General features: G+C 46.1%; 1 protein-coding gene across 1 annotated transcript; it reads right to left on the bottom strand.

Annotated features, from left to right (window-relative positions):
• Positions 1 to 15,860: 15,860 nt before the first annotated feature.
• On the bottom strand, positions 15,861 to 47,782 carry LOC144695270 (H-2 class II histocompatibility antigen, A-U alpha chain-like). Its single transcript, XM_078566185.1, has 5 exons — positions 47,625 to 47,782; positions 40,446 to 40,694; positions 23,958 to 24,239; positions 20,408 to 20,555; positions 15,861 to 16,154 (listed from the first exon to the last, which is right to left on the bottom strand). The coding sequence occupies exons 1-4, from the start codon at positions 47,689 to 47,691 to the stop codon at positions 20,410 to 20,412; spliced, it is 744 nt and encodes a 247-aa protein (XP_078422311.1). The 5' UTR covers positions 47,692 to 47,782; the 3' UTR covers positions 15,861 to 16,154; positions 20,408 to 20,409.
• Positions 47,783 to 72,089: the final 24,307 nt, after the last annotated feature.

Raw genomic sequence — 72,089 nt, 5'->3', positions numbered from 1 at the left:
TTTTGGGGATTTGTCACTCTTTAGTGTCAGTATTTTCTTCATTATTATTACTCTATTTATGTTAATTTTGGTGAGTCCCCATCCTTGATTGAATTATAGTTTCCTTGGGGTGTTTGGCATGGTGACCTTTTCCTCTACTATAAATGCTCATACAAAGTAATTATTCAATATGTACACAATTTCCTAATTTTCATTGACAAACCATTATCAGTTTTCAAGGGACCCACATTGCTCCTGCACCCGCTTTTCCTAATATAACTTTTAAAACATGTTGATTTTGAATTATCTTTCAAGTTTCTTTTCATACTCACTTTTTGTAGCTCTGTTTCATCACCTTTTGCTGTTCTTTGTATCTTTCCCATTCACCAGGATCTATGCTTTTTGTTTTGCATTTTTGTATTTTTTTTGTTTTATGTTGTCCCTTTAGTTTTCCATTGTTGTCTTTCATGAGACCTCTTGCCCCTTAAGGGGATAAACAGGTTCTGTATCATATTGAAATATTTTCTGAACACCTCCCACTGATCTTCTAATGTTCTATTAATAGATTTGCCCAGTTCAACATGAACAGTCTCTGTCTCATCACATTGATGTCAGCCTTATTTGACTCTAGAATCCTGGTAGCTATATCATATTTCTCTCTTTCAAAGGCAATATTGAACTTGATCATACGATGATTGCTATTAGATAAATACTCACACACCGTTAAGCTTGTAATTAAATCTAACTCTTTACTCATCACTAAATCTAATATGGCATACCCCCATGTTGATTCTGGGACACATTTACCCAAAAAATGGGGCTAAGTCCTGCCCCCATTTCCAACAAATCTTATTTTCACTGGAAGGGGGAAGATGTGATTCACATATTTGGGGGTGGGGGGGGGGGGGGGCGGGATCCCGGATCCCAAAACTAGCATGGCCATTTGAACTTAGCACTGAATTTAAACAGACCCCATTTTTGCTGGAGCAATATCCATTTCACGTAATGTGTTACTTATGATTTTTAAAGTTAGACATGCATGTGCGTAAAAAGTGGATAAGGTCTGTGATATTGTCAGGCTGTCAAGTTATGTAAATCCCATGTTCTTTAAATTAAAACAGAAACAGCCTGCTATGTTTCTGAGTTAAAAAGAATCGGTGCTTGCAATTTCAATAGCTGGTTGTTGACTCAATCCTGAGGGTTTCATTATAGTATTATTAATGCTTGACTGGTTCTACAATCTATCACTATCTCATTGAGGGACCTGTAAATTCACTGTTTGGTTGACAGCTCCATGAGGTTATTAAGGGATTAGTTGTCTTTGATGTGGGATTATGAATACAAATATTTGTTTTTATAAGGGATTAAGTCCTTGAAGGGATTTAAACATATTGAATGGGCTTTTATCAATGAGAGTGTTTTTTTAGGTAGTGAAGTCTGTAATAGATACTTAGAGCTTTATTTTATTTCATCTCAGCATAGCTCCTGAGGTTTTCCCCTGGTGGATACTGGGTGAGTAAACGTGAAATGTGTAAGAGAAAAGGGTGATGGTGGGAGGGCAATGGTTTGCATAAAATGGCACTATGTTGGTATAGGGACTATAAGGGGCCGTGGAAATCATTGGGGGGGTCATGGGTTGTCATGAGTTGGCACTAAGTTGGCATAGGGGCTATAAGGGGTAATTTGGCAAGTAGAGGGGCATAGATTGGTCTGGAAGGTTGAGGTACCATGAAAGGTGGATAGAGGGGTGTAGGTTGACATGGGAAGTATTGGGGGCCATGGGGTTGCTGGGGGACATGAGTTGGCATGGATGGGGCATGGATAGTGAGTAGAATGTGAGGAGGTGTGAAGGGTGAGACTAGCGGGCTTAACTACTTTTATTATAACTGGGATAAAGTCCCAGAGCACCATTTAAACAGCCCGCCTTGGCAGTTGGCAGCCCTTGTGGTTACCTCTGCATGGTTTCTAGGACAGTGGGCCCAACTACAGCATTCGCCTGCCACAGCTGGAATGAAAATCTGACCATCTCGGTCTGTTTTTCCAGAGGCAGGTGCACTAAGCCAGGAATTTTACTGTATCCGCACAGCCGCTTCAGGAGTGAAAACCCAGGCCATTGTTGCAGAAAAATATCCCAAACACAATCAAAAATTTCACTACCTTTCTGACACATACTAGTCTGCTTATTCCAATGTATATGGAATTTAAAATCTCCCATAAAACCACAGCCTTTGCTGCATGCTTGCCTATATCTGAATTTATGCAATGTACCACTTCACAGCTGATACCAGGGGCCCTATACAATTTTCCCACTGCAGATTTAAGTACTCTTCTATTTCATATTCTACCCACAAAGTGTTCCACTGCCTGCTTACCACTAATTATATAGTCTGTCAGCCAAGTGATGTCATTATTAATGATGAAGGTTACTACCCCTGATGTACCACTTTCCTTCTCTTTCCTGCACACCTTATAAACCAGTGTATTTAGTTCCCAGTCCTGTCCTGCAAATATTGGCAGAATTTAATGCCCTCCCCACACCCCTCAGGAGTGGGCTGGGAGAAGGGATGGGGCCTGAAAATTGGATGGAAAGGCACAGGAGGGAGAGCCTGTTGCCTTCCTGACTCCCCCCAATTAAGTCAGGGCAGGGAAGGTTGAGGACGGCATTCTGCCAGTGGCAATGGGGTGGGCCCCACAGAAGACCCCACCAGCAGTAATGGCTGCCCCAGTTGAAAGATCTCTCCAACCCCCCACAACCCCGCTGGGGCCTGCCTGGCTGGTTGTGCTGCCCTGTGCTATGGATTTCCATTATTGCTGCTGAACCTGGCCTCCTTCAGTCCCAGAGGTGACCGCTGCTCCAGGTGGACTGAAGAGCTTTCAGCCATCTGATTGACCAGCAGCTCTTGGAGGCATTTAAACTGGTCTGCACTTCGCTAATTGTCACAGAGGGATTTCCCCAGGCAGTGTGGCCATTAAATTCAGCCCCATGTCTCAGTAATTGGTACCAATTTATAACCTCCAGGGGATGTGTTTTTGGAGCTCCATTTTTTAATACATTCATAAATTATCTGACGATGGGTGTCATAAACACAGTGTCTACACCCGCAGGTAATACAAAGCTATTGAAGATGATAGACTCCAAGCTGAATAGGGTGAGCTATAGGAGCATTTCAATAAAGTTGGAGATTGGTCAGACAGGTGGCAGATAAAATTCAATGTAGAAAAATTCAACACACTTTACATGGGGACAAAAGATTCAGGAAGAGACAATGACCTAAATGCATCTAAAATAATGTACATGGAAAATGAGAGAGATCTGGAAGTTCTGCTTAACAATAGCTTGAAGCTGCTGTAACAATGCTGGATGACAGTGAATAAAGCAAATTAGTTGTTGTAATGTATTAAATGATCACTTTTGTTCTTAAATAGTGAGGTAATCCTAAATAGACCTTGGCTGGGATTTTCCCATCTGCTTTCCAAGTGCGCTGATGGGCATGAATATTGGCATTTTTTCCACTGGCCACAATGGCGGGTTTTAATGGCACATTGTCCACTACCTGCCTCATTAATTACATGCACACGTGCCCTAATACAGTCCATGGCTCCACTCAGTGCCCACACGTGGCAAGTATCCTTACCATCTGCCTTAGCATGTGTCCTGTTCACACTCTCTCCGTCTGTCCTTATGCAGGACAAGCTCGCACACAATTGGAGGGAGAAGTCCCAGGCTGGAGGTGGAGTGCCCGACATCAAGGTCCTCATTGAGTATGAGAACTGAGCCATTGCGCTGGCTGGAGAGGACATGGACCGTTCCTTCTGCGACGGAGATGTCAGTGACAATTACCCAAGTGAGGATCCTGCACCAGCTCATCCTTCAGACAACTATACTTTGAGTTCATTGACCGTTTTTCAAATCGCCTGCCATGCACTAATCATCTCTACTTTCTTTCATAGGCACCTCTGCCAAGCGCCTGAGGCCCTCAGCCAGCCAAGCCCTTAGCTTGAGCCCTGACGACAGGTCAGATGAGGAACCTAAGGACAGCATTGTTGAAGACCTGTCACAGCGCTCACCCACATCCTTCACCAGCGCAGAGGCACTGTGGTAAGGTATAGCCTCTCCTGCTGTCAATCAAGGATCGTGTGATGTCTGGGAGCCTCTGATAAATGAGCCCTAAGCGTGGGCAATCCGGGAGGCAGGGTTTCCTGTCGATAGTCATGGTGCAAGCATGTAGCACCTGAAGAGATTTCTGTGTTAAAGTTAACTGTTTCTGGTTGAAACCTGTTGTCCAGCGAAGTTATTATATCTGGCAACAAAGACAAATATCTCCGATGCTGAAACTCGCCTGGTTCAAGTGAGTACATCGATTTAAAGAAAAAGAAAAGACTACTCACTAGTCATGACACTTTTTGGCAGATTTGATCCTTACAATGTGACTTCGGAGGACTGGAGCCAATATGTAGAGCGCATTGGTTTTTATTTTGTAGCGAACGAAATCACCGCAGAGGAAAAGCAGAAAGCAATCCTTTTGAGTGTATGTGGGAGCAAAACATACAATCTCATCCGCGATCTGACGGCACTGGGTGCGGCCAATTCTAAGTCCTACAATGAATTAGTGGGCCTTGTAAAAACGCAATTCCAACCGAAGCCATTTGTAATAATTTAACGTTTTAAATTTAATTCCTGAATTAGGGCCCCGGGAGAGTCATGACCTATGTAGCGAGTTTAAAGCAGTTGACAGTGCACTGCAACTCCGGGGACACATTGAATGAGATGTTGAGAGACCGATTAGTTTGTGGAGTCCAGGATGATGCCATTCAGCACAGTTCACTCACTGAAGTCAATATCAACTTTGAACGGGCTCTAGATATAGTCCTCACCATGGAAAGTGCTGCGAGGGACTTGCAGGTTCTATGGAGCATAGAAAATTCTTCATGTAGGGCAGGAACCTACTGCCGAGCGTGGCGTGAAAGCCAGGTCCACAACTTCGAAGTGAGGTGCAACCTCTACTCTCAAAAGCATAAAAAGGCCTAGTAGGAACACTTCAGCAGCAACTCAGAGTTTGAGATGTTACAGATGTGAGGTGACCACGAACTGGAGTCCTGCAGATTCAAGGAGGCTGAGTGCCATTACTGCCATAAGAAAGGTCACGTAGTGAAGCAATGCAGGGTGAAGTCGAAACAGGCCATGAAGCAGCAAACCAACATGATTGAAATAAAGAATACAGCAGAACCTGAAGCTGCTGACGCCGACACTATCACTGTCACTGAAACCTATCACTGTAACCATTCAAGTCAATGTTAAACCACTTATAATGGAGGTGGACATGGGAGCTTTGACAACAGTGGTGGAGAACACATTTTTGAATACCTTAGTGAAGGTACCCAGCCATTAACTCTGGAGCAGGCAACTGCCCAATTAAAGATGTGCACTGGAGAGTCAATTCAGATGAAAGTCATCACCTCAGTACCAGTGTCTTACCGACGGCCAACAGCCCAACTGCCTTTGATGATACTGAAAGGAAAAGGACCTACTCTTCTAGGCCCAGACCGGTTACAAAACTCAAGCTTAATTGGTCAGAAATATGTCTTCTGAAACCTGGAGGAGTTTCTGAACTCCTGAGCAAATACAACACAGTCTTTCAAGAGGAATTAGGAAAGTTAAAAGGCATGCAGGCCAAAATATATGTGGATCCTCAGTTGACACCACGTTTCTTTAAGGCCAGACCTGTGCCTTATGCGTTGAACAAGAAAGTGGATGTAGAACAGTGCCGTTTTGAAAACCTAGGCATCATCCAACCTGGTCAATTCTCAGAGTGGGCAGCACCCGTAGTTCCGGTGGTAAAGCAGGACCAGACAATATGCACCTATGGGGATTATAAATTAACCATTAAAAAGGCAGTGAAACTTGATAAATACCCAACCCCGTATGCAAAACTAGCTGGGGGAAAATCTAATGCAAAACTGGACATGAGTTCTGTGTACCAGCAACTGGAGCTGGATAGTACATTGGGGGGGTATGTCACCATTAACACGCACAGGGGCCTGTATCAATACGTCTGCCTGCCCTTTGGAGCATCATCTGCTTGTGCAATCTTCCAACAAACAATGGAAAGTTTGTGATAAGGATTTCCCTGAGTGGTAGTGTACCTAGATGATGTCCTGATTACAGGGTTGACTGAAACCGGGCATTTGTCTAACCTGGAAGAGGTACTAAGAAGATTCCTGGAGGCCAGCGTAAGATTAAAAAAGAAGTGTACATTCCAAGACCAGAAGTCACTGACCTGGGCCATAGTGTGGATGCCATGGGGCTCCATCCAGTAGGAGAGAAAGTTAGGGCAATTAAAGAAGCACCTTCTCTATCTGGTGTGACTAAACTCAAATATTTTTTTCTGCATGATAAATTATTACGGCCATTTCTTGCCAAACATATCAACAATGTCAGCACCACTACACTTGTTGTTAAAGGAGAATCATCGCTGGTCATGGAATCAGCAACAAGAAGAAGCCTTTGTGAAAGTCAAGAAACTATTACACTCGTCATGCTTGCTAGCACACCATGACCCATCGAAGGAATTGCTACTAACCTGTGATGCTTCTTTCAGAGTGGGAGCAGTGTTGTCACACAGAATGGAAGACGAATCTGAAAGGCCAATTGATTATGTACTTAGGACCCTCTCCACAGCACAGAAAGGTACTCCCAGCTAGAAAAGGAAGATTTATCAGTGGTGTTTGGAGTGAGGAAATTCAACCAGTATTTGCACAGTTGACACCTCGCTATCGTGTCGGGCCACAAGCCCCTGAAGACTTTATTCAGTGAGGATAAGAAAATTCCACAGCCTCAGTAAGAATACAATGTTGGGGTTTCATTTTATTTGCATAGGTAGACTTTCATGTACCCTCTGGGCTTACGCGCTGCGAATGCAGACATACTCAGTTGTCTCCCTTTACCAGATAGCATTGTACATGCTCCTGTGCCACAAGACGTTGTACTAGTATTGAACTTCTTGGATTCTTTGCCAGTATGCATGAAGCAGATCAGAAAAAGGAGAAACTGAGATCCAATGTTGTCAAGAGCCAGAGACCTTGTGTTGCAAAGGTAGTCAGATTCACCAGTGTCTGAAGAGATAAGACCATTCCAGGCCCGGAAAACAGAGTTAAGTTGTCAAGATGGAATCTTATTGTGGGGATCAAGAGTTGTTATCCCTTCACGAGGCACTCCACTCTTAACAGAGCTTCATAGTGCATATCAAAGCATTTCGAAGATGAAAATTCTTGCGTGAAGCTATATCTGGTAGCCAGGCATAGACAGTGACATTAAAAGCATGGTCAAGCACTGTCCCCATTGTCAGCAACAGCATCCGCAGGAGTGGCCTGATCGGCCCTGGGTTAGTCTGCACATTGTCTATGTAGGCCCATTCTTAGGTACCATGTTTTTGTTGATCGTAGATGCACATTCTCAATGGACGGATGTGTATGAAGTAAGATAACCGACATCAAGCGCAACTATCGAGCAGCTGTGTCATGGTCTTAGCATGTTTGACCTACCAGAAATCATCATTTCTGACAACAGTACTGCTTTTACCAGTACAGAGTTTCAAAACTTCATGAATCAGAATAGAATCAGACATATCAAGACAGAACCATATCATGCCTCATCAAATGGTTTAGCTGAGAGGGCTGTTCAAATGTTCAAATCAGAGATGAAGAGGTTATCAGAAGGCATCATTGAAACTCGACTGTCCTGTTTTCGTCTCAATTTAGGGGGAGGCAATGGCGTAGTGGTATTGTCACTGGACTAGTATTCCAGAGACCCAGGTTAATGCTCTGGGGACCTGGGCTCAAATCCCACCACGGCAGAATTCAATTAAAAAAAGTCTAATGATGACAATGGTTTCATTGTCAATTACACATGAATCCAAACCTAGAAATGGCCTAGTAAGCCACTCAGTTGTATCAAACTGTTGCAAAGCCTCTGAAAATGAACTGGAGCCGAGGCACTGGAAATGACAATAGCAAACTCAGCCCTGTTGATCCTGCAAAGTCCTCCTTACTTGGGGGCTAGTGCCAAAATTGGGAGAACTGTCTCACAGACTAATGAAGCAACAGCCTGACATAGTCATCTTCACAGAATCATACCTTACAGATAATGTCCCAGACTCCACCATCACCATCCCTGGCGATACAGTGGAAGACAGTCGGGAGGGAGTTGCCCTGGGAGTCCTCAACATCAACTCCGGCCCCCATGAAGTCTCATGGCATCAGGTCAAACATGGGAAAGGAAACCTCTTGCTGATGACCACGTACCACCCTCCCTCAGCTGATGAATCAGTGCTCCTCCATGTTGAACTTCACTTGAAGGGCACAGAATGTACTCTGGGTGGGGAACATCAATGTCCATCAATATAGCACCACTATTAGCTGCTAGACTGGGTCTGTGGCAGGTGGTAAGGGAACCAACAAGAGGGAAAAACATACTTGACCTCATCCTCACCAACCTGCCTGCCACAGACAGTATTGATTGGAGTGACCACCCCACAGTCATTGTGGAGACAAAGTCCCATCTTCACATTGAGGATACCACCCCCCCACCTCACCCACCAACATGTTATTTGGCACTACCACGGTGCTAAATGGGATAGATTTTGAACAGATCTAGCAACTCAAGACTGGGCATCCATGAGGTGCTGTGGACCATCAGCTGCAGCAGAATTGTACTCGAACACAATCTGTAACCTCATAGCCCAACATATCCCATTACCATTAAGCCAGGGGATCAACTCTGGTTCAATAAAGAGTGCAGGAGGGCATGACAGGAGCAGCACCAGGCATATCTAAAAATTGGTGAAGCTATAAAACAGGACCACTCGCGTGCCAAGCAGAAAGTAGTAAACAGAGCTAAGTGATCCCACAACCAACGGATCAGATCTAAGCTCTGCAGTCCTGCCACAGCCAGTCATGAATGGTGGTGGACAATTAAACAACTCACTGGAGGAGGAGGCCCCAGAAATATTCTCATCCTCAGTGATAGAGAAGCCCACCACATCAGTGCAAAAGATAAGGCTGAAGCATTTTTTACAATCTTCAGCCAGAAGTACCGAGAGGATGATCCATCTTGGCCTCCTCCGGAGGTCCCCAGCATCAAAGATGCCAGTTTTCAGCCAATTCGATTCACTCCACGTGATATCAAGAAATGGCTGAAGGCACTGGATACTGCAAAGGCTATGGGCCTTGACAATATTCTGGCAATAGTACTGAAGGCTTGTGCTCCAGAACTTGCTGCGCCCCTAGCCAAGCTGTTCCAGCACAGCTACAACACTGGCATCTACCTGGCTATGTGGGAAATTGCCCAGCTATGTCCTGTACACAAAAAGCACGACAAATCCAACCCGGCCAATTACCGCCCCATCAGTCTACTCTCGATCATCAGTAGTGTAATGGAAGGGATCATCAACAGTGTTATCAAGCGGCACTTGCTTAGCAATAACCTGCTCACTGATGCTCAGTTTGGGTTTAGCCAGGGCCACTAAGTTCCTGACCTCATTACAGCCTGCTTCAAACATGGACAAAAGAGCTGAACTCCTGAGGTGAGGTGGCAGTGACTGCCCTTGACATCAAGGCCACATTTGACTGAGTGTGGCATCAAGGAGCCCTAGCAAAACTCGAGCCAATGGGAATCAAGGGGAAAACTCTCACTGGTTGGAGTCATACCTAGCACAAAGGAAGATGGTTGTGGTTGTTGGAGGTCAGTCATCTCAGCTTCAGGACATCACCATAGGAGTTCCTCAGGCTCGTATCCTTGGCCCAACCATATTCAGCTGCTTCATCAGTGACCTTCCTTCCATCATAAGGTCAGAAGTGGGGATGTTCACTGATGATTGCACAATGTCCAGCACCATTCACAACTCCTCAGGTACTGAAGCAATCCGTGTCCAAATTCAGCAAGGCCTGGATAATATCCTGGCTTGAGCTGACAAGTGGCAAGTAACATTCGTGCCACACAAGTACCAGGCAATGGCCATCTCCAACAAGAGAGAATCCAACCATCACCCCTTGAAATTAAATGGCATTACCATCACTGAATCCCCCGCTATCAACAGCCTGGGATGGGGGTTACCATTGACCAGAAACTGAACTGGACGAGCCATATAAATACTGTGGCTACCAGAACAGGTCAGAGGCCAGGAATCCTGTGACAAGCAAGTCACCTCCTGACTCCCCAAAGCCTGTCCACCATCTACAAGGCACAAGTCAGGCATATGACGGAATACTCCCCACATGCCTGGATGAGTGCAGCTCCAACAACACTCAAGAAGGTTGACACCATCTAGGACAAAGCAGCCCACTTGATTGGCACCACATCCACAACATTCACTCCCTCATCACCGAAGCACAGTAGCAGCAGTGTGTACCATCTACAAGAAGCACTGCAGGAAATCACCAAGGCTCCTTAGGCAGCACCTTCCAAACCCACGACCACTATCATCTAGAAGGACAAGGGCAGCAGATAGATGGGAACACCACCGCCTGGAAGTTCCCCTCCAAGCCACTCACCATCCTGACTCGGAATATATTGCCGTTCCTTCACTGTAGCTGGGTCAAAATCCTGGAACTCCCTACCTAATAGCACTGTGGGTGTACCTACATCACATGGACAGCAGCGGTTCAAGAAGGCAGCTCACCACCACCTTCTCAAGGGCAATTAGGATGGGCAATAAATGCTGGGCCAATCAGCGAAGCCCACATTCTGTAAATGAATAAAAAGAAAATTACCGAACAACACCTCACTCAACTGCGGGTACTGCACTGTCTGAGTTGTTGATGAAACACCACCTTCCTACAAGGTTAAGTCTGGTCTTTCAAAGCTTAGAGGAGAAGGTAGAGAAGAATCAGAATAATCAAAAATTGGTTTGGATCACGATATTCACAACAAAACTCAGAGTTTCCTGTCGGAGACAGAGTTTTCGTGTGGAAGTTTGGAAGTGGACCTTGGGGGGTTCCTGGAACTATTGTCTCAGAAACTGATCTCTTATCATTCCAAGTGGAAGTGGAACATCGAATTGTTCAAAAACACACGGACTATATTCTGGATAGAGAGACATTCTAACAACCAATTATTTTGCCTGTGATTAACATCAAACCATCAGTCCCTGGGGTGACAGATTGACATAGAATAGATATGCCTGATGTCTCTGTCGAGTTGCAAAACACTGAACTGCCTCGTTCTGATGATGAGCCTCATGCTGCAGTTTCTGTTTCTGTCGGTCCTGTTGAAGAATCTCAAGTGGTAGAGCTACACCACTCTAACGCAATAAGGAAAGCACCTCAGAGACTTAATCTTTAATCACCTATAGTTGTAAATATGTATATGTTGTTGGATATGTAAATATTCCCTGTGAATAGAAAATGTAAAAAAACTAAAGGGGGAGGAAATGTAGTAACTGTAAGATACAGCCTCTTGTCCTGTCAATCAAGGATCATATGATGTCTGGGACACTCCGACAAATGAGCCCTAAGCGTGGACAAATTTGGGAGGCAGGGCTTCCTGTCAATAGTCATGGTTCAAGCATGTAGCACCTGAAAAGCTCACTGTAATAAAGTTAACTGTTTCTGGTTGAAATCTGTTCATCCAGCGAAGTTATTACGGACACACAGCTCGGTGGGACCTGGTTCTCGAGCAGGCTCGGGGTCACAATCTGGTGAGCACAGTACATAATCTGGTCCACAGCAGATAGAGGCAGGGACATCCGAGGTAGCCGGCACTCGGAGAACTATTGGAGGCCAGGACTCTGCTGAGTCCGAGTCAGATGATGAGCCTCTGGACTTGGTCCTTTCTCAGTTGTAGGAGCTGTAGCGACAATCCCGGGAACATTAAGAAGTGATATCTGCTGCATTCCCCAAATATCAACGCGCGATGGAGAAGTCCATCCGCCTTCAGTCTGAGATAATAGCGCTGGCATGCCAATGCACCAAGGTCAACATTGGTAGAATGGCAGCCCCATGGAGACTTTGGTCCAGGAAATTGTTCTTGCAGTGCGGCAGGAGCTGGTGTAGGCATTGGTGACATCCATCAGTGGCTACACGAGAGGGGGGGCGGTGAGGCAGCTCGATTTCACTCCAGCTTCCCCTCCTCCTCAGGGTGTCAGCCAGGGGCACTCGGGCACCTATAGAGAGGAGGGCCAGCAGCTCAACACCCCAGGGCTATCCACCCAGGTGATTCCTGGAGTGTCCAGCCTATCCCAATGCCCTCTGCCTGTGGCCCCACCACCTCCAGCTCTACAGGCCAAGGAGGGTGCACCTGCCCAACAGTGGGAGACCCAAAGCAGGCTGGGACCTCCAAGTCTTGGCCCTCCAGAGGACACTTGCCAAAGTCATCACAGACAACAGGGCATTGCAGTCAGCAAGCTGCCTCCACCTGCACTGTGGATGTTGGGGAAGCACCAAGACATAACGGCAGGTTCAGGAAGACAAAAGATTATTAGGATCACATCGGTGGCAAGGGTGTTGAACACATGTATACAGGGTTCACAAATGTAAATAAAATAGCACCCCTTTCACCTCTCCTCTTGTGTATGCCTCCTCTTTATGGTGATCTGTGTTGTTGTCAATCATGTGTGACACCGTGGTCCCTCCCTGCAAATATCACAGAATTTGTTCTTGTGCCTCTGGCCAATGTTGTATGCTTCCAACTAACTCATCCTTAAAGTGTGCTTGTGGAAGAAAGCTTGTTCTCTTGCTTTGCCGGGCCATGTAATGTTAGATCTTGGTAGTGTAAGATTGAGGCAGAGGTGTTCAGGCGTCTCCTCAGCATTATTGAAAGGTGAAGGTTTGGTGTGCAAGGAAAGATGTTGAAATGCATTGAGAAGGTTCATATATACTGGAACTCCACGTTCACTCTGTCATCCGGCAGGATTTTCCATGTGTGATGATCCCAGACTCAGAGCCCATGAGTGGTCCTGTCTGCCTTGCACATTGCCCACTCTCTAAGCGTACATCTGATAAGCTGACCAATAAGCATGAGCAATTCCCAGCTCAATGTGCCAGAGCTCTTCCCCTCGAATCCACATTATTGACCTGGTACTCGACCTTACGATCTTGAGCTTTTCCGACCTTGTACTTGTTTGCATAGCACCCACAGGGCTCTCATCACAATGTAAGGAAGCAGTGCTGGGACATACATTGTCTGGTAGCTTCCCCTCACCTAACAAGTCTCTGGGGTCAGTGATGATAACTCTAAATGATAATGTGTTGCGTTCAGTCAAACCTTTGAGCATGCTCTTGATGCGCATATGTTACCTTGATGGGAAGACAATGTTGAGGGCAGCAATGGCCTAGGAGCCAGGATGTAATGAAGCTGAAGTGTGCTCTTTAATGTGAACCACGCCTCACATTTGGGTCTCCATAGTGTCGTTGCTGTATCGAGTTTGCAAGGGCCAGGGCTGGTCATTTGGGGGGACTGTGTTCAAGATGAGGCATTTTAATGTGTGGCAAACAAGTGTGTGGGCATGGTCATGGAAAGGTCAGGCTAAACGTAGACCTGCAGAGTGCTGGATGTCAACGTTAAGGTGACACAGAGCACTGAGTCATCTCAAAATGCATGAGGACGTGCGTAATGTCCTTGGCTGCCTTGGCCAAAGTGTCACCTCTCAATATCACCATCGAAGTGAGTCATAAAACATTGTACCGCTGCTGGAGGTGTATCTCCTTGAGGTGTTTTGTCAAATTGAAGGTATACAGCTACATCCACACTGAGGACTGTAGAGAAACTCTTGCCCCTACCAGGCTGCCGTAGTGAGTGGGATCCTGTAGAGACACTTGAAGAAGCAGCACCTTCTGATGTGTGATGCTGGGATGTCCTCCTTCAGTTAGGGCCTTACCTCAGTTAGGGCACAAGCTCCTGAGGCCTCCCTTGAAAGCATCAGGACAAAGTGAGCCTGATGGTTGAGTGGTCACTCTTTGATTAAAATGGGTGGTTGAAATGAGGGAGAACCACACTGGGGTTAGTTTGTGCCCATAGTGGAGGGTAATTTTCCAAGAGGAGGCTCAGTTCTACTGGTCACCCTCCTTGTGAAATCTAGTGGCTATGAGTGACTCACATATATGCCTGACATGTCTGGCCCATGCAATGGCATCTTCCCCTGCAGCCTCGGTTTCCTCAACCCCATCGTCCTCATCCCTTTTGATGTCCTCCTCATCAGAGGAAACGTGCAGTTCCTCCATTTTGGCATCTGACAAGTCCTCCCTCATTTGTGCAGCACATAAGAAGCTACAGTGATTCTTGAGACCCTCAGGGGAGTGAACTGGAGTGAGTGCTCTACCAGATCTGTCAAGACATTGGAATCGCATCTTTAATATGCCAATGCTCTGCTCCACTCATATTCAAGTAGTGGTATGAGCATCATTGTACCTTCTCTCAGCTTCATTTTGTGGCTGCACAGGTGTTATCAGCCACTCCCTTTGAGGTACCCTTTGTCACTGAGGAGCCAACCCTGGTCCCTTGAATATGGCCAGGACCTGTGACTTACTTAAGATGTAGGATCTGTGGCAGCTCGCTGGTTATCTGGCATAAATCTGCAGGATTTGTTTCTTGTGGTCGCAGACCAGCTGGATATTGATTGAGTGGAAGCCTTTCCTGTTTACATATCCCAGTGCCTGTTGCCAGGGAGCTTTTATAGTCACAAGCAGAGTTGATGGTGCCCTGCACACCCACTCCCCTGGTGGAGGCCTTACCCTGCAGCCCCTTACAGAGCCTCTGTCAGGAAATATGCTCTGCCACTGAAGTCTGGAGTGGATAATAGGACCCTGTTTTTTCACCGATGTAAACTGGCTTTTTTGTCTTGCGATATATTCTGCTCCTGCTCACCATGACATTCGTCGTAGACAGGAGTGGGAAATCCCACCCCTTGGTCTTTTTCCGTCTAGCAATTCCTGTTCCCTGGTCCTTGTCTTTACTTTCATTCACTCCACAGCCTCATCCCACCTTCTCTGCATGGTCATCTGCAGCCTTGTATTGTAGCCTGAACTCCTTTGACTCAGCGTCACTACTGTATCTTTGCCTCCTCTGTACCATTACCAAAGGCTAAGACTTCTGGCATTATGTACCTACCCTTCGTAACTTTCCTCAAACTGCTGTTCTATCCCCTGGTCCCACAAGGAAAGCTTCGGCTTTCCCAGTCATATACTCCGCCTCCTTTCTGATCACAACTCTGTTGTAAGGTGTTGAGCGTAGTTTGGTAGGTCTTATTAAGTTATTCATAGTTTTTGGTAGTTTTAACAGTAAGTATTTATTAACTACTAGAAACTATATGCACAGGTACAGTAAAGGTCCAAGCTAGAAACTGTTTCCATGCTTGCTTCTACACAAGGCTCTGTCCAACATTACGCTGACTCCTAGGTGTGGGTCATTTATTCTCTCACATCACTTTGTGGACAGACCTGTACTCAGTTCCACATTAACTCTTTATTTGCCAGACATTTATACTACAAAGTCCCTCCCAAAACTGCCTCCTTGTGACTTACTTGAGGGCTGGATATCTCTGGTGCCAGCCAATGGCCTCGTGATAGTCTTCATTCCATTTCTCACTGGTTTTGGGGGATGTGCAAATGAGGCCTGTGAGTTAAAGGCTACTGGGCTTCATGCTGCTGAGGTTAACAGGCAGGAGTGGGGGGGATAGGTTTGTTACTCACTTCATCCCCACCAGCTGGGTTTCCACTCTGAGTTAACATTGGGACCTGAGTGACAAGGAGCTCCATTATTATCCAGCAGGACTTTGTCATCCTGCAAAGTCCGTTAAACAGGATTGTACAGAACATTGCAGTGAACTGATTATTGGGACTAGATGGTGAAAGTACGACTATAACAAAAAAAATACAAGTACAAGTATATTTTTTACAACTTTGTACAAGCTTTAATGAAATCTGCGACACCACAAACATTTTAACGTAATGACATTGTTCATGTGGAGATATTTCTAACAAATTAGTCTATCTTTGAAAATTATTTTAAAAATGATCATGAATTCTGAAGACATAATTGTATTAAGAATAACTCAATGCTCCATGAGTTCAGAAATTAGTTTCAATTTCCTGCAGCTTCACAAGAAGTGATGAGAGGACATAGTGCAGAGGTGAGAGGACACAGTGCAACAGTGACGGGTTCATGGTGTGGCTAATCCTTCCATCTAAGTTGAAAAGAAAGTCATCACAAATACATCAAAAGCTGGGTACATTGACTTCTTATCTTATTACCTGCACAATCCTCCCATCAGTAACTTGGGCTTATTCTGGAATATGTATACGATATGAATGTAAATAAATAACATTGATGAAATCTATCTGAGCAGCTTCACCACATGCAAAGGGCAAAACCACTACCTGTTATAATATCATGATGGACAGGATTAGAATCAGTGATCCAACTCTGACAAACTAGACTGAGGTTTACTAGCTTGGGAGAGGTGTGACCTGCTCGAGTACAGCCAACCACACCAATTAACAGATTATTCAAAATTGTAAATGTTCTACTTCAGCACTTCTGGTACATGCTGTGTGTATGTCAGGGAATGGCACACACCAAACTCATGATCCAGTATCCATTAAATGTCACAGATAGAAAATCTAAGTCAGAGGGTTCATAATTTTGCAATGTGTGCTCCTGGCACGTAGAAGTTCTTCCCTTAATAAATGTTTAAACATTCAGATTGTTAGGAATTAGAGGTAGTTTAAGTAAGTTATATTTGTATTTGCGGGTGTTAGGAATAAAGTTTGACTTGTATTTCTGTATTGGTATGGTAAAGGGAGAACTTGAGTTTTAGTTTTACTTTAAGAGATGTCTGCATTTTAATAAGGTTTAAGACTCTTGAAGGGGAGTTAAAACAAACACAAGGTAGAAAAAACTGCTGTTGTGGAAGGCGTCTGTGAGAAAGCGTCGTTTGAGGAAAGATTCCAAAACGAGTTCTTCAAGAGTGGAGATTGGAAACCCCCATGAGAAAGACAGAATTCAGTGAAGCCGGTTGTCTCACGGTGTGACAAGCGTCTGGGCGGGGGCAGGGGCGGGGGTGGTGCGCGGGAGTGGAGTTTATGAGAGATACATAGCATCTGAAGAAGAGTCATACGGACTCGAAACATTAACTCTGTTTCTCTCTCCACAGATGCTGACAGGCCAGCTGAGTTTTTCCAGCATTTTCTGTTTTTATTTCAGGTTTCCAGCATGCACAGTATTTTTTTTAATTATCCGTAGCATCTCTTTGGGTGGCATCTATCACTTGGTTTCAGGGTGTGGTATGTATTGGTTTACCTGGACTTTGTACTTAGTGTGGACATTAGAGTATAAGATAGCTTTTATAACTTGTGTTATCCTCACAAATCTGTATATATCTGTAAAGGTACAGTTGTGGGTGAAGGAGTGTTGTAATATAGTTCATCTTTTCTGGTTTAATAAATGTTTTTTTTGTTAAAAGTTCATCAGCTGACTCCGGTGACTCTGTTCAGTAGCCGCTCTCCACATATCTAAACAAAAAATAAAAGTTATGATCTATTAAGCCAGGCTCCACCCTGGGATAAGGCTTGTTCAGTAGTAACATCAGCTGGGATCATAACAAGATGAAGAACCAAAGGCAACAGTGCAGGCAGAACCAAGACAGTAAAGAATAAAGACAAGAAAAATCAGAATAAAATAAATTAATTCATCAATGGTACATGAGGGTGTTAAAACATGAGAATTGGGCTGTAAGAAAGAGCTTGTATTTAAATAGCATGTTACATGACAACAAAAAACAGTTAAAAGTTAGAGGTTAAAGCTGAGAAAGTGACTATTGAAATAACAGCTTCACATGGGAGCAAAAAGCAAAATACTGAGGATGCTGGAAATCTGAAACAAAAACAGAAAATGCTGGAAAAATACTCTGTAGAGTCATACGGACTTGAAACGTAAACTCTGTTCCTCTCTTCACAGATGCCGTTAGACCTGCTGAGCTTTTCCAGCATTTTCTGTTTTTGTTTCACATGGGAGCAGTTTCAAATCATGGATAAACTTGAGTTTTATGGCACAAAAGATGTTTTTTGTTTCAATGCAGCTTTACTAAAGGAGGAAATAAGGCCAAGAATGGCAACTGATGAAGAATTGATGGTGGAATCATCTATGGAGGAGGGGGAATGTGTTTGTTGGAATTGCAAGAGACAGAAAGAAAATAAGTCCTGAAGAATTGAAAATGAGATTTTTATTGCTCCATCTAAAGGTATTGGCTTTATATAAACCATTACAGGAGTCTTGTGGAAATCAGACTCATTGACAAATATTTGTTGTTTTATCTGATAGGGATATTCCTGAAATAGAATTTCAATGGTCAGAGATTGACTAAGATTAAGATGACCGAAAGCTCAATATTACAGCATTCACAAGATATAGGACACAAAGTTCATTCGTGTAGCGCTGCTCAAGGCAGGCCTACCTGTAAGCTGTAGTGCAGTGTGCCATTGACTGCTTCCCATGCTGCTCATGTAGCATAAGTCAACTGGAATGGTGCAGGTTAAGTTCCTCATAAGAGACTGTTCACTAAAGTTAAAACTCATGAATTGAAGGCAAATTATTGCTCTGTTAGGAGATGCTGAGCATCAGGAGACACAGAGTAGGGGTAATGGGAATGTTCTCTTAATTGGCAGAATATGAATAGCTATGTCCCACAAAAATCTGTTTTTGGCCCTCAACTATTCACTGTATTAATTAAAGACTTAGATGATGAGATAGAAAACCACATATCCAAATTTACTGATGACACAAAAATAGGCAGCATTGTAGACAGTGTAGGTGGAAGTGTAAAATTAAAAAGCGATACTGACAGATGAGGAAAAGCTTTTTCACGTAGCAAGTGGATCTGCAATGCACTGCCTCAGGGTGTGGTGGAGGCAGGTTTAATCGAGGCATTCAAGAGGGAATTGGATTATTATCTGAAGAGGAAGAATATGAGGCTGTGGGGAGAAGGAGGGGGAGTGGCACCAGGTATATTATTTCCTCAGAGGGCCAGGTCAAGTGGCCTCTTTCTGTGCTGTAACCATTCTATGATTCTGTAAATGGGGAAAACTGTGGCAAATGGATTTCAATGTAGGAAAATGTGAGGTCATCCATTTTGGAGCTAAAAAAGGATAGTAGGAGTGCTTTCTAAATGAGGGAAAAACTAGAAACAGTGGAGGTCCAAAATGACTTGAGGACCCAGGTACAGAGACAACTAAAATGTTATGAACTGGTAGAGAAAATAATCAAAGGTGAATGGAATGCTGGTCTTTATATTTGGAGGAAAAGAATCCAAGGGGCTTTACAAAGCCCTGTTTGACCACACCTGAATGCTGGGAGCAGTTCTGGGCCCCTCACCATAGGAAGGATATATTGGCCTTGGAGGGAGGGCAGTGTAGATTGACGAGAATGATACCTGGACAGCAAGGGTTAAACTGTGAGAAGAGATTAAACAAACTCAGGTTAAATTATTTGGACTTTACAGTGTTAAGGGGTGAAGCGATCAGATAGTCAAGATATTATTGGGAACAGGTAAGGTAGATAGAGAGAAGCTATTTCACTGGCTGGGGATTCTAGGGCTAGGTGACATAGTTTACAAGTTAAAGCCAGATCTTTCAGAAGTGAAATTAAAAAACACCTCTACAACAAAGGGTGGCAGATGTTTGAAACTCTCTTCCGCATACACCAAGCTAGATCAATTTTAAATTTTAATTCTGAGATTGATAGAGTTCTGTTATCCAAAGATATTAAGGGGTACGGAGCAAAAGCCGGTGTGTGGAGTTAGGTCGCAGATAAGCCATGATCTCATTGGATGGTGGAATAGGTGCGAGGGGCTGAATGGTTGATTCCTGTTCCTAAGCAGACTGGAATTACGTATACAGTGGTGTTACTCACTGATCAAGAACGTTCTCTTGTACATATTTTAGGAATTCCTCTTCCTGCTCACCCTTCACACTGTTTCATACATTGCAACAGTGACTACACTTAAAAAAAGTGCCTTGTCAACTTTAAGTACTGACACTTTATCCAACAATTCCTCCTTATCAATTTTGAACCCTTCTAGTAACAGAGTTTCCTTCCCTGTCACCACGACCTTGGTAGTATCTGCTTTCTTGGTAAAGACAGATGCAAAGTATTTATTTAACACCAGCGTTATTGCAGTGTTATGGTATAACTGCAAAGTAATGTCAGATGGTGAAAGTGTCCTCCTCTCCCGAAGGTGCCAGCTCTCAGGTGCATCTTATCTAAGTAAGGGTTCTTCATGTGTAAAGTGTCAACAAGGGATACAACAGCCAAGCTCAATCCTGTCCATATCTGTTTATAGTTGCAGGGGTTCAGTGATGAACAATGAGGAGTAGGGGCTTTGGTTGAAACTTACTTCCAGGAATGTTAACGATTTACACAGATTATGTTCCCTGTACTTACCCCTAGATGCCGTGTTGCTGAGCTTGCAGCCTCTGTCTCTCTTTGATCAGTAAGATGATCCCTACAACAGCACTGATGATTCCCAGAGTGAGTCCCAGAGCACAGATCACTGTCCCTGCACCAGACTTTTCCTCAGGCACTTCGGGTTCTGTATAGAGAAACAGAGACAAGAAAGGAATGAGTGCCTCACAGTGAAACACAAGGTGAACATAACAGGGTGGAGAGACTACTAAACAAATTCACAATACTGGTGGAGAGTCTCACTCAACAGTCAGCTACATCAATAATTTGTATACCCACGGTCATGTCCATTACGCTATGCACTACAGTCACAGCCACACACTCAAGGATCCAAAAGTTGGGAATTACTGCTGGTGATAAATTTGTACACAATTTTGGTATGACACAGTTAGAACACCATCTGCAGAGAAAGGACATTAACATACAGGAAGAGTAGTGGAGGCTCACCAAGATGCTACCAGGGATGGGAAACTAGTTATGAGCAGGAATATGAGATACTCAGAGCAGAGAAGGCAGCTATTTGGCCCATCATACCATTGCTGGCTCTTTGAAAGAGTTATCCAATTAGTCCCACTCCCCTCCTCTTTCTCCCTAGCCCTGCAATATTTCCCCTTCAACTATTTATCCAATTCTCCTTTTCATAACTTGTGTTCAAAATATCTAACCAGCTCCTCTCTGGTTCTTTTGCTAATTATTTTAAAATTGTGCCCTGTGGTTACCAACCTCTTATCATTAGAAACAGTTTCTACATATCTAGTCTATCAAAACTTTTCATAACTATGAGCGTCTCTTAACCTTTTGTGCTCTAAGGAAAACAACCCCAGTTTCTCCAGTCTCTTCATATAATTGAAGTCCCACATCCCTGAACTCTGGTAAATCTCTGCATCCTTTCCAAGCCACTGAAATAGGAACACAGGACTTAGGAGCAGGAGTAAGCCATTCTGCCCTTTGAGCCTACTCCGTCATTCAATAGGATCATGGCTGATCTGGTTGTGATCTCAACTTCGCTTTGCCATCTGCCCCCATAACTCTTGACTCCCTTGTCAATCAAAAATCTGTCTAACTCAGTCTTCAATGCGTTCAATGACCCAGACTCCACTGCTATTGAGGGAAGAGAATTCCACGTACTAACAACCATTTGAGAGAAAAAATTTCTCCTCATCTCTGTCTTAAACAGTACATCTCTTATTCTTAAGCTGTGTCCTGATGTCTCTAGAATCACAGAATCTTTACAGTGCAGGAGGCTGCTTGGCCCATCGAGTCTGCACTGGCTCTCTGAAAGAGCATTCCACCTAGCCCCACTCCCCTGCCTTATCCCCATAACCTTCCACATTTTCCCTTTTCAGGTAGCAATACAATTCACTTTTGAATACCTTGATCGAACCTGCAGCCGCAACACATCACCTGCCCATCCTTATTACGTGTTAATTCACAGAATCACACAGTGCAGAAGAGGCCCTTCGGCCCATCGAGTCTGCACCGACACTTGACAAACACCTGACCTACCTACCTAATCCCATTTACCAGCACTTGGCCCATAGCCTTGAATGTTATGACGTGCCAAGTGCTCATCCAGGTACTTTTTAAAGGATGTGAGGCAACCCGCTCCAACACCCTCCCAGGCAGCGCATTCCAGGCCATCATCATCCTCTGGGTAAAAAAGTTTTTCCTCACATCTCCCCTAAACCTCCTGCCCCTCACCTTGAACTTGTGTCCCCTCGTGACTGAGCCTTCAACTAAGGGGAACAGCTGCTCCTTATTTACCCTGTCCATGCCCCTCATAATCTTGTACACCTCGATCAGGTCGCCCCTCAGTCTTCTCTGCTCTAACGAAAACAACCCAAGTCTAACCAACCTCTCTGCATAACTTAAATGTTTCATCCCAGGCAACATCCTGGTGAATCTCCTCTGCACCCCCTCCAGTGCAATCACATCCTTCCTATAATGTGGCGACCAGAACTGCACACAGTACTCCAGCTGTGGCCTCACCAAGGTTCTATATAACTCCAACATGACCTCCCTAATTTTGTAATCTATGCCTCGATTGATTAAGGCAAGTGTCTCATATGCCTTTTTCACCACCCCACTAACATGCCCCTCCACCTTCAGAGATCTATGGACACACACGCCAAGGTCCCTTTGTTCCTCAGAACTTCCTAGTGTCATGCCATTCATTGAATGCTTTCTTGTCAAATTACTCCTTCCAAAGTGTATCGCCTCACACTTTTCAGGGTTAAATTCCATCTGCCATCTATCTGCCCATTTGACCATCCCGTCTATATCTTCCTGTAGCCCAAGACACTCAACCTCACTATTAACCACCCGGCTAATCTTTGTGTCATTTTTTTTTTCTCAATTAATTTATTTGATAAAGGCTTCTACTAATAAGCTTTACTACTGCAAGTAAACCTTACTGCTACTAATAAAAGCTTTCAATTATGAATAAATTACCTGAGTTTAAAAGTTAATGAAAAAAAAATTCACCAACCAATCAATTACCTGTTTCCTTGTGACATCACACTTTGATTTTCTCAGGACACGGTCAGAGAAAAGAAAGGAGTGGGGAAAAGGCTGAGTCCTTGGTGGAGGAGAAGGGACCAATGGCCATATATGCTTCGTAACCTCAAAGTTGTTGGTGGTGTACAGAGAGTGAGAGAGAGAGAGAGTGAGAGAGAGAGAGAAAGAGAAAACAAGAAAACATGAGAGTGGAGGAAGCAAGAAGAATTAAGGAGAAAGCAGGCAATAAGAAAGAGATAGGGGCAAAAGAAGGCCAGAGAAAGAACACAGAGACATCAAAGGTAAAGAAGATATTATATTCACTGTCTTACTGTGGGAAACACCGTGCAAGATAGAATATATTATACATAAGGATCACTTGTTCATCAAATTTTCAATTAACTTGTTCACAGTTAAAGCCTAAAACAGGGTTTGGTGTGATAGTCTGCTTCTCAGAAACAGGGGGCGGCATTAGATAAATCTTGTTGCTCACTTTTCTGGGCTGCTCTAGACTTTATTACTGCTGAAGATGGTGTGGAGTCCCTAATTGAGTGAAAAACTCACCAATGAGAATAATCTAAACCACAAAATTGAAAGTATAAAGAACATGCAGGACAGAGAAATGTAACAGACACATAGTGCACCTGGCATGATGTTGGTTTTCATGGTATTATTCTACATATATTTTCTGCAGAACCCATGACTGGATAAGTTCAACACTGAGCAGAGATTCATTGCTGAAGATTACACAATGAACCACTTCTACTCATTCTGTGAAAGTCAACTTTTGATTTAATTACAGATGTTGAGATATTTTTGTTGGACTCTACATTGGGTTTACAATTAATGCCCTAATCACACTCGCTCAGCAACCAGTCAAACTAATTACATTTTAGTACATGGGATTCTGTTGACTTTTTAGGTGAAAAATGTAAATTGAGGCCTTTTAACAACAAGAAGTGAAGTTTGGGCATTACACAGTTGCTTGTTATAAACCAGCAATCAATTCCTGGATAATCAAATCCATACTAACCCCAGAATACAGTTGTTGGCTCCTCCAGACTCTCATGATCCACATGACAGGAATACATATCTCCTGGACTTGGGATGAAACTCAGGTATGTGAATCTCTGGGAGGAATAATCTATTTTTATATAGTACTCTGTGATGTTGACTCCATCAGTCAGTTCTTCATTGTTTCTTCTCCATTTCATAGTGATGTGTGGAGGGTGGAACCCATCAGCCAGACAGATCAGCGTGTTGGGCTGTCCCCATTCTACAGGGTCTTCAGGGTACATGGCAATCTGAGGGGCAACTGTGGACAGATAGGACACATAATATGGATACAATTAATCAAAGTGATGTAGCAGGATAAACAGAATATAATATTATAATATATTATGTAACAGGTAGGTATGCAGTGTGGAATTAGGCAATAAGTGACAATAACCAATTCCTAATCATGAGGAGGCTATCAGTTCAGATCAGAAATTAGACTATTTCAACCTGTAGTGGAAGACAAGTTAACTAAAGAAAGAGTTTACAATTATATAGCCCCTTATCTCATCCTCAAATTCTTTACAGACAATGATTTCAATCTGCTGTGTACACAGCAAGATCCTGCAAACAGCCAATGAGATGAAAGTCAAGTTCATTTGTATTCATGGCTGGGGAATAAACTTTGACTAAGACACCCGGAGAACTATCTATTCTTCTTTCAGTAGCACCATGGGACCCTTGATGACCACCTTTGAAGACAGAAGCAACCTCAGTTTAACATTACATCTGAAAGACAGCAACTCAGAATGTCTGCCCCATTTGATGCGTTAGTTGCTCTTAGAATGTGTGTGACACTTATTGTTCATCCCTAATCACCAAGATAAAATGGTGGGGTCCTTCTCCTTGAATTGCTGCAGTCCTTATGGGCAGGGCTGAGTATTAAATATTCCTGGATACAAGATGTTTGGGAAAAATAGAGAAAGAAAGGAGGAGGGGTGACAGTATTAATTAAGGAGAACAGTGCAGTGTTGGGGAGAGAGGATGTCCCAGAGGGGCCAAGGACAGAATCTATTTGGCTAGAGGTAAGGGCAAAAAAAGGCTCAATTACATTGCTCGGTGTGGTCTATAGGTCACCAACTAGAGGGAAAGATGTAGAGGAACAAGTTTGCAAGGAAATTACAGAGAGGCGCAAGAATTATAAGCTAGTTATAATGTGGATGTTAATTATCCAAATATACATTGGTGTAAAGGGCAGAGAGGGACAAGAGTGCTTAGAGCGTGTTCAGGAAAATTTTCTACAACAGTATATTTACAGTCCGACAACGAAGAAGACACTGGGTCTTGGGAATGAGGTGGGTACAAATGGATCAAGTGTCAGTAAGAGAACATTTAGGGACAGCAATCAATGTATCATAAGGTTTAGGTTGACTATGGAAAAGGACAGGGGACAATCCAGAGTAAGAATAATTAACTGGGGCAAAGCCAACTTCAATGGGGTAAGAATGGATCTGACCAAAATAAATTGGGATCAAAGGTTGGCAGGACTAACGGTAACTGAACAATGGGCTGCCTTTAAAGAGGAGATAGATCAGACAGAGTCAAGGGATATTCCCACAAAAGTCAAAGATAGGGCAAAGAAATCCAGAGCTCCCTGGATGACAAAAGAGATAGAGATTAAGATAAAGAGGGAAAAGTGTGCTGATGACTGATGTCAGGTGGCGAATACAACCGAGAACCAGGCTGAATATCATTTGGTGGGGGGGGGGGGGGTTAGTGATAAAGGAAATAAGTTAAACAAAGAGAGAATGTGAAAAGAGACTGGCAGCTAATATAAAAGGGAATCCAACAGTTATCTATAGGCATATAAATAGTAAAAGGGTGGCAAAAGGAAGAATCAGGTCAATTAATGACCAGAAAAGGGATTTCTGCATGGAGACAGGAGGTATGTGTAAGGTATTAAATGAATACTTTGCTTCTGCCTTTACAAGAAAGAAGATGCTGCACAGGTCATGATGAAAGAGGTGGTTATTCAAACAGTGGAGGAGTTTAAAATTGATAAGGTGGTGGTATTGGATAGGCCGTCTATACTTAAAAGTTGATAAGGCATCAGGACTGAATGAGATGTAAAACAGTATCCTAGGATACAGACAGTGGAAATTGCAGAGGCACTAGCCATAATTTTCCAGTCTTCCTTAGACTCAGGGGTAGAGTCAGAGGACTGGAGAATTGCAAATGTTACACCCTTATTCAAAAAAGGGTGTAAAGACAAGCCCAGCAGCTACTTGCCAAGTAGCTTAACCGCGGTGGTGCGGAAGCTTCTAGAAATAATTCGGGACAAAATTAATAGTCATTTGGGAAAATGTGGGTTAATTAAGGAAAGCCAGCATGGATTTGTTAGGGGAAAATCACATTTAACTAAGTTGCTTAAATCTTTTGATGAGGTAACAGAGAGGATTGATGAGGGTAATGCTGTTAATGTGGTGTACATGGACTTCCATAAGGCATTTGATAATGTATCGCACAACAGACTTGTGACAAAGTCAGAGCTCATGGAATAAAATGGACAAACCAACAGGATATGAAATTGGCTCAATGACAGGAAACAGAGAGTAGTGGTTAATGGATGTTTTCAGACTCAAGAAAGGTTTGTAGTGGAGTTCTTCAGGGGTCAGTGCTGGTACCCTTGCTCTATCTGATGTATATTAATGACCTTGACCTTGGTATACAGGGCACAATGTCAAAGACTGTGGATGATATGAAACTCGGAAGCATTGTGAACTGTGAGGATAGTGTAGAATTTCATAGACAGGTTGGTGGAATGGGCGGACAAGTGGCAGATGAAGTTCAGTACAGAGGAGTATGAAGTGATTTATTTTTGGTAGGAAGAAAGCAGAGAGACAATCTAAAATAAAGAATAAAGGGGGTGCAGGCGCAGAGGGACCTGGCTGTACATGTGCAAAATCATTGAAGGTGGCAGGACAGGTTGAGAGAGCGGTTAATAAAGTATATGGTGTCCTGGGCTTTATCAATAGGGGCATAGAGTACAAAAGCAAGGAAGTTATGTTAAACCTGTATAAAACACTGGTTCAGCCTCTACTGGAGTATTGTGTACAGTTCTGGGCACTACAATGTAGGAAAAATGTGAAGGCATTAGAGAGGGTGCAGAAAAAATTCACAAGAATGGTTCCAGAGTGAGAAACTTTAGAAAGATTGGAGAATTTGGGACTGTTCTCCTTGGAGAAGAGGAGGTTGAGAGGAGATTTGATAGAGATATTTAAAACCATGAGGAGTCTGGACAGGGTAGATAGGGAAAAACTATTCCCATTGGTGGAAAGATCAAGAATCAGAGGGAACAGATTTAAGGTAATTGACAAAAGAAGAAATGGCAACATGAGGAGAAACTTCTTCATGCAGAGAGTAGTTAGGATCTGGAATGTACTGCCTGAGATTGTGGTGGCGTCAAGCTCAATCAAGGAATTCAAGAAGGAATTGGATCATTACTGAAAAGGAAAATTATGCAGTGCTACAGGGAAAGGACGGCACAGCCGGGGATGAAGTGATGGGCCAAATGGCCCCTTCCTGCGCTTTAACAATTCTGTAATGCTGCTCCCACAGTTCTGTTAGCTAAGAAATTCCAGGATATTTATCAGTGATGATGATGAAAGGCAATAGATGTCTAATCAGGATAATGTGTCACTTGGAGGATAACTTGGAGATTGTGTTGTTCTCATACATTGGGCAGAATCTTCTGTTTTGGAGTCTACGTTTGGTGGCTGGAGCAGAAGTGGGAGTGATTTCTGCTAGGGGTGGCGGAATGGCTGAACATGCGTGATCTTGCATTGCTCTTCTCATTATCTATGCATCTGTGCAGAGCTCAGCGAATCTTGTAGCAGGGTTGGGCAGGAAGTGGCAGTCCCACCATTACCTCATCAAGCTCCCCCTCCAAATTACCTCATGGGGTCGATGGTCTGGGCACCATACTTAAAAGGCACTCCAACAGCCTGCATTACCCCTTCCACCTTTGCCCAGCCACTGCTGCACCCTTCTTCATTAACTCTTCTTCCCTCCTTCCTGCACTGCCACCACCAGATCTCAAGCATAGGCTGCCATTTACAGACACTCTCCAAAGAAGACAATGTAGCACCAACTCACCATTAATCATGGAAGAAGTCAATTTTGTCAGGCGCATGCCACATGTATACAGTTGCAAAAGTGAACATTTTAATTTCTCACTGGTGGGGAACTTAACTTGAAGGGGATCTTAATTCCAGCAAGCTGGCCTTTTATTGAGCATGTATGACATGCTAATACATGCAAAAGGGCTTCCCGACATTGTTCGCTGGGAAGCTCGACCCACCTTTGAAGTCCCGAGAACAGAATTCCTAAAGTTCACCCTGACATCAGAAAACTAAATTTTGGCCTCACATCAAATTAAGGCCCCCCGGCTGCCAAGCTTCCCACTGCTGGTGGGACCAGAAGATTCTGCCCATTGTTCCTCTTGATTTCTCAATGGTGGAGGTTACCAAGGAGGGAGGTGCTGCTAAAGTAACCTTGGCGATTTGCTGCAACGTCAACTTAAATTTTATACTTAATTCTCTATGTGGGACTTGAACCATAAACTTTCTGATTCAAGGGCAAGAGTCTTACCAAGTGAATCAATCTGACATCAGTTCATTAAAAAATTGTGTTTAGCATGAATCTGTAACATCTTTCATGCAGCTATGGAACCAAAAATCTTGAATGGCTCAAATAACTATGAAGTGTTACGGTAATTAAACATAATTGATAAATGGGAGAAAGAAAGAGGAGGTTAGGCTGAGGAGGCTCATGTGGAGTGTAAACTTTGGATGGACTCATCAGTCCTAATGGTCTGTTTCTGTGCTGTAAAAACTGTTTGGAAAGCACGTGTCTGCTGCCCTTGTTCTTCTAGGTGGTAGCGGTTTGATTTGGAAAGTGCTGTCTTAGGAGCCTTGGTGAGTTGCTGCACTGCATCGTGTAGATGGTAAACATTGCTTCCATTGTGTGTCGGTGGTGGAGGGAGTGAATGTTGAAGGTGGTGTATGAGCTGCCAATCAAGCAGGCTCATTTGGGTGGGATGGTGTTGAGCTTCATGAGTGTTATTGGAGCTGCACTTATCCAGGCAAGAGTGTTCCATCACACTCCTGACTTGGGCTTGAAGATTGTGGACAGGCTTTGGGGAGGCAGGAGGTGAGTTACTCACTGCACGATTCCTAGCCTCTGACCTGCTCTTGTAGTCATAGTATTTATATGGCTAGTCCAGTTCAGTTTCTGGTCAATGGTAACTCCCAGGATGTTGACAGCGAGGGATTCAGTAATGGTAATGCCATTGAATGTCAATGGGGTGATGGTTAGATGGGAGATGGTAATTGCCTGGCACTTGTCAGCCCAAGCCTGGATATTGTCCAGGTCTTGCTGCATTGAACATGGACTCTGTTATACAGTTATTTTCTAAAATAAACCTCAACCAAGTCGTGAGACAAAAAAAATGCAATCAAGGAAAACGACAGAGATTACAGGCCAGTCAGAGACATTAGTGTTTTAATTATGAAGACTAGACCTTTAATTGAGATAAGGTTTTCTAGCAAAATATAAACTTCTTTTCCTGGAAAATTGACTATAAAGGGGCTTCACATAATGGAAAGTTGCTGGAGAAAGCAAAAGATAATTTTCTGGGCAGAGGAAAATCATGGTTTAAACAAAAACTGCATGGTTTAGAGAGAGAGAGCGAGAGCGAGGTGGTGGCTCACATCTGCCACATTTTCAGGAGGATCTGGCACAGCACAGCCAGGAAGGCCATCCCTCGCCAGTGCCTCTAACGGTGACCGCCACACAACTTTTTTGTGAGTGGCTCACTCCATGGATCCACTGGAGATCTCTGTGGAATATCGCAATCCTTCACTCAAACACATAAGGGAGGTCACTGAAGCCCTATGCAGCAAGGCACATAATTATGTCCAGTTCTTCCTGAATGAAGCCAGCCAGGCTGTCAGAGAAGTGGGATTTGAAGCGATCTCCAGATTCCCACAGATGTAGGGTGCCATCGATTGCACTCATGTGACCTTAAGAGCTCCCTGACAGGAGCCAGTAAGATTCATGAATGGAAAAGGCTTCTATTCTCTCAACATGCAGCTGCCAACAAAAGCAGATTATGCAAGTCTGTGCGAGGTACCCTGGGAGCTCCCATGGCTCTTATATCGAGTCACTCGCAGGTGCCAGAGATCTTCGAGGGTCCTCAGCACATTCATGGTTGGCTCCTCGGTGATAAAGGCTACCAGCAAAAGACATGGCTAATGACGTCCATTTGGCAGCCAGAAAATGCTTCAGAGGAGAGGTACAATACAGGTCATTCCTGGGCACACTCCATGGTTGAGCAGACCATTGGCATGCTGAAGATACATTTCCAATGTCTGGACCGGTCAGGCAGTGCTCTCCAGTACTCTCCCCAGAGGGTGTACCCTATCATCGTGGTTTTCTCACTCTACACAACCTGGCACTCCAAAGGGGGAATGAGTTGCCGGATGGAGAGATGGAGGAGCTGCACCTCTTCTCTGATGAGGAGGAAGTCAAGGAGGGCTGAGCTTGATGAGGATGTTGAGGCCCCGGAGATGATGCCATAGTATGAGCCAGATGTGTCCGTGAGATCCTTATAGCCACAAGGTTCCAGGATGATGAAAATGAATAGCTCAAATGATCTTCTTTCGCCTGTGCCCTCCCCATGCAAGCTCGACATTGAGATGCTGAGGATAGAAAAGGATGTGTCAATGAAAGTCATCACTCTCAGAAAGTGTAGTCACAATCTTGTGTCACAATGGCCTCATCCTCGGAAGGCTAGACAGCCGATGGAGCAGGTGGCCATTCTGTTAATGGGATAAGAACTCCGCCAGAGCAAAGTGTGAAGAAATTAGACATGGGGCAGTCTTTTCAAGCATCGCTTTTCACTGCCTATGGCAGCCTTCAAGAGGCAGGAGAAGCACTGCAAACCTCAGTGCACTCATGGAGCATTGCAATGCACCTCAAGGAGGACAATTATCAATCACTGGTTCTCACGTTAACATCTGAGGTCTGATTTGAATCCAGACTGCAGCATCTCTCCACAGGCCATCCCTCACACAAGAATAATGTCTGGCCTCGTCATCATAATGAGACCCCAACATGAGGTCGTTCTTTAGGATGCAGTGATCAGTCACTCTCAGTCACAGATGCGAGCCTGAAATTCAGGTCACCACTGTGTGCAAAGAGGGAAGTTCAGCAGCACCATCGTCTTGTCATTGACAAGCACTCAAGACCTAGTCTTCGGATGGGGAGCTTCCCAAGCTCCCGTGCAGCCTAGCCTTGGCATCTGTGGGCCAGAAAATACCAACATTGCATTTGGCATTAATTAGTAACTTTGTTGATGATAAAGACCTCGCATCAGATGTAGTGGAACTTTGCTCTGATCCCATTTTGAGGTCTCCGCATTTTCATTCCAGCAGTTTCAGATATACACACAGAAATCTGGGATACTGATGGCACTATCACGGTCAGATAACCATGTCGACTGCCCATCAGAGAGTTGGCTCAGGGACTCTGTCAAGCCACGCTAGCCAGACATTCAAGTCCTGAGCGGCGTCCTCCTATTTAATAGTCTGGCATTAGGAGCCTAGACAGACCTTGCATAGTCGCTGCCGTCTAGCAGACATTTTAAGAGTCACCAAGTGATAACTAGGTCCATATCTCTGCATCATGCAGGTGGAGAATGGGAACTACTACAGGGGTGATGTCTAGCTGTACACGCGGTCATGACATTATGCTTCAGGCTGCTATGAACAGCTAAGGGTTCCCAACTATTACTTGAAATGTTACCCACACCCAAGCCTGACAGGCAATACATGGAGTCCATTGAAGTGTACTGTGCACCAAGTGAGAATGACTCCAATGTGGGTCACCATTAAAACCTAAAACATCCACAGAGATCAGACTTTAGTGCAGCAGCATCAGGAGAATAAGGAAAATTGCAAACTCTATACTCATGAGACCACATGATATGATCCTCAGACACAAGTCTAAGATATGCATTACCCAACCACCATGTTGATACAGCAAAAGGCTTTGTTCATGTCACTGCTGTGGACAGAAACGTGGCTCACTGTACTAAGACTGTGTGAAACATTGTAGGCCTGAGAGACATGATGTGAGATAAATGAGGGCAGGGGTAGGGGACATCTGTTACATTTGTATGATCTTAGAGCATTGTGTCTGATAGAAAAGCCATACACTAAATTAAAATTTCTGACAAGCAAAATATATTCACAGATGTGCAAAGTGTATACAGTGATTGAACACCCATGCCACCATTGTGCTCTCAGTATTTATTAATTTTTCTTAACCTATTGCTAGACCTTGGTGCTTCCCCGACATCCACAGCAGAGGTGGAGGCAGCCTTATGACTGTTACGCCCTGTTGTCTGTGATGAACTTGGCGGTGTCCTCTGGAGGCCCAAGGCCTGGGGGGCCCCGGCCCGCTTTGGTTCTACTGCTGTGGGGCAGATGTCTCCTCGGCCTGAGCAGCTGTAGTTGCTGGGGTCACAGGCAGAGGGGCTTTGGAGAGGCTGGACAGCCCAGGAGCATCCTGCGTGGATTGCCCAGGGGTGTCCAGCTGACTCTCCTCCTCCCTGTGGGCGTTGGAGGCCCCTCCCTGACTCCTTGACAAGTGCCCTGTCTCCCTCTCACATAGCCACTAATGGATCCACTCATGGCTACAGCGATGGTGTGCAGGCCCGAGGGCATATCCAGCACAAACTACTGCACCAAGGTCTTCATGACAGTCACCACAGTCTCAAAAGTTACCTCGATGCTCTGGCATTTTTTTTTATTCATTCACAGGATATAGGCTTCGCTGGCTGGGCCAGCATTTATTGCCCATCCCAAATTGCCCTTGAGAAGGTGGTGGTGAGCTGCCTTCTCGAACCGCTGTAGTCCATGTGGTGTAGGTACACCCACAGTGCTGTTAGGAAGGGAGTTCCAGGATTTTGACCCAGCAACAGTGAAGGAACGGCGATATATTTCCAAGTCAGGATGGTGAGTGACTTGGAGGGGAACTTACATGTGTCTGTTGCCCTTGTCCTTCTAGATGATAGTGGTCATGGGCTTGGAAGGTGCTGCCTAAGGAGCCTTGGTGAATTCCTGCAGTGCTTCTTGTAGATGGTGCACACTGCTGCTACTGTGTGTTGGTGGTAGAGGGAGTGAATGTTTGTGGATGTGGTGCCAGTCAAAAGGACTGCTTTGTCCTGGACGGTGTCCAGCTTCTTCAGTGTTGTTGGAGCTGCACTCATCCAGGCAAGTGGGGAGGATTCCATCACATTCCTGACTTGTGCCTTGTAGATGTGGACAGGCTTTGTCAGGAGGTGAGTTACTCATCGCACGATTCCTAGCCTCTGACCTGCTCTTGTAGCTACAGTATTTATATGGCTAGTCTAGTTCAGTTTCTGATCAATGGTAACCCATGTTGATAGTGGGGGATTCAGTGGTGGTAATGCCATTGAACATCAAGGGGAGATGGTTAGATTCTCTCTTGTTGGAGATGGTCATTGCCTGGCACTTGTGTGGCGTGAATGTCACTTGCCACTTGTCAGCCCAAGCCTGGATATTATCCAGGTCTTGCTGCATTTGAACATGGACTGCTTCAGTATCTGAGGAGTCGCAAATGGTGCTGAACATTGTGCAATCATCAGCGAACATCCCCACTTCTGACCTTATGATGGAGGGAAGGTCATTGATGAAGCAGCTGAAGATGGTTGGGCCTAGGACACTACCCTGAGGAACTCCTGCAGTGATGTCCTGGAGCTGAGATGACTGACTTCCAACAACCACAGCCATCTTCCTTTGTGCTAGGTGTGACTCTAACCAGTGGGGAGTTTTCCCCCTGATTCCCATTGACTCGAGTTTTGCTAGGGCTCCTTGATGCCACACTCGGTCAAATGCTGCCTTGATGTCAAAGGTAGTCACTCTCACTTCACCTCGGGAGTTCAGCTCTTTTATCCATGTTTGAACCAAGGCTGTAACAAGGTCAGGAGCTGAGTGTCCCTGGCAGTACCCAAAATGGGCGTCAGTGAGCAGGTTATTGTGAAGCAAGTGCCGCTTGCTAGCACTGTTGATGACCCCTTCCATCACTTTACTGATGATCGAGAGTAGACTGATGGGGCAGTAATTGGCCAGGTTGGATTTGTCCTGCTTTTTGTGTACAGGACATACCTGGGCAATTTTCCACATAGCCGGGTAGATGCCAGCGCTGCAGCTGTACTAGAACAGCTTGGCTAGGGGCACAGCAAGTTCTGGAGCCCAAGTCTTCAGTACTATTGCCGCAATGTTGTCAGGGCCCATAGCCTTTGCAATATCCAATGCCTTCAGCTATTTCTTGGTATCACGTGGAGTGAATCAAATTCGCTGAAGACTGGCTCTGTGATGCTGGGGACCCCCGGAGGAGGCCGAGATGGATCATCCATTGGCACTTCTGGCTGAAGATTGTAGCAAATGCTTCAGCCTTGTCTTTTCACTGATGTGCTGGGCTCCTCCATCATTGAGGACGGGGATATTTCTGGAGCCTCCTCCTCCAGTGAGTTGTTTAATTGTCCACCACCATTCACGGCTCGATGTGGCAGGACTTCAGAGCTTAGATCTGACCCGTTGGTTGTGCGATTGCTTGGCTCTGTCTATCACTTGCTGCTTATGCTGTTTAGCATGCAAGTAGTCCTGTTTTATAGGTTCAACAGGTTGACAACTCATTTCTAGGTATGCCTGCTGCTGCACCTGGCATGCCCTCCTGCACTCTTCATTGAACCAGGGTTAATTGCCCTGGCTTGATGGTAATGGTAGAGTGGGGGATAGGCCGGGCCATGAGGTTACAGGTTGTGTTCGAGTACAATTCTGCTGGTTTTGATGGCCCACAGCGCCTCATGGATGCCCAGTCTTGAGTTGCTAGATCTGTTCGAAATCTGTCCCATTTAGCACCGTAGTAGTGCCACACAACACGATGGAGGGTATCCTCAATGTGAGGCGGGACTTCATCTCCACAAGGACTGTGCGCTGGTCACTCCTACCGATGCTGTCATAGACAGATGCATCTGCGGCTGGAAGGTTGGTGAGGATGAGGTCACCATGTTTTTCGCTCTTGTTGGCTCCCTCACCACCTGCCGTAGACTCAGTCTAGCAGCTATGTCCTTTAGGACTCGGCCAGCTTGGTCAGTAGTGGTGCTACCGAGCCACTCTTGGTGATGGACATTGAAGTCCCCCAACCAGAGAACATTCTGCGCCCTTGCCACCCTCAGTGCTTCCTCCAAGTGATGTTCAACATAGAGGAGCACCGATTCATCAGCTGAGGGAGGGCAGGACGTGGTAATCAACAGGAGGTTTCCTTGGCCACGTTTGACCTGATGCCATGAGACTTCATGGGGGCTGGAGTTGATGTTGAGGACTCCCAGGGCAACTCCCCCCCAACTGTGCCACCACCTCTGCTGGGCCTGTCTTGCCAGTGGGACAGGACATACCCAGGGATGGTGATGGTGGACTCTGGGGGATTATCTGTAAGGTATGATTCCATGAGGATGACAATGTCAGGCTGTTGCTTGACAAGTCTGTGAGACAGCTCTCCCAATTTTGGCACTAGCCCCCAGATGTTAGTAAGGACTTTGCAGGGTTGACAGGGCTGAGATTGCAGTTGTCATTTCTGGTGCCTAGGTCGATGCCGGGTGGTCCATCTGGTTTCATTCCTTTTTTGTCGGCACATAGACATTAGACAGAATGCAGGTGGACTCCTCCATCCTCCATTCTAATCTGCTGATGGCCTCTGACAACCTGTCTGTCTTTGCAGCTCCAACATCTTTCTGAGGGCTGATTCCAGAGGCTCGTCATCGGATTCGAACTCAGCAGGAGCCTGGTCTCCAGCAGTCCTCCGAGTGTCAGAGACCTTGGCTGTCACTGCCTTTGCCTGCTGTGGACCTGATTCTGTGTTGTGTTCACCAGATGGTGACCCTGAGGCCTGCTCTGAAACTAGGTCCTATCGAGGTGCGTGTCTCTGCGCTGCTGGAGGGTGCAGATGAACGCATTGACGGGTCTTCATTTAGCAGGTCCTCAGGATCGTCATCCGAGGTGGTCTGGGGGCAGGGGCTGATGGGCTGGCTGGCGATGTGTCTCCTCTTTTTCTTGCTGGTGGCTATAATAGAGAGTAGAGATAATCAGTGATTGGCTGGATAGTCACCTACATTAAAGAGCACTCAGTCATCACGCTGGTCTTGCCTTTGGCACAGCAACGGTCTCTGTCCTCACCAGCCAGCTCTGCTGCCTGCTCATTGAAGGTGGCAAGTGGCCTGACCTCCGGCCTGGGATCTCTCCTTATTGTTGCGGACGATCTTGTCCTGCATACCGACAGATGGACAGATTATGAGCAGGACGGATGCCAAAGCAGATGATAAGCATACCTGCCTTCTGTGTGTGCTGAGTGGACATACGTAAGAGCTGAGGACACGACTTGTGAAGAATGTGACAAGAAATGAAGATGTAAAAGTGTGTGTGAGAGAATCAGTGATGATGTCGTTTGTGATGGTACAGTGCGAGATCCCTGTGGACTACAACCCTGTGAATGCCTAATGGGCTTATGAAAGCGTGAGTTGAGTGTGAGGAGAAGGTTTACTTACCCTGGTGGAACAGATGAGATCATTTATGATCTTCCTGATAGCAGATAGCAGGCACTGACCCGCTCTGGCGAATTCCTCCCAAGACTTGGTGGTGAGATTGGTGGACCTCCGGCTCCCATGATGGGGGAAAAGGATCTCCCGCCAATCCTCGACTGCCTGGAGGAGTGTCGCCAGTGCATTGTCGCTGATTTTGGCCGTACACGCTTGTCTCTTCTGGCGGCCATTCTGGTGCACACCATGACAAGTCCTGGGCTGCAGAGGGTGAACGTGTGCTGTTTAAATATGACGCCTGGAAATACGAGCCAATAGGTAACGTCAGAATTTGGCCAGAACGCCAATAAGGTAACGGCAAGCCAGACAAATCCCAGTCTGCCCCACCACGAGACAGGACGTGCTGCTCATTCATGTATATATAACAAGGTGAAAAGTGGACGGTCTGGTGTGGAAACCCACCTGGCACTGCACTTAGTCTCTGGAGAGGAGAACATCCAGAGGTCCAGGCTGATATCTGAGGTTAGGGTTTAAATTCTACTGGTGGAATTTAAATTCAATTAAGTATCAAATTAAATTGATAAAAAATATGGAATTGAAAGCTAGTCTCAATAATGGTGACCATGAAACCATCGCCGATCATCATAAAAACCTGCCTGGTTCACTGTCCTTTAAGGAAGGAAATCTGCTTGGTCTGGTCTACATGTGACTCCAGACGCACAGCAAAGTGATTGACTCTTAACTGCCCTCTAGAATGGCCAAGCAAACCACTCAGTTCAAAAGCAACAAATGCCAGCAATGCACGCATCCCATAAGAGAATATTTAAAAATTCTGACATTAGATATCAGTGAAGAGTTGACTTGCTGGGAGTAAAGTAACAAAGCAGGTGCTGTTATCTTTATTATCATTTCTCAACCCGTTGATTCTGTATTCATTTTCTGTAGCCATTTTAATTTTTATGTAACCATTTCAAATCTCGCCAATGTTAAACCTGTACTCACGATACGAATAAACTAGGCCCATTAAACATAATAACATTTTGAGTGAGTCAATTGATCTTTCGAAATTCATGGGACAAAAGAAATAGAGTAGAGCATTTCAGAAAGGATGGCAACTCCTACCATTCTTGGAATTGCTGTCTTTGTGCAAGTTACATTGTCAGCGGTCCCTGGATGCGGTGTCAGCGGTCCCTGGAATTGGTGTCTCGGTGCCATTGGTCCCTGGATGCGGTGCCAGTGGCCCCTGGATGCGGTGTCTCGGTGCCATTGGTCCCTGGATGCGGTGCCAGCGGTCCCTGGATGTGGTGTCTCTGTGTAAGTGGCCCCTGGATGCGGTGCCAGCGGTCCCTGGATGCGGTGTCTCTGTGTAAGTGGCCCCTGGATGCGGTGCCAGCGGTCCCTGGATGCGGTGCCAGCGGTCCCTGGATGCGGTGTCTCGGCGTAAGCGGTCCCTGGATGCGGTGTCTCGGCGTAAGCGGTCCCTGGATGCGGTTTCTCGGCGTAAGCGGTCCCTGGATGCGGTGTCTCGCTGTAAGCGGTCCCTGGGTGCGGTGTCTCAGTGCCAGCGGTCCCTGGATGCAGTGCCAGCGGTCCCTGGATGCGGTGGCAGCGGCCCCTGGATGCGCTGGCACCGGTCCCTGGATGCGGTGTCTCGGCGTAAGCAGTCTCTGGATGCGGTGTCTCGGCGTAAGCAGTCCCTGGATGCGGTGTCTCGGCGTAAGCAGTCCCTGGATGCGGTGTCTCGGCGTAAGCAGTCCCTGGATGCGGTGTCTCGGCGTAAGCGGTCCCTGGATGCGGTGTCTCGGCGTAAGCGGTCCCTGGATGCGATGTCTCGGCGTAAGCGGGCCCTGGATGCGGTGTCTCGGCGTAAGCGGGCCCTGGATGCGGTGTCTCGGCGTAAGCGGGCCCTGGATGCGGTGTCTCGGCGTAAGCGGGCCCTGGATGCGGTGTCTCGGTGTAAGCGGTTCCTGGATGCGGTGTCTCGGTATTAGTTTCTTTTTAATTCATTCACAGGATGTGGGCTTCGCTGGCTAGGCCAGATTTATTGCTCATCCCTAATTGCCCTTGAGAAGGTGGTGATGAGCTGCCTTCTTGAACTGCAGCAGTCCTTGTGGTATAGGTACACCCACTGTGCTGTTAGGAAGGGGATTTCGACCCAACGACAGTGAAGGAACAGTCATATATTTCCAAGTGGCTTGGAGGGGAACTTACAGGTGATGATGTTCCCATGTGTCTGCTTGTCTTTCTAGTGGTCCCTGGATTTCAAGGGTGTAAGTGGTCCCTAGATTTGGTGACACAGTGCAGGTGCAGTTTCCTGGCAGGGTGATCAATTGTCCTGTAATTTAAGGAATTGTCCCATGTCCCTTAAAGGACGCCATTTGTCTTGTATTTCTAGAGCAGCATGTGGGAAGTTGAGCCTGGGTGAGTTTGAGTGATTCAAGTGGGTCTGCAAGAGAGTTCAGATGCCCAGCAGAGATGATAATGTCATGACTCAGAAAGATATGCTGCTAGTTTTCGTTGATTTTCTACCCCCGTTATGATTTCAAGACCCCTTCTTCTCACTCCCTCTCATACTGAACCACCCACCCTGCTGCCACACTTATCTGGCATCACCACCCCTTTGCCCTTGCCCCAACCTCCCAATCACCAGCACCTGAAGAGTCCCTTATTTTATTTCCTAAGAGTTGGCCCCTGAATTTGGTGTTCCAGAGTAAAATGTCCCTGGATTTGGTGTTAGCGTCTCTGGATTATTGTCTCGGAGATATTGTCAAATTGGATGTACAGTGAAGGTGAATCACTAGATCTATGGCTGCAGCCACAAACATCTACACTCAACTGGAGAGCTTCTCCACCACAGCAAACAACTTGTGAGACAGATCTGATATTGCCAACGAAAGAAGGAATTGACTGTTCATCAGTCCTACAGTTCAGCTGTACTCCCACACATGCTACAGCACCAAACAACAACAAATCTCACATGTACCATAAAATGACCAGGTGCTTTAAGGGCTGTGTTTGAAATTCTTGTAATTTTTGCATGCAATTTTTAAATATGAAATGGGAGCTGTTTGGTTTGGGTAAATATTATTGTACTCTGTGGTTTACCATATTGTGATAATAGGGTATGACCAATAAAATCACTGGTCATAAAGACTCTCACTAAACAGGAGGTAATTGTCTGCATTCCCCATTCACCTGAAACCTGCTCCCAGTTACAATCTCCCCCATGGGATCAAGATTTAAAGTTGACGTTTTGAGTCCTCATGACCCTTCAACAGAACTAAGTAGAAATAGGATTTCCTAACTACACTCAATTCTGCCGAAGGGTCGTGAAGACTCGAAACGTTAACTGATTTCTTCTCCACCGATGCTGCCAGACCTGCTGAGTTTTTCCAGGTAATTCTGTTTTTGTTTTGGATTTCCAGCATCCGCAGTTTTTTGTTTTTAATCAAGATTTAAATATCTTTTCTCCCAAAACCCAAATTGTTTGGGATTAAATCCCCAAAACCCAGGGACTGGGGAGTAAGGACATTAATCCAGCAGGAGGGGCAGTGGGCAAAGAGCTGCGGGTTAACCCGTCACTGGAGCCGGGGCTCCGGGTGGGGCCGGGGGGGGCGGGGCTCTGGGGGGGGGGGCGGGGCCGGGGCTCCGGGGGGGGGGGGCCTCCGGGCGGGGCTCCGGGGGGCGGGGCCGGGGGGCGGGGCTCCGAGGGGCGGGGCTCCGAGGGGGCGGGACCGGGGCTCCGGGGGGAAGGGGCGGGGCCGCGGCTCTGGGGGCGGGGCCGCGGGGGTTTCACTGAGCCCGGCTCCAGCTCTGACCCGGGAGGTGAACCCGGTCACTTACCTTTCGGTTCCAGGGTCCCGTGCGACAGGTTCTTATAAACATTTAGATTCTGTTTCATGATGGCGATGTTGGCTGAGATCCCCGCCTCTCCTCCCTGCATTGTGTGGTGCTGGAACTCGGGGATCCGCCCCACCTCCTTCTTCAGGTTGAAATCCATGTAGAAAACCTCATCACCGTCCACCTCCAGATCAAACTGTTTATCCGGACTCTGCTCCTGAACCACGTAGACCAGGGAATTTCGGTGTACATCTGTGTGTGTGTGAGAGAGAGAGAGAGTCAGCATTACAGCTCACAGCACCTCACTGAGAATAAACATTATTAAACCCGATTAAAACAGGAATAAACCCACTGAAATATCAATCCCATAGTCGGAGTGAATCAAGCAGTGACTCTGTTCCCTAATAAATCGACCCTCAATCAGGCTAAGAGTTCCTGAACTCCCACAGGTTCCAGGGCCAAGGTTACCCTATAGTCAGGGGTCAGTAAACCTCTTTAAACAAAATCCTGTCTGGATTTTCCCTTTGGAGTCTGGGATCTACACCAGGATCAAATGTGGCAATAGTCACCTGACACAATTTTTATAGGATTGGCCAGAGGGTGTGTTCACCCTCTAAATTAGGGATGGCAGGTGGGCTCCTGCTGCTGGAGGAACCCTTCACAGGGTGGGCTGCGACTAGGGTTGCCAACTGTGACTAAACGTGTACCTGGAAGTTTCATTTCGCCCCCTACGCTCCAGCCATTAGTCAGCCAACATACCCATCCTTCCATCCTTGTCATGTACTGCCTTCCTACCCCAATTGGGAAGCAAAATGAACTCATTATCCAATGGCACGATGCTTGGCTGTCAGCCAAGCAGTCTTCCCCACCCCACCCCCATTTTAAATATTTTTATATCTGGTAAAGAGAAATGTTCAAGATTTTTAAAAAATAAAACCTATCTTTTTTAAAATCCCTATGATTTTTCACCACGGCTGCACATAGCACTGTCCTGGAGATTGATCTTCAGTTTCTGGAGACTCCAGGCCAATCCTGGAAAGTTGACAACCCTAGCTGTGGCTGTTTTCATCACCTGGACTGCTGGCATCCTGTCCCCAATCTACTGCCGAAAGTTGCCTCTCTGCCCATCTTTCAGTCACTGCAGGGTGGGGAGGGAACGGCCTTAACAGGTCCCTTAATTGGCTTAGTAAGCTACCTGCCGCTGTGTTAAGTGAACACATTCTGAGGATAATCAGTTAAGTTGCTGTTTGATTAGGGAACATTGTCGGTGAGATCAGTATAGTCAGTAGTTTTGCTTTACTACCCAATGTCTAGTCATACGATAGTGGGATCCAAGGCTGTAACGATAAAACCTGTTGTTATCTGTATCTGTACTGGGTACAGTGATCCTGACCATGCATGTCCAGGCGGGGACATTTCTCCTATCTTCTGGAAGTAGACTGATGATCATTCTATTGAAACAAGGCTAATTATAAGTCAACAAATTGGCTTAATTTACAGGTACTGATTGACTGAACAGAATACAGTTCTCAGTGAGAATCAAACTATTTCTCAAACTGAACCTTCAATATAGGCCCTAGTTTCACTGTACAAATTCCTGAAGTGGCTCTAACCTTGGTTCTATGACTGCGCCAGTGAGATGTGTTCACCTTTAGATTGGCACATAAACTGGATCACAATATTAATAGTGTTTAGGTGAAAACGTTGAGCTTTAGTACAACATAAAATTGAGCTGTACAACCTCCAATACAAAAGGTTCGCATGCAAATGAGAATGGGCTCCCAGCCACCAGAGGGCGATAACATGTATGACCTCTCTCTTCCATGTGCATGAAATTGCTTTCTGTAACAATGCATATATTAAACTTCAAAAATTTTTTGGCAAACAGCCTCTTTGCATCGAAATGAAGGCTCAAGTGAACAAAGGGGGAAAGATTACTGCATCTTATATGTAAGAAACAAAAGCTGCAAAAGGTAATTCAAACACATGCAGAGGAATTGTATATGGGAAGGCAAATATTTCACAGGGATGGACTTCCTTCCAGCCACTGGGGTTTATTCTGCCCCCAAATATTAGCATTTATCCTGAAGTACAAAATCCATTTTTGGAGGTGTCTATGTCAAGTGAAGCATCATAACACAGGTTCTGAGGAAACAGGGCTAGTGGTGCATGCAGTTGGCTGGCTAGGTGTGCTACAATCTGCTGGTATAGGATCAGGGGCCTGGGCTGGGGGATGCAAGATTGGATCAGATGGTTGCATCAGATCAAGGCTCTGGGTTGGAGACCACGAGACTGGATCAGTGATAAAGACCATGGCTCCAGATCAGTTATCAGCATCTCTGTATCGAGGGGCAGCTCAGGGACCTGTCCCAAAGTCAGTGACTGGGGCATGACTGGGGGATCTACTGTAGGCTGTGGGGCTTGCATAGTTGACCCTGTAGTTGACTGGAGCTGTGGAAGGTGTAGACAGCTCAGTTGCTATGCTAGTGTGTGCAGGAACAGGCCAGATGGGTCGGGAGCATTCACGATGGCTGATAGAAGCATAACTGGAAATGGAGCAGATCACAGAGCCAGCGGAGAAGGAAGGGAGCATCCAGACCTCTTGGATGAATAAGTTGTACTATGTAGTTGGGAAAGGATGAACTTGCAAATATTGCCCCAGCCATCATCGACAGAGGTAACCAAGTAGCACTGGCAGGCCTGTGACTTGTTGTAATCAGCATGCAGGTAGACCAAATCACCAATGTCAACTGAGGTGAGTGTTAGTTGGAGTCCTGGAGGGGGCCTTGGATTTCTGACCTGGCTGATCCGATGTTGAGTCTCAATAACCCTGTTGTTGGACAGGGGAATCTGCACATTGATGAACTGATTTCTTTGAATCCATAGCTCTCTTGCAGAAAGGCCTTGGGAATGAAGGAAGAAGGTAAGTCAAGCAGTGGCAATAGACCAGGTCAAAGGTGTGATAGGGCTTCCTTGTGGTTCTTGACATAGAAACTTGCCCTCCAGTTCCCATACTGCCTTCTCTGCTACTGGGTTCTTGTTGGAGTTCTTCAATTTCCCAAACTCAATGACAATGTAATGTTCCTGAAGCAGCTTGTCTCCCAACAGGCAGAAAAACCAGGGACTGGATCTATCTGTATGACAGCTTGGGAACCATCAAGTAGACAAAGCCCAAAGCACAACTGGAGAGAGCATCCCTCGATGTGTTGAGTTCTTCACTGGCAATGATGCAAGTGGCAGTGTAAGAAGAGACACACTAACGCACAAGAAAAATGAGTTGTCGCTCATTCTTGATAACATCAGCAGCAAATGAGATGCTAACCACCTCTGGAATGTCTGAGACTGGGTTACAACAGTGTGTGAGATGGTCTGGAGAACAGCGCGGATATATCAGCTAGCTGTAACCTGTTCAATGGAGGCATCCATATTGAGCGCATAGAAATACGGATGAGTGACCAATTTGAGTTGATGACATAGGTGACCAAGATGTAGGTGGAGAGCAGTGGTAAGGTCTTCCAGAACATTACATGGAAGGATACTGCATTCCCTGGAAGGGGAAAGGGGCTCATTGTGCCACACAGTGAGTAAACCATCCAAGCAATGGTAGCAATCTGGAGGTAGCTACCATTCAGAGGTTTGACATTGTGAATGTTGGTAAGCTGCTTTGAAGGGCAGGTACCTTGCAACAGGTAGGCAAGCATTCAACAAAGGAAGGGACATTCAGACTGGCTAGCTTGCCATGCTGGCCTGCTGGTGAAAGGGAGTTTTATGGAGCCTGACACAATGGGCGGGATCTTCCAGTCCCGCTGAATGGGCTTTTGGTTAGCTCCTCACCCCCACCAAAAATTCCGGCCCATGTCTTCAATGGATCTCCAGAGAATGGTGGAAGCTGAGATCTGGTGTATGAAGTAACAGGGTTGACATGTGGGGTCCCCACAGTCAGGTGCATTGCGGCTTGCAGAATGCAAAGAAATGTTCCCAGATCCAGCTAGGTATCTATAAGAGGTATGGTATCGACTGACCGTGGAAAGGAAAGTAGTGTGTCCTTCAACTGGCAGAAATTCTCCCCTACACAGTTTCTCAGAGGCCCACACACGAGGTTTGTTGTCTGTGAAGACACAAGGACGATCCTTGGACTGCACAATATATGGGCTGAAGTGATTGTTGGAAGTTGTGATGGACAGAGCTTCAATTGCACAAGTGATATTCTCAGCTGATATCACGACCACGTAGTTTGGCACTGAGAAAACTAGCAAGTTTGAGTCTGTTGTCACAGGTCACATTCAGAGCGGATGCAATGCCATGCTTCTTAACAGATGGCACATCTGTGACAGCCCACAGTTGATCATCTGGATGGGGAGGGGTAACGGTTACAATGGATAAAAGAGCGGGTTGTGCCAACTGAATGTGTAGAGATCATCTGTCCACTCGATCCTTACATTGGACTGACAACCAGCAGTAACATCATCCAAGGACGATGAGTAAGAGGCACAGAGGGAGGACTCTTGAAAGCATCCTGTAGGCTCTGATGAAAGATCTCATGCCAGAAATTTTCCCCACTGGAGAGCAAGTAGAGAGGGTGATCATGCAATGTGGGCTAACTTGCAAGGTGCTCTGGGATTAAGTCCATCCCAGAATAGTTGTAGTCTTAGGGAAGATGAAAGTCTTAGGGGCAGATAGGCATAGGTCATACTGTGACAGAGCATGTAATATACATTGCAAATTGTGAAGAAATTCTTCAGGCCACTACAGTAGAGGTCCTCTGCCCCAATCTCCTGAATGTGCCAAGACTGCCAACCCTACCCCACTGCCATCTCCTGACTCCTCCAAAATGTTTAACTTCTGCCTGAGTCCCATTGCAAAGGTATCTACAGGTTTATTTTCTCTGCTGCAAGCTGTCTTCTTAAACCTGTCTCCTCCACCCTCACCTCCAACAAGAACAAGGAGTTCATGGAGCTTCTTTGTCACTATGATTAAGACCATCCCATCAGCTGCCTCTGCCACTTCCCTCCCTTCCACTAGCCCACCTGGACAAACTTCCATTAATGCTCCCCCCTGCCCTTGCCCTGAACTCACATCTTTCTCTAGTTTCTCTCCCATCTCCCCATATTGCCCTCTCTGAGCTCATCTTGTCCATGAGACCCACCTCCTCGACCCTATTCTCACCGAACTGCTGATCGCCCAACTTCCCCCTCCTGGCCCCCATGTTAGCCGATATTGTTCACGGTTCTCTCTCTTCAGATGTTGTCCCTCTCTATCACCTTTAAAAGACACTTTTCCAGTCAGGGTTCGGTCACAGTAATGAAATGACTCTTATTAAAATCCACAAATAATACCCTATGTGTCAAAGATAAGCATTTTCTCCTCATCCTTCTCGGCCTTTCTGCTCCCTGGGAGGTTTCTGTCCTCTTCAGCTTGCCTTCTTGATCCATCTGCAGTCTTTGACATAATTGACCTCTCCATCCTCTAATAGCTCTTCATTGTCATCCAGCTGGGTGAGACTGGTCTCATCTGGTTCCATTCTTATCTAACTGTGGCCAGAGAGTCCCCTCAATGCCTTCTCTATCTGCTCCCACTGTTATCTCTGGTGTGGCTGAGGTGAAAGGTATTGGTGCATTTAAGGGGAAGCTAGATAAACACATGGTGAAGAAGGGAATGGAGGTAATAGGGATAGAGGAGGAAGGAATGTTGAGCTGAAATGGAATATAAACACTGGCATGGACCGGTTTGGCTGAATGGCCGGATTCTATGCTGTGTTATTATGTGTAATTTCAATGTGATTTATTCTTGCCCCCCTCCTGTTTCTCATCTACATGCTGCCCCTCAGTAACATCATCCAAAAATACTGCATTAAGTTTTTACATGTACGTCAACAACACCCAGCTCTACTTCACCATCATTTCTCTCGACCCCTCCACTGTTTCTGATTTGTCACATTGAAAGTCCAACATCCACCACTGGATGAGCAGAAAATTCTTCCAGCGAATTATTTGGAAGATCAAAGCCTCTGCTTGATCATTGTCTCTGTTCTCTAGCTGACTGTTTCATTCCTCTCCCTGGCCACTCACTGAGGCTGAATCAGACAGTTTGCAATCTTAATGACCTCTGTGGCCCAGAGCTGAGTGTCCAATGTCATCCCCTCTCCATCATTGAGACTGCCTATTTTCATCTCTGTAACCTCTCCTGTCTCACCTCCTGCCTCAGACTGGATCCCTCCTTTATGCTCCCATTACCTTTTGCCTCAACTGTTCTGTTACTTTCTTAACTGATCTCCCATCTTCCACCCTCCATAAACTTGAACTCATCCAAAACTCTGCTGCCCATGTCCAAACTCACACCAAGACCTGCACTCACTGATCTGCATTGTCTCCCCATCTGGCAATGCCTCAAGTTTAAAATTCTCATCCTTGTGTTGAAATTAATCTGTGACTTCCCCTTTCCATGTCTCTGTAACCTCCTCCAGATTTGCAACCCTCCGAGCACTCAGACTTTGTCCAGATCTGGCCTCTCACACCCGCCATTGGTGGAAATGGCTTTAGCTGCCTAGATCGTAAACTTTTACATTCTCTCCCTGAAGCTCGCCACTTCACTCTACTCTTTTAAGAAGCTCCTTTGAAATCAGTTAATTTGACCAAGCAAGTCACCCCTTACAGTGATTCCTCCCTGGACTCTTTCAAGTCTTGTCTGATTAACCCCCAGTGAAACTCCTTTGGAACATGTTCCTATGTAAAATGAACTATATATATATATATATATATATATGTACAAGCTGTGGTTGTTGCATTACAATATAAATATAATAACATGTTATAATCCAGATAGCCAGGTGGTGAAGCATAGAACTGAAGCCTAATCTTTACACACTAACAAACCTTTATTTACAGAGACACACATTACACATCGTGCACCTAACTACAATAGCATCAACCACATTTTTAGTCTGCTCCTATATAAAACAATTTATTTACAGAGCTACAGATTGCAGACATGTACCTCCTAACTGTTCCCTTACAATATATATAATGAATTTCGGTAAATCCCCAGTAAGTATCCAACAGCTGAATTCAATTAAATACCCAGTTAATATACAATTAACACTCCCTATAATAACGCCACACTGAGTCCAGTGGGATCAGATATTAAAATTTATAAACTATTAAATTTTACTGTTTCATAACTCACATTTCACAGCCCAGGCTCCATGAATTAAAACCAGCACCAACACAGTAAAGTATCTCCCAACATCCATTCTAATCCTCTCGTTTCTGCCAATTGTGATCAGACTTCACCCAGTGCCAGCTTCCCTCAGTCTGTTGTCAGTGTGACTCTGAAGTTAAGTTTCTATCTCATTCACTTTACTGAAGTATCACTCTGTAATTGACATGTGCTTTAGCATTAATAAGCCAATCACAAATTGAGATCTCCTCCATCAGCTGTTTCCAGGTAAAATTCAAGCCTGTTCTAAATTTCTCTAAATGAACCTTGAGTTTGTTTTATTTGAGAAAAAAATAGCATGAGATGAAGATCTTTTTTCATAAGCGTAGAGATATTTGTTTACTTTTATTGAACTAAATAGTTCCTGTTAATAGTTTAACGCTGTTTCCAATGTCTCCTGCTCTCCTCCGCGTCTATTTCATATTCCTAGCCTGCATTCACTCTGTTTCATTTAACAGTACTTATCAGAAATAAAACAGAAAATGCTGCAAATACTCAGCAGATCAGGCAGCGTCTTTGGAGACAGAAACTGGGTGAATGATTCATGATGACTTGTGATCAGTATTGATCAGAATCCTCCCTCAGGATGTTCAATCTATTGGGATAAAGATCATGGTAGAATCACAGCAAATAATCCAGGAATTTCCCCTTTTTTTGCCTTTTTTCTCCTTTTCCCTCTTCTGAAGATGCTGCGGATAGAGGGAATAAGGTTAAGACGAGCTGGGCAGGAGCCTCCATTGCTGAAATCAGTCAGTACAAATCACAATCCAACAAGGATTGAAAATGTTACAGTTTTGAGTTTGGGATTTTGCTCCTTTTACTTGATGGTCAGTTTCACATTGTCTCTGACTTCAGCTCGTCCCAATCCGTCCTCCTTCTCAAATCAGGTCAAACCTTGAGAGAACGATAAAGAGACAGAGGGCGGAATCATCTTTGAATTGCAGTGAAATTGGTAGCCAGTGGGTAAATCGACGTTTTATCCACTGGCCGCGATTGCGGTTTTTCACGCTGTACCATCCCAAACCTGCCACATTATTTGTGCATTCCCGGGAAACAGGCCGTTTCAATGGTGGGCGGGCTCTCATTTGCCCACCACACCATCACCTCACCGCTTCATCGAGCCGGGCGCACAGATCTCAGCGCTTCCAACCCCGGACTGCTGCAGGGAAGATGTCCACGAAAGGCAAAAAGACAGCAGCCCCCAGGTTTAGTGACGTGTCACTGGAATGCCTTTTGGACGTTGTGGAGGCCTGCCGTGATGTCCTGTTCCCTCAATCTGGCTGCAGGATGGGCAGCGGTGTGACCAACCAGGCTTGGTACGCAATGGCAGTGGTGATCAATGCCAATGCTGCACAGAAGAGGTTGGCCATCCAATGCAGATAGAGGAAAATTGATATCATCCGTGTTGTCAGGGTAAGGAAACCATCTCATCACTCTAAACTCACACACTCAAGCCCAACACACATTCACTGGCATCTCACTCACTGCCAGCTCAAGGGACATCACCACCCATTCTCACACACACACCCTCACATGTCCATCTGGCTTCATCTCCTCTGGAGACTGCATCCTCAGGCATCACTGTCTTTAGCCACTTGCACAGATCAACATGCGCCTGCACACACACCCTGGGAAACCCTCCCCCAGTACAGCCCTCGTCCTGCAGCCTCTTCCCTTGCCTCAGGCCACTTCTCCCCCTTCCCCAAGCTAGACCTCGCCCTGCAGCCATTGAAAAGCCACCCACATATGGCTGATCTGGTAGGTAGAGTCCTGCTGTGAGCTCCCCCTAAAAGTGATGTGATGCTGTCTGTGAAGCCTGGCGCTGATGACTACGAGTGCTGCCCGAAGCAAGGTAAGCAAACAAACCTTGAAGTCCCTAATGGCGTGCAGCCTGCCAGGCGCACGTCACTTATGTGCTGTTGTGAAATACGCCAGCACATGACATGGATGGATGATTGAGCTGGTGGGGCGGGGAACGATTCCAACCGCTGGCCTAATTATGATATGGTGATGTATTACAATGAGGTTCCCAATGTCCGATGGCGGGGAACGCAATCTGTCATTGGCAGACTGAGCTGATCATCGTGAACTGGTTTCACGGCATCATGAAACCGATCACGCCATATTATCCGCTCATGCCACCGAACACATCCAACATCGGCGGGCACAGGAAATCCTGGCCAGATTTTCTTTACCCCATGATCCTGGCAATAAAATCTTAGTGGGTGTGTAATTGTTTACTGCCAGTCCTGTCTTATCTTCAAAACCTGCCATTAATGTCACACGCTGGGTCTACCAACAATCAGATTCCCTCTACACTGTCCCAATCAAACAATCGCAGGGAAGGAACAGCATAGGGTTAGATACAGAGTAAAACTCCCTCTACACTGTTCCCATCAAACATCCTCAGGATAGGCACAGCATGGAGTTAGAAACAGAGTACATCTCCCTCTACACCTGTCTCATCAAACACTCCCAGGGCAGGTGCAAAACAGGGTTAGATACAGAATAAAGCTCCCTCTACACCGTCCCCATCAAACACTCCCAGGACAGGTACAACATGGGGTTAGATACAGAGTACATCTCCCTCTACACCTGTCTCATCAAACACTCCCAGGGCAGGTACAGCACGTGGTTAGATACAGAGTACATCTCCCTCTACACCTGTCTCATCAAACACTCCCAGGGCAGGTACAGAACAGGGTTAGATACAGAATAAAGCTCCCTCTACACCATCCCCATTAAACACTCCCGGGGCAGGTACAGCACTGGGTTAGATACAGAATAAAGCTCCCTCTACACTGTCCCCATCAAACACTCCCAGGGCAGGTACAACACGGGGTTAGAAACAGAGTACATCTCCCGCTACACCTGTCTCATCAAACACTCCCAAGACTGGTACAGAACAGGGTTGAATACAGAGTAAAGCTCCCTCTACATTGTCCCATCAAACACTCCCAGGACAGGTACAGCACGGGGTTAGATACAGAGTAAAGCTGCCTCTACATTGTCCCTATCAAACACTCCCAGGACAGGTACAGTATGGGGTTAGATACAGAGTAAAGCTCCCTCTACACTGTCCCCATCAAACACTCCCAGGACAGGTACAGCACGGAGTTAGATACTGAGTAAAGCTCCGTCTACACTGTCCCCATCAAACACTCCCAGGACAGGTATGGCACAAGGTTAGATACAAATTAAATCTGTGCTCTGTTGCCTAAAATCAGAAGATTACGCTGACTGCACAAATGTGATGCTTTCTTCTCAAACCAGAAATCATGGTCTAGATTTTTATCCTGTGCATTTTACATACATCCTATTATCTGTTAAATTTTGATGAGAAATCATGGGCAACTTGTGCCCAAAATTCTGATAAGCAGTCCGAAAAGGAAAATGTGGTATTGATATGCATTTCAGGTCCCAGCATCACAGAATCTGAATGGCACAGAAGAAGGCCATTCAGCCCATCATGTCTGCACCGGCTCTCCAAATGAGCATTTTAACCTAGTGCCATTGCCCTGCCTTTTCCCTGTATTCCTGCACATTGTTTCTATTCAAATAATCACCTAATGCCCTCCTGAATGCCTCGATTGAACCTGCCTCCACCACACTTCCAGACAGTGCATTCCTGACTCGAACCACTCGCTGTGTGAAAAAGTTTTTTCTCATGTCACACTTGCTTCTTTTGCAAATCATTTTAAATCTGTGCCCTCTCATTCTTGATCCTTTTATGAGTGGGAACAGCTTCTTCCTATCTACTCTGTCCAGCCCTCATGATTTTGAACATCTCTATCAAACCTCCTCTCAGCCTTCTCCTCTCCAAGAAGAACAATCCCAACCTTTCAAACTTTCCTCATAGCTGAAGTTTCTTATCCCTGGAACTATTATTGTAAACCTCTTCTGCACTTTCTCCAATATGTTCACATCCTTCCAATAATATGGTGCTCAGAACTGTACACAATATTCCAGCTGAGGTCTAGCTAATGTCTTATATAAATTCAGCATAACCTCTCTGCTCTTGCACTCTATGCCCCTATTAATAAAGCCCAGGATACTATATGCTTTATTAACTGCTCTGTCCACCTCACCTGCCACCTTCAATGATCTATGCACATATACACCCAAGTCTTTCTGCTCCTGCACCCCCTTCAAAATTTCACCCCTCATTTTATATTGTCTGTCCATGTTCTTCCTATCAAAATGCATCACCTCACATTTCTCCGCATTGAACTTCATCTGCTACCTATCTGCCCACTCCACCAACTTGTCTATGTCTTCTTGAAGTTCCACACCATCCTCCTCACAGTTCACAACACTTCCAAGCTTCATATCATCTGCAAACTTTGAAACTGTCCCCTGCACACCAAGATCTAGATCATTAATATATATCAACCCCTGGGGAACTCCACTATAAACCTTCCTCCAGCCGGAAAAATACCCATTGACCATTAGTGTCTGCTTCTTATTTTCAGTCAATTTTGTATCCACATTGCTACTGTCCCTTTTATTCCATGAGCAATAACTTTCCCCACAAGTCTGTTGTGTGGCACTGTATCAAATGTCTTTTGAAAGTCCATGTACACCACATCAACAGCATTACCCTCATCTACCTTTTCTGTTACCTCTTCAAAAAACTGCAGCAAGTTAGTTAAACATGATTTCCCCTTTAGAAATCCATGCTGGCTCTTCCTTATCAACCCACATTTTTCCATGTTACTACTAATTTTATCCCTAAAAATTGTTTCTATATCCCTGCTTACCACTGAAGTTAAACTGACTGGTCTGTAATTGCTGGGCTTATCCTTACACCCTTTTTTGAACAAAGGCGTAATGTTTGCAATTCTCCAGCCCTCTGGCACTACCCCCGAGTGTAGGGAAGACTGAAAGATTATGGCCAGTGCTCCTGCAATTTCTACTGTCACTTCCTTCAGCATTCTTTAATGCATCTCATCTGGTCCTAGTGCTTTGTCAACTTTAAGTACTGACAGTCTATTCAACCCTTCCTCCTTATCAATTCTGAACCCTTCTAGTGACATAGCTTCCCGTCTGTCATCATGGCCTGAGTAGCATCTATCTCCTTGGTAAAGACGGACATTCATTTAATACCTCAGCCGTGGCCCCTTCGTTCATGTGTAAATTCCCTTCTAGGTCCCTAATCGCCCTACTCCTCCTCTTACCACCCTTTTACAACTTAAATGTCTATAGGAGACTTTGGGATTCCCCTTTATGTTGGCTGCCAGTCTTTTCTCATAATCCCTCTTCACTTCTCTAATATGCTCTTTCACCTCCCCTCTGAACCTTTTGTATTCCTCTTGGTTCTCAATTGTATTTTCTACCTGACACCTGTCATAAGCACACTTTTCCTTCTTTACCTGAATTTCTATCTCCTTTTTCATCCAGGGAGCTCTGGATTTGTTTGCCCTACCTTTCCCTTTCGATGGAAAACACCTTGACTGTGCCCAGTTTTTTTGAAGGTGGCCCATTGTTCAGCTACAGTTTTTCCTGCCAATCTTTCATTCCAGTCTATTTGGCCCAGCTCCGTTCTTGCCCCATCAAAGTCAGCTCTTGTCCAGTTAATTATTCTTACTTTGGGTTTCCTATCGCCATTTACTATCATCCTAAAATGTACAATACAATGATCACTGTCCTCTTCAATCTGAAATAAAAACAAAAAAATGTTGGAAATACTCAGCAGGCCAGGCAGCATCTGTGGAGAGAAAACAGAGTTAACGTTTCAGCCCAAGATGTCCTTCCATGACTGTCTTTAATCTGTTTGAATTGAGTTGATATTGTCACTAACACTGAATTAGAACATTTTTGTGTTGTGAGAGCTGGGTTAAGAATGTTCGCACTCATTTGGAATAGACTATTATAGCCAACAGACTGAACAAACCTGCCTGTTCAACAGGGATGGATCTGAATCCCCATCCAAGATATGAATGTCTATGAGGTGTCTGTCTAACACACTCCAACCTGTGTACATCCAACAACTGACTGAGAAATTATAAGACCTGCTTGTATCCTGACTCTGCCTGGACAAGTGATGGGTTGGGAGAATCAGAATGAATTAATGGATACCACTTTGATTCTCATTACTGGCAGTGAGATGCCATTAAATCAGCTTCATCTGACCAACTGGGGTAGATTTGGGGTAGTGAGTATGTAGAAAACCATCTAAGATGGGAGTGCAAATGAATCATAGTGAATCAGTAGCCTGTTTTACACACCATCTCATCTCCTTTCCCATTGAGCTGAATATGTCAGCAATTGAGTGAGTGATGAAATAAACAAACCATTGTCCACTTTGCACAACATCTGAAGACCAATTTGTATCCCAGTGAATGCTGAGAGTGTTAGAGGCTCAGACACAATTTCCATCTCAATATGCTGTGTGTTTCTGTAGCTTGTGACTGGGGGAGTTGAGTTTCTCCATATATGTGACAGAATGAGAATCTGTCTGAGTAACTGGTGCCACTTAAACAAGCCTTGAATTACTGTATAAGTATTTAGTTCAGATTACTCCAATAGCTATTCTGAACACAGGCTGGCTGAGGATCAGCTGTCATTGGGACAAGTGTTTAATCCTAACCCGTGTGGAATGTTTGAAGTTGAATTTCAGCCTGTGATAAATTTACAGTGTCTCCCCCTGCAGGAGGAGATTTACATTCTCACATTAATCCAGTTACAAACGCTGGGGTGAGATTGGTTCACCCCAGGCTGAGTAGTGAGGGAGCAGCCTGCTTTACACCACATTACATTTCCCTTCTGTTAGTTTAATTGGAGATGAAAATGGCTGCAAAATTCAGCTCTGTTTTTTGGTGGCTCTATTGCTACAGGATCTGGTTGCTGTGAAGGTGACAGGGGTCAGGGGAGTTGCTCCCAGTTACTTATGACATAGCCTGCACTGATATCCATACCATGGAGGATGAGTGTCCTGTGAGTATGCCAGAGGTGTGCACAGTGGCAGGTCGTGATGTCAGTATGTAACACTGATTTATTGCCCAACCTGCCATTCTGGACCTGGCCGCTCGTGTTATCACCCTCTGATAAACACATAAGGTAGAATTTTACAGCCTTGTCCTGGCGGGGGAGGGGCTGGAAAATGTGGCAAACTGTTCAAAAATCCATTGGCTTTGGTGGGACCGGAAAATGCCACCGGCGGAAGGGGCCATAAAATTCCGCCCATAGTGTTGTTTAAAAACAGAAGGGAGTGGTACTGGATGTTTGGAGTGAGTTCTGTGCATCTACAAGGCCTCTGAGATCACCACTTGCTCCCAGTCATTGGGGCCATGGTTTCAACTCTGGTTAGGCTGCAGGATCAGAGGGAGATGGGGCAGGGGCAGCAGAGGAGACATCTGCTCTCAGAGGGAGGAGTAGAAGGCCTCTAACCCTGCAGGAGGCTCTACCCACCGAAGGTCTTCAGGAAGCTATTCTCCCACTTACACCTCAGCCAGGAGCAATGTGTTTGGTAGCGGCACTTCACAGGGAACTTACTGAACTGTCCTCCTCTCTGCAACTAGACTTGTGGACTCAGAGCAGGTTGAGGATGGGGCTGATAAGTGGTCGCTAAGGTGACTGTGACTGAATTTTTGGGCAAGCAGATCCTTCCAGAATACTACAGGCGATAGCACCAACACCTTGTGTTTAGCCATCCATGCTACATCCAGGAGGTCACAGAGGCCCTGTACACCAGTAGAGGAGACTTCATTGCCTTCTCTCTAAGCAGAGGGAAGCAGGAGAAGTGGGTGCGTAGCTTTGCCAGGATAGTGGGCTTCCTCATGGGCCATCAACTGAGTACAGTGGCTTTGTGGGTGGTACTTCTCAAAGGGGAATTGTACTGAAATTACAAGGAGTACCACTTACTGAACGTGGAGCTGGTGTGTGACCATACCCAGAACATCATGTGGTGAATACCTTCTATCCTGGAAACAGTCATTTTTCCCTCATCTGCACCAGTCAGCAGCTGCTGTTGTATTTGAGCCACCTTTGTAAAAACACTGGGTGGCTGCTTGGCAACAAGGCACAGCCATTGGACACATGACTGATGATTCCCTTCCACAGCCCAACCACATGTGGACAGTCCTCCAACAATGACAGCCATAATGTAATGAGGAATGTCATAGAGCAGACCATTGGCATTCTAAAACAATGATATTGTTGCCTGTACTGTTCAGTTGGAGCCCTCCAGTATCAGACCAATAAGTGATGGTCCCCTGCATCCTCTATGGCCATCATGAGGAATCAGTCCTCACCACCAGGTCTTCAGCGACCACCTTAGGAGGAGGAAGCAGCTCACACATCGGAGGTCCAGACAGGCTGTCTGTGAGCACATACTCAGATTCGCTTCCCTTGAAAGATTCTGCAGATTATTGTTAATTCACACTTTTACCGTTCCTCTGCTATGGACCATCATGGTTTCCTCTTGGCCAAAACCCTGAAATTAAAGCTATTGTACCAACAAAGAACCATTCCATATCAACTTTATCCCATAGCACATCCAATATTCCTTGCAATACTCAACTCATTGTCATTCGTACCTGTCTTGAGTGTGTCTTTTCCTGTCCGAGTGCTCTTAAACAATCCTACCCCAGTGGATGCAAGTGGAAAGATGCTGAATTTCAGTGGAGGGGATTGCAGGTGGCTTGCAGGATGACTTTAAGCAGCTGTGAGCCTTGAGGGCCTGAGTTTGGACTGTGCCACCTCAGTATGGGTGACAGCAGTCTGGGCTGCCTATCTAAGAGGCAACAGCATGGGCATTGGCAATGGTGGGAGCATGAATGCTGTCACCCTGAGAGGGGACAGCAGGTTTGTGCTCCATGGAGCCATTACACTGCTCTGGGTGGTGCCTCAGCACCCTAGTCATCCGTTGTAGGGGAGTTTGCTGGACTGCTATCAGACCCTGAATGACTGCTTGAGCACTGGTATCCATGGCCATGATGGCAGGGGTCTGAGCCTGCACAGCACCAAGTTGAGGTTGCATGGCAACAAACAGAGATGTCATGACTTCAGTCTGAGCTTCCATGGCAAAATTCAAACATTGGATGGTTGCTTTATGTGCTGCAATGGAAGGTCAGGTACCAGCCATCTGATGCTACATTGCGATTGGATCTTCAAGTGTTCTCATGGGATTGGCCACCACTTCCTTGCTGGAAAGGATAAGCTTTAAGTTCTGCACAAAGTTTTGTACCAAGTTGGAGCCAATTCCTCCATGTTCGTTGGCAGTGACTGGAAGCTCTGTGGCAGTCTTCAGAGGATATGGGGAGATGGTGGTGTAGTGGTAATGCCATTGGACTTAAAATCCAGAGATGGGTTCAAATCCCACAATGGTAGTTGGTGGGATTTAAATTCAATTAATAAATGTGGAATTGAAGTTCCAATAATAATGGTGACCATGAAACTATCATTGATTCAAAATTTATCTGGTTACTCATGTATTTTAGGGAAGGAAATCTGGCATCCTTACTCAGTCTGGCTTACATGTGACTCCGAGCCCACAGCAATGTGGTTGACCCTTAGATGCCCTTTGAAATGGCCTAGCAAGCTTCTCAGTCCTCAAGGGCAGTAATGCTGGTCTTGCCAGCGATGTCCACCCATCAGCCTTTTCCTGTACACTGGCCCATCAGAGTCCTCATCCAAGTTCTCTGCAGCAGAACTTGTCTGTGACCTGGCTGTCCAGTGAGCTGGCACACATGCTTTCCCTTTCCCCTAGGATGCAATCCACTTGTGCCCAATGACTCACTGCGTGTGGATCCCACCTCTATACTCCCCTGTAATGTATGTGCAGTGCCAGTATCTGACACATGAGGTGGCCATAACTGACACCTCAAAGTGATGGTGTTTTGACCTCATGGCATTCTCCTCCCCTGGGCCTACAGCTTCAGGCTTCACTGCTTGGTCAGGTGGCAGTTCTTGGGTATCAAAACAGAAATGGACAAGGTATGGTTTGTGGGCGAGGGAAGGGGATTTGGGGAAGAAAGAATGAAGAGCATTGTTACACCACCTACAGCTGGCACATCATAACAGATTGTAGGACAAGGGTCAAGTGGATTTTGAGAAGTGCATTATGCAGGAACATACCATCATCTCAATGGTTTCAATGATGGTGAGGGCCACTGTGTCAATTATACCCAGCACTTTCTCCTCCATGGGGGTCAGTGGCGCCACCTGTTCCCACCATCACCACCACCCCCACCCCCTCCCTCTCCACCGCCCCGGACTCGTTTGTTGTTACTACCTTCCATTGTGGGTTGACTTTTCATATAAAAGAAAGTGAATGTGACAGAGAGTCGTTACAATGTGTCTGGGTAATCTGCCTGCCATAGTTAAATAGTTGACTGTGGGCAAGTTGTGAGATGTGAGTTAAAGGCCTGCAGTAATGTTAAGTGTGTCAGGGTGAGGTGCAGATTATGAATGTGAGGTTTGGGTTTAGGTTGATATAGATTATTGACTGAAGGGGATGTGGTAAATGGAGCAGTGAGTGTGAGGCTGGTGGTGCAATTGAAGGATATGGCATGTAAAGATACATTCACTGACCTTGACCACTCATGTAAGGTCATTAAACTTCTTGCTACACTGCATCTAGGTCTTCAGCACCAGCTGCTACCATTGTCTTCTAAGCACTTGTCTGGAGGGCCTCCTGAGGGAAGAGAACCACTATTCTCTGGGTCCATATCCTACACCAGCAACTCCAGTGTGGCATCCAAAAACCTGGCAGCATGTTCTCTTATGTGATGTGCCATTTTGGGTCCTTCCTGAAGCTCTTCAAATGTTGTCCAAACAGTTTTAGCCCTTACTACTGCATCTCACCTTTCAGCAGTGCAATTTGGCTTTAAGTACTGCAGGCTAGCTTTAAATGTTGCTTGTATCACAACTCACTGGGGATAGTGCACTGTAATATCAAGCCCCACTGCTCCCTGAGCCAGGACAAATGTTTGATCAGACCACCAAATTTCCCCAATTCTACCTGTTTAATTTAGGTTAACATTACGAGCACCAAGTTTGTAAAGTAACGAGTAAATAACTGTTTATTAAACAAATAGTCTTTAACCAGTGGCAAAAGAAGGAAATATGAACTGCAAATTTCTAACTTTATAACTTAAACTCTACCCCTTCTTAAACCCCTATACTCAAACCTACACACACACATAAAACATGGATTTTAAGGGTGAGATAAAATAGTCTACAGTACCAATCTGGAATACAAGGTTTTGTGGGTTGATTTTGATTGATGTCTTCTAAATTCCTTGCAGTTTGTTGTTGATGACACGAGGTGGTCTCCCAGCACTTTCAGTCTGTGGTTCACTCGTTGAAAAACCTGCTTGTCAATGTCTCTACTGGTGATTTTCCCTTTTTCCTCTTGACAGGGGTTTTCAGAAAAAGCAGGTTACAGCTAGCTACAATGGCAGAATTACTGGAATCTTACAAACACAGGAGAGAGAGATTTTAGGCCTTCCCTCTTTGCAGGCTAGGAGCAGTTCTGCCTGCACTGTTACCACACAAAACCCTGGCCACATGGTCAGGAGCCAGTTAAAATACTGTTGTCAGGACTTAGCCCAGGACTCCTTTCTGGCACCATCCTGTTCTTTTATGACACACTCTGTTCCAGGATAGCAACATTGTAGATATTCCTCATCCTGTTCCGGTGAACATGTCTTCCAAACTGTAGCTATGGTAGTTTTTAAAGCCATAATCCAATTTTAAAGCCAAAGCCCAATAAAAATAAAAATAGGTTCTTTACACTTGCCTCACATGAACTTGGGCTCCCTGGTGAGGTGTGCAGCCACTTCCATTACAAACAGTGCTGACATACATACACTATTACATACATACACTACAATCATGGACATGAACAGGCAACAAAAAGTCTGTATGCTGCTTTCATCACTTCATTCCGAGTGCTGGGTAATTGTGCATTTGCCATCCCTGCACCCAAATTCCCTGGCTATTTGATTGAATCCACAATGGCTTAAGATGTAGTGGGGGTCATTCACTAAGAAGACATCTCATGGTGCTTGTGTGGGCAGATCTCCTCCCCAGGTGAATCAAAAGTCAAACACTGCAGATGCTGCACGTGTGAAATAAAAACAGAAAATGCTGGAAATACTCAGCATGTCTGGCAACTTCTGTGGAGAGAGAAATAAAGTAAACATTTCAGGGTGATGAGCTTTCATCAGAACTGATTTCAATCCTTGCATTCAAACAAAAAAACTGAGCAAGTGTGGGGCAGGAGGGAAGGGGTGAAATAAACAAACACATCCCTTCCACACATGCCATCAGACCTTTTTGAAGCTGTTTCACTGTCTTTTAATGTTTTTTATTGTTTCACTGTGGTTTTTATCTCTTTTAGACTTTCAAAAAGCTGCCTGGTCATTCTACCAATTATTTGTATCCCTGTGTTTCGTTCAGTTTCATTAAAGCATTCTCTTATCTGGTAATTCTCCATTCTGACAGAGGATCTACAGCTAAGGAGATGAATTTTCCATTCTGGAGACTAAGGGTGGGATTTTCTTCTCCCGTCAGTGGTGGGAATTGTGGCGGGCGGGAGAGCAGGATTTGGCGGGAAGCTGAAAATCAGTGTCCTGACATAGGGAAATCAGTTTGGAATCTTGTTCTCCTGACTTTCATGGTGGCTTAAAGGTGCGTCGAGTGTCCCTTTGAACAATGTCAGGAACCCCGTTTGCATCTCATGGATGCTCATTAAAAGGCCAACACACAGGAATCTCATTCCTCTTCCAAATTAAGCCCCCCGCCAGCGGGGATTTAGGACGTCCAATTTGATGACTGTATATGAGTGGCGTGTACCTGGTGACGGAGACTTCTTCCTGGACTTTCAGATCCGTAGACATTGGTTTCACCTTCTCAGTGACATCCCTGGGCAGCCGGAAGCCAAAGCTGCGGCGAAGCTTGAAACAGGGGGCGGGGAGAGGAGTGCGGAGTGTGTTTGGGGAGGGGGATTGAGTGTGTATGGGGAGGGTGGGGTGGAGTGTGTATGGGGAGGGGGCGGAGTGTGTATGGGGAGGGGGTGGAGTGTGTATGGGGAGGGTGGGGTGGAGTGTGTATGGGGAGGGGGATGGAGTGTGTATGGGGAGGGTGCGGTGGAGTGTGAATGGGGAGGGGGTGGAGTGTGTATGGGGAGGGGGCAGAGTGTGTATGGGGAGGGGGCGGAGTGTGTTTGGGGAGGGGGTGGAGTGTGTATGGGGAGGGGGTGGAGTGTGTTTGGGGAGGGGGATGGAGTGTGTATGGGGAGGGTGGGGTGGAGTGTGTATGGGGAGGGGGTGGAGTGTGTATGGGGAGGGGCGGATTATGTATGGGGAGGGGGCGAGTGCGTACGGGGGAGGGGCGGAGTATGTATGGGGGAGCGAGTGCATACGGGGGATGGGCGGAGTATGTATGGGGGAGGGGGGGCGAGTGCGTACGGGGGAGGGGCGGAGTATGTATGGGGGAGGGGGGCGAGTCCGTACGGGGGAGGGGAAGAGTGCTTCCAGGGGAGGAGGTGAGTGTGTATGGGGAAGGAGGGAGTGTGTATGACAGATATGGGGGAGAGTGTGTATGGAGAATGGCAGGTGATGGAGTCAGTGCTGTTGACGGTGGGGTCCTGTGGTGAGAACTCAGCTACTGATGATAAGAAGGAACAGTGGGGGAATGCAGGCTGTGATCATGTGGGAGGTTCAGGGTGAGTGTCCGGCAGGTGTAGGTGTCATCAGGTGGGTCATGGGGGGGGAACAAGGAAGGTGACATGGACAGCGGGAGTGAGCAGGGTCAGGGTAGCTATGGGTATGGGTCAGAGGCGTGGACTCCGAGTTGAGGAAACTGTGTGCATGCCTGCTGTGTGTGCTGAGCCCTTCCCAGTAAGGGATTGAGCGCTGTTTGTGCAGGATCATACATGAGGTGGTGAATTTTAAGGGGTGGAAGATCACAGTCTGGCAGGAATCACACCGAATCTCCTGTCTGCCACTCCACCTAATCTCCAAAACAGAAACTCCTGCCCCAAGTGCAATGGTAGGTGGGAATGTTGGCATGATCCCTGCTGGGCAGCAGGGTGGGTTCTCACACCAGTTCATCTGTTTTTCACCTTATTATTTATGCATCAACAAGGAGTGGGCTGGGATTTGTCTGCCCCACCCTTACCTCAGGAGATTGGAGGTCTGGGCACCATTCTCACATTCACTCTCTGCAGGACAGGTGTGTGGGGAATCTATTGGAAGTGGTGGCCAAAGTTCAGCAACTCCTCCAGACAGTCCAGGACCAGCAGGAGGTCCTCTATCCCAGAGATGGCAACAGAAAGTCTACCAACCTAACTACTCCGGCCTGAGAGGAGATCACCAGGCAGGTCAGTGCAGGAAGAGAAGGAATGCTCTCATCCGCTCCGCCAGGGTAAGTCAACCTTCTCCTCACTTCAAACTGACACTCCCATAAGGCCATCAGGCATTCTGAGCTTTACAGTCCACAGGGATCTCACACACTAGCAGCAGAAGGGACATCAGCTCTGATTGCCTGACAGACACTTTAACATCTCCATCTCAGGTAACATCCTGCACGAGTCACGTCTTCAGCCCTTACTGGGGAGCACTCAGCCCACACAGCAGACGTGCACGCTTCTGATCTACTCTTTCGTCCATGGTACTCACAGTCAATCCATCTGTCTTTACAGGACAAGATCTTGCACAACATGAAGATGAGATTGTAGACTGGTGGTGGGGGGGCGGGCGGAGGGATGGATGCCAGAGTTCAGGCAACTCACCCTCTATGAGGAGCAGTCAGCAGAGCTGGCTGGAGAGGACAGGGACCATTCCTGTGTGGAGTGAGAATGAGTGAGGTCCATTCATTATTCATCGGCCACCCTGGACACTGACTGTGAGTGACCTATAATGGAGGTGACTGGCTAGCCAACCACTAATGATCACTCCTCTCCATTCCAGCCACCAGCAAGAAAAGGCAGAGGGAGAACACCAGCCAGCACATCAGCCTCAGCCTCCAGAGCACCTTGGATGAGGAGGCATCTGATGAAGCCCCATCACTGCATTCACCTGCACCCTCCACCAGTGCAGAGACACACACCTCGGTGGGACCTTGTTCTAGAGCAGGCTCGGGGTCACAGTCTAGTGAATATAGCACAGAAACGTGTCCGCAGCATGCGGAGGCAGTGAGAGGCGAGGTCTCTGATACTCGGAGGACTGCTGGCCATCAGGCCCCTGCTGAGTCCGAGTCCAGTGACGAGCCTCTGGAATCGGTCCTCAGAGAGATGTTGGAAATGGAAAGGCAGGCAGGGGAACATCAGGCAGGGCTGTCAGAGGCCGTCAGGAGATTAGAACGAAGGATGGATGGGTCTATCAGCCCTTATTGGGGAGTTCTGTCTGGTGTTGTGGCTCCAGCATGCGAGTGCAGTGAGGTCACCATTGGAAGGGTGGCAGCCTCCGCGGAGACCCTGGTCCAACTCAGACCTGCACAACATCGTTCTAGCCATGAGTGGGATCCATCACGGCTGGTGAGAGAAGAATGGGGTACCTCGATCTTCCTCCAGGAACCCCTTCTACTCAAGGAGTCAGAGAGGGGCCCTCAGGCACCAACAGAGAGGAGGAGGACCGTCAGTCAGACACCCTGGGGGGCATCCACACAGGACACTCCAAGGGTATCCGGCTTCTCCAAATCCCCTCTGCCTGTGATCCCATCAACTCCAGCAGGTTAGGCTGAGGGGGTGCACCTGTCCCTCAGCAGGAGACCCTTAGCAGGCCGGGACCCTCCAGGCCTCGGCCCCCCCAGAAGACGCACGCCAAAGTCATCTCAGACAACAGGGCCTAGCTGTCAGCAGGCTGTCTCCGCTCCTGCTGTGGATGTCAGGGATGCACCTAGACATAGCGGTAGGGTTAGAAAAGTTAATAAGTACTGAGAGTGCAATGGTGACCCGGGTATTCAATCGCTATATACTTTGCAATATATGTGTGTAAATATATTTTATGTTTCTGCCTCAAGTTCTCAGGTAGTGTATCACTCTTCCATATGATGCAATGTATTGCAGGCATCCAAGTGTAACAGGTGCACCAGAAGTGACATGAACAGAGCCAGTTCCTCTATGAATAAAGTGGTTGGACAGTATGTAGATCTTGGAAGGTTATGCATTATCCAGACGTAGCTGCACTGAAGTCTGTTCTCAGTGTATATTATAGTTATTTATTGTGACCTGCGTTGGAGTCATTCCAACCAAGTGTACTTTTCAGTGGCTTCCATGTAATGACTGAGGTGTGAGTTACAGTTAAAATAATCGTCGGAGACCTTAGCCTTTCCCACCGGCCTGCAGCATTAACTCATAACCGTGTTTACAGCCCAACATTACCCTGGCAATAGTTCCCACTCTCCATCTGCATGATTAGGAGCAGTGGGTCTAGTTTGCACTTGGTGACTCTTGAATCGACTGCGAGACAGCAATGAGTCTGCAATGTTATAGGCGTGTGCCTAGCCTCATGATGCCGGCCTATTACATGTGGGGATGCTAGTTTGCACCTGATGGCCTGGCTAGCGCGGCTTGACATAATCCCTGTGCCAGGTCTCAGAAGGGCAATCGCCATGGTTCTCTGAACGTGACAGTGTCATCGGTGTTTTAGGCTTCCTTGTACATATTGCTATCTGGCAGAATGAAAATGTGGAGGTCTGTAACTGTAATGTGGAGACTCTAATGGGATGAGAATGAAGCTCATATGCATGTCCTGGGTGGTCTTTAGTATTTACAAGGGCACTAATTTATACTTAAATGCTGTGTTGAGACTGCGCCACAGCTCTCCCAGTTGCCAAGGTAATGCTGGACGTGAACTTGGGAAGCTCCTGGTGAGGGCAGGGTCATGAGTGTTTGTCAATGATTATATGATGGTCCACTGAAGCACTCCATGTCCTTACAAAGGTAAGCTGACTCGCAGACTGGCTTCCATGTTGTAGAGTGACAGATCACAGCACCCTGAAGAGTGATGTCATTCTGGCGGCTCAGCATCAGGATGAGGCCTGAGTGTTATTCATGCATGAGGGATGGCATTTGGAGAGATGCTGCTGTTGGATTTAGATCAGTCCTCAGGCGGTCAAGTGATAACCAGTGACTGAGGATTGTCCTCCTTGAGGCACCTTGCAACACTCCTGGCATACTTGTAAATGTCCAGCAGCTGTGTTCCCTCAATAGCTGGCCATCTCTTCCCACGTTCCTCTCAGTTTAAATGCTCAATGAGACCACCTCTAATGTGAACCCATTGACTATTACAGTCTCGTGTTAAAGCGTACCATTGCTTAGTGGTTCCAACTCTAACTCCTCAATAAAGTGTTCATGTGTTCTATCAGCTGAACCTTCATCTCCATGTGGAGATTCTAATGTGTATGAAGTTGCCCCATGAGAGGGCCCCTGAGTCCAGCCGTGGACTCCTCCCACACTGCCTCAGACCCATCCCGTGGAGACTTTTTTCCAGTTTTGATTTGAAACTGCATCATTGCTTCAGGGTCTCAAGGTGGTAGTGCTACATTACTCCTTCTAGACCAGTTTCGACTCTCCCCGTGTCACTGTCATGTCCCTCTGATCATCTAGACCCCATGATGTGCAGGTAGACCTCCCTCCGGTAATTCTCCAGCCTCCCCCAGTAACCCTGGAGCCCAATGTAATTGTTGTGGACACTCCTGTCCTCCTCCCTGAACCCATCACTGTCAATGCCTCCATATGGGCCTCACCCCTCCCATTTTGAGGCTGCATGCTTGGTGACGTACAGATGCGAATCCCTTACGAGAGCTTTGAGTACCCCTCCCACCAATTATGTTTTCCCCATATACAGGCTGCAGATGCCTCCCCTGACCATGACCATCCCATCTGTAGCTCAGTACTGAGCCAGCACCCCCAGGACCACTGAGTGTGAGACTATGACCACGCCCTGCACACCAGGCTGTGCCTGACCCTCATTGAGCAGATACACCTGGCCTCTCCCTGGACCAGGACATGATGTGTGTGCCATGCATAGCCCTGTAGCATGGCACACAGAGCCTCCGGACTGCCTTTCATCTCTCACCTCGACCTTTTGGCCTCAGTCCCGGGACTATGACTGTTTGTCACTCAGCAGCCCCGGACCTTCAGGACTGACCACAACACCATTTCCACCCCCTCCACTCCACGAGTCTCTGTGTAACCCTTTCCTCCTACGCAAGACTTACCCCCCCACCCTTAGTCATGAGTGTGCATGTAACCCTTACCTCGTATGCTACACAAACACTCCTCCCCATTCTTGAGTCTGCATACATTCAGACCCACTTTTTGAAATTCATTTAAGACATCAGGGCGTTTCTGGCTGGGCCAGCATTTATTGCCCATCTCTAACTGTCCTTGAGAAGGTGGTGGTGTGGTGGTGAGCTGCCTTCTTGAATCGCTGCAGTCCATGTGGTGTAGGTACAACCACAGTGCTGTTAGGAAGGGAGTCCTAGAATTTGGACCCAGCGACAGTGCAGAAATGGTGGACGGTGTGTGGCATGGATGGGAACTTTCAGGTGGTGGGGGTCCCATGACATCCTTCAAGGGGGTAGTGGTCAAGGATTGGCCGTGCTGCTGTCCCAAAGAAGTGCAGCACAAAGCGTGAATAACCCAGCTAGATACACACATCACCCACCGTGAGGAGCCCAGATACACACCCTCAGCACCCACCGTGAGGATCCCAGATACACACCCACAGCACCCACCGTGAGGAGCCCAGATACACACCCACAGCACCCACCATGAGGAGCCCAGATACACACCCTCAGCACCCACCGTGAGGAGCCCAGATACACACCCACAGCACCCACCGTGAGGAGGCCAGATACACACCCACAGCACCCACCGTGAGGAGCCCAGATACACACCCACAGCACCCACCATGAGGAGCCCAGATACACACCCACAGCACCCACCGTGAGGAGCCCAGATTCACACCCACAGCACCCACCGTGAGGAGCCCAGATACACACCCTCAGCACCCACCGTGAGGATCCCAGATACACACCTGTGGCTCGATGTGAGGTGCACAGATAGACACCCGCAGCACCCACCGTGAGGAGCCCAGTTACACACCCGCAGCACCCACCTTGAGGATCCCAGAGACACAACCGCGGCACCCACCGTGAGGAGCCTACTTACACACCCGTGGCACCTACTATGAGGAGCCCAGATACACACCCGCAGTACCCACCGTGAGGAGCCCAGATACACACCCACAGCACCCACCGTGAGGAGCCCAGATACACACCCGTGGCACCTACTATGAGGAGCCCAGATACACACCCACAGCACCCACCATGAGGAGCAATGAACGCTGGTCTAGCCAGTAACGCCCACATCCCACAAACGAATTTTTAAAACTGCCCCCTTTAACAAGTGAGCCTTGGAAGTGATATTTCTGCATGAACAGTTTAATTTAACCTGCATTTAATGGAATATCATGGTATCAGTATGAGAATCGGCCCTGAGTGAGGGTTCGATTGACTGTTCATCGCTTCAGCTACAGTTTATTCCCATTGGATTATTTGATCACAGCTGCTTGTGAAATTCTGGCCTTTATGAAATGAACACCTCCCAAAATAGGCGGTGTGAGGAGAAACTCCTCTTGCCATTCTTGGGGCGTGATCAGTGTTGTCAGCTGGGACTGTTTGGACAAATTGATTTTTGAACCAGAGTAAAAGATCGCGGAAACTCAAGTGTTAATGGTTCTAACTTCCTTATGCTTTAAGCTCTGTGATCTTGTGTGTTCTCTCAGTTGGGTATACTCAGATTGTGCTGATATCTGGGTGGTTACTCCAGGCCTGGGGATTTATCTACTATTATCACCAGCAATGAATCACCCTAGAATTAACTGCTATGTTTGTTTATTGTACTGTAGAGGCTGCGAGAAGAATTTGGAAGAGGGTGTTTGGGTATCTCACTGCTCTCTTCCAATAGAATAGTGAGCCTGTAACATCTATCTGGAAAGGTAAAGGACCTCAGATTTTAATATCAACAAAAATATGATACGTATCTAATGATGCAGCACTGCCTCCGTATTACGCTGCAGTCTAGAAATCCTACGGTGTAGATTGAATCTTAGATACAACCAGTAACATGGGAACATAGAAAATAGGAGCAGGAGTAGGTCATTCAGCCCTTCAGCCTGCTCTGCCGTTCAATATGGTCCTTTATATCAACACCATACTCCCACTCTCTTTCCATAAACTTTGACGCCTTTAGTGTCTAGAAATCTATTTCCTTCTTAAATATATTGAGTGACTTGGCCTCCACAGCCCTCTGTGGTAGAGAATTCCACAGGTTCACCACCCTCTGAGTGAAGAAATTTCTCTTCATCTAGGTTCTGAATGGCCGTATCCTGTCACTGCGACCCCTTGTTCTAGACCTTCCAGCCAGAGGAAACATCATTCCTGCATCCAATCTGTCCAGCCCTGTCAGAATTTTATACATTTTAATGAGGTTCACTCTCATTCTTCTAAACCCCAGTGAATACAGGCCTAGTCGGCCCAATCTCTCCTCATACGACAATCCTGCCATCCCAGGAATCAGTCTGGTGAACCTTTGCTGCACTTCCTCACTGGCAAGTATATTCTTTCTTAGGTAGGGAGATCAAAACTGCACACAATACTCCAGGTGTGGTCTCACCAAGGCCCTGTATAGCTGCAGTAAAACACCCTTGTTCCTGTACCCAAGTCCTCTCGCAATGAAAGCCAACATACCATTTGCCTTCCTAACTTCTGCTGCACCTGCATGCTTGCTTTCAGTGACTGGTGGACAAGGACACCCAGGTTCCTTTGTACATCAACATTTCCCAATCTATCACCATTTAAATAATATTGTGCCATTCTGTATTTCCTACTGAAGTGGATAACTTCACACTTAACCATGTTATACTGCATCTGCCATGTATTTGTCCATTAAATCAACTTGTCTCAATCGCCTTGAAGCCTCTTTACATCCTCCCCACCACTCCCATTCCCGCCCGCCCATACATTATCCCCAATCCCATGTGCTTTAATTTTTCACACTAACCTCTTATGTGGGACTTTATCAAAAGCTTTCTGAAAATTCAAATGCACCACATCCACTGGTTCTCCCTTACCTATTCTGCTAGTTACATCCTCAAAAATCTCCAGCAGGTTTGTCAAACGTGACTTACATTTCCTGAATCCATGTTGACTCTTTCTAAGATAAAAATGAAATACTGCGGATGCTGGAAAACTGAAATAAAAACAGAAAATGCTGGAAAGACTCAACAGGTCTGACAGCATCTGTGGAGAGAGAAACAAAGTTAACATTTTGAGTCCATATGACAGAAGAATCATATGGACTCGAAACGTTAACTCTGTTTCTCTCTCCACAGATGCTGTCAGACCTGCTGAGTGTTATCAGAATTTTCTGTTTTGACTTTGTCTAATCCTGTTGATAGTTTCTAAGTGTCCTGTTATCACATCCTTTATAATAGACTCTAACATTTTCCCTACGACTGATGTTAGGCCACCCGGTCCGTAATTCCCTGTTTTTTCCCTCCCTCCTTTATTAAATAGTGGGGTTACATTTGCCACCTTCCAATCTGCTGGGACTGTTCCAGAATCTACAGAATTTTGGAAAATGACAACCAACACATCCACTATTTCCATGGCCACCTTCTTTAGTATCCTGGGATGTAGATTATATATCAGTAGGGGGAAATCAGAAGGAGGTGCCTCATTCCAACCCCACAGTTTGTTTCAGCATGAATTATCTCTCCTTCACCACATCCCAGATGCTCAGTCTTCATCTTTTTTATGTTTGTCTTTCTACTAAAACTAATAACTATCCAATTCAAAGATGAGAGAATTCCAAATTGAACCAGCCTGCCACACACTTCACTCCATGTAACAACAATTCCAAATATCATGCCAGCTAATGTTTAAGGGAATTAATATTAAGGTGTTAGAATTGGGATTTTACAATTGGAAATGCAATATTCCAATGGGGACTCTATGAATATTTGAAGCTTGTTTGCCAGGCTTGTTTGGATGGACAGGAGCAGAGGGAACCAGTACCTGGGAATGATATAATCTATTAAGGAACAAGACCAGTCTGAGGATGTAATAGACAAGGAAATGAAAGTTCACTCTTTACAATATTGAGAAAGTAAGGTAGAGATCACAATAGGGGATTGCAGGAAAGCACTGCCTGGTTATTTCTCCTGAAAAAAGGGATTAGGTTATACACAATTAACAACTGTAAAACCGGCTTTACTTGACCAACCACCAAATTGCACACTGTACTGAAAAGGGACTGTTCCAATTATCTTAAGGAAGCAAAAGTCCCTGGATCTGTTTCAACCATCTTAATAAACTGAATGAACAAAAGTGATCTGTTTGACAATAACTCCTCTCCTAGCTTCACTATTAACCAATGACATGTGGAACAGAGAAGTGTCCCTAGTTGCTAACTGGAATTTATTTGTGACAGTCTGAAGTAGTTTGACACTGTCAGGCATTTCACTCTGACTGCATCAGGCTGGATCAGGTTATAGAAGCACTAACCCCATTAGGAACAGGGCTGTTCACTGAATCATCAGTGCTAATTCTGTTAGCCAAACCTCCGGTGGTGGAGGGGAAACTCTGGGTGAATTCACCACCGAGGTTATTTATAAGGGGGGGAGCCCATGAGCATTGAGGAGCAGTGAGAATTAAGGGGAGGAGATCAAAAGAATGGTGGGAGAGTTTGAAAAGTCTTTTGACGTTGAGAAGTGGAACAAGGTCATTTGGCCCATTGCACTTGTACTCCAATAGACCAAGCGGCCTCCCAGCACGTTCCAGCCTGTTGCTGGTGTTCCTGGTCTTAAATTTGGAGCAACTCAAGTTGTTTGACCAGCAGAATGGGGAAGAAGCAGCTTACACTGCCCCTAAGTTGATCCTGAGTAATTTCAAACATGATTTTAGTCCTTCCTATGATCCATTGTCTGAGTGCCCAGCCAGACCACTTGAGCACAGAGAAATATAATCAAAAAGAGCCAGTGGCTCTCCCTCTGAAAGTCCAGCTGTTACACTGGAGGAATAAGGTACAGTTATTGTCAGCATCAGCTGAGACAGGGGAAGTGAGCGTTTCTGAACATGCAGACTGTGGGAGAGTTTGAGCAGGCCTTGCTCCAACCTGGAAACAATTTCCTGAAGTGATTATTTTCAGAAACCTGCTTCTGCATTTCTAGAGCAGGAATGGAAATCCTTCCCCACCCCACCCTGGGAATAATTTTGTTTGTGTTTTAATTTATCTCTTTACCTTGCTGAAATGAGCTGGTGAGCTGCTGGAAAATATCACAAGAGGTTCCAGTTTGCAGCCATCAGCAACTCAAATGAGTTAAAGTCACAGAGCAGCAGTGGAGCTGGGGCTGCATTTAGTATAACAAGGTTTATACTCAAAAAAAACTTTACGTCCATTCATTCCAACAGGAGTACCTCCAGAGTTCATCTTCTGATACTCTTCAAACAGCTTCAGCATTTCTTTCATCCACCATATCGAACTCACACAATTGTTCATCAATGCTTCATGCTGACTTCATCCTCCTGACATCAGCTTTAAGCCACTACTGGACTTAAGGCTTGACTCTGAGCTCTCCTATTTTCCTCTCTATTCTCCATTGACTATTAGGATATACGCATCCTAATTAATACCACAATCAGGATTATGTAACTTTAGTTTTCCCTGTGTCCATTTATGTGCACACTCTGGCTGCTGCTCCAGAATCGAGCCCATCACTTCCATTTTCACTGTATTGTTATCCTCTATCTTTTTACTTCTTATACCCTCCTATTGCCTTCTCTCCTGCTATTATGTGCCCCTTCTTTCCTCTCAGCTTCTCTGCCCTCCCAAATCCCTACTCTAACCTTTAAGCACTCCTTGACCTTCCTGCCCTCCTGCCATTGTCTCAGGCTTGACTTGCTCTTGGATGAGTCTATAGTTCCCCTCTGTGCCTCTCTTGGTGTTCTGGGAAGGACCCACGAACCCACTTTGGCAATGGCTCCTCATGAGCAGAAACTGCAGCAACCCCTTCCTAATCTCTCGTCAAACTTCCCACCCAGCCAACCGGCTGGGGGCTAATCTTTCCAATCTCCTTCCTGGCCTCTCCTTCCCTAAGCTTCAGGAATTCACTCCTTAAACCTCTCCATCTCATTTTCTCCTTTAAAGGCTTCTTAAAACCTATATTTTTTGGTCATCTGCCCTAATATCTCCTTTTGTGGCCCAGTATCATATTTTATTTTATAACGGTCCTATGGAGCATCTTGGGATGTTTTGCTCAAGGTGCTATATCAATACAAGTTGTTGTTGTTTATCATGGAGTTCCAGGAGGAGGAAGGATGAAGCAAAGGAGAGTGAGACAGCACTTAGGATCCGATATTCCACCCACCCATAGAATACAGAGGCAGCACAGGCCATACAAGCATTTACTGGGG

The sequence above is a fragment of the Cetorhinus maximus genome, chromosome 21, assembly GCF_964194155.1.
Source record: "Cetorhinus maximus chromosome 21, sCetMax3.hap1.1, whole genome shotgun sequence".
Classification (NCBI taxonomy): Eukaryota; Metazoa; Chordata; class Chondrichthyes; order Lamniformes; family Cetorhinidae; genus Cetorhinus; species Cetorhinus maximus.
The sequence above is the reverse complement of the archived record's forward strand: the minus strand, read 5'-3'. Positions and strand labels throughout refer to the sequence as shown.

What these genes read in the sequence shown, in the direction of transcription:
- LOC144695270 (XM_078566185.1), bottom strand. Translation starts at nt 47,691, where the DNA reads ATGGATGTTGGGAGATACTTTACTGTGTTGGTGCTGGTTTTAATTCAT. An exon ending in TGGAGCCTGGGCTGTGAAAT is followed by an intron (nt 40,695 to 47,624) that starts GTGAGTTATGAA and finishes ACACACACACAG; the next exon opens with ATGTACACCGAAATTCCCTG. An exon ending in CGGGACCCTGGAACCGAAAG is followed by an intron (nt 24,240 to 40,445) that starts GTAAGTGACCGG and finishes ATCTGTCCACAG; the next exon opens with TTGCCCCTCAGATTGCCATG.